This window comes from Semicossyphus pulcher, unplaced genomic scaffold, assembly GCF_022749685.1.
Source record: "Semicossyphus pulcher isolate SPU_LCO1_2020_fin unplaced genomic scaffold, fSemPul1.0.p SCAF_11, whole genome shotgun sequence".
NCBI lineage: Eukaryota > Metazoa > Chordata > Actinopteri > Labriformes > Labridae > Semicossyphus > Semicossyphus pulcher.
In genome coordinates, this window is record NW_027211615.1 from 14,819,242 (window position 1) to 14,890,951 (window position 71,710).

Sequence of the window (71,710 nt, forward strand, 5' to 3'; positions counted from 1 at the left end):
AGCATAGTATGTTTTTAAAGTTGTACCAATCCAGATTTTTGTACATATTATTGGTCAAATTATATATAATTTGTGTTCTGTATCGTGACAGATCAAATGTGACTCATCACATTAATACTCTGTAGTTCCTTGCCGGTCTACAGACTGCTTTCACATCTTTCTGCTCATTGTTTCGGTCATTCAGTCTTACTTTTATCATCAGCGTTGTTTGTAGTCACAGCAGCAGTTTACAGCAAGCTCTTAAAATTCACTGTATGAGACCTGCCAAGAACCAAACAGCAGCTAAAGTTAGCATTTAGCAGCTAACGTATGTCTGTGTTGTGTTTACAGTCTGTTTCTGCTTCCCTAATCTCTATTTACAGATTCTACAAAGAAATGTAGAATCTGTAGGCAGGGACGTGGATATGAGGGACGGCAAATGTTCTGGTTTCTGTTTGTAGTATGCTTGTAGTCGGAGTAATATTGACCAATCACATATCAGCAGGCTGCGGTGTGTGCTGGAAAAACAGTCTGTGTGGAGAGCAAAAGCAGCGTAACGTAATCCACTGTGACATCCTGACGCTTAGTTTCTTATTAATCTCTATAAACAGACATCTGCATGCTAACAGCTAACAATCTGTTCTAGATCTAAAATTTAACTTAAATAAATTCCCTCAGATTTTCCCGACTTCCTCGAAGGCATCAGAAATGATCGATCTGACCGTTACTTTTTACTAACCTGCATCATGATGTTTAAATTTTGGCAAAGGTAAGACCCGTTAATTAAAGTAAATCACAAGAAAAATGGTTTCTTTTTCTGTAAACAATGCAGCATGCGGAAAAGGAAGTCTTGACTGGAAGTCCCGTTTACCCCGGCATGTTCACCAGTGTCCGCAGAGGGGCTATATCGTTGTCAGAATATAGCCGATTTTGATCCGAGATTGCCACTTCCCTAAAGTGGCCAAAAAACAGCTGATAAAGTTAGCATGGAGTCTTTAGCAGCTAACATATGTCTGTTTTCGCTTCCCTAAAAAGGCCAATAAGGAACACAATGCAGATTTAGGGACATTTCCAGAGGTTGCATGTCGAACCCAGAACAAATCAACATAAAAAAAATGGAAAAAATAATGATCCAACTTTGGTAAGCTAATATAAGCTAGGTTAGCTAATACATGGAACTGAAGACTTGAAGATTGAAGTACTGTCAATCTCATGTATTTCCTGTTTTCATATAGTTCATTTAAGGTCTTTATAGCTAAATGTGTGACCTATGCACTTACATTACCTTGTGATTTAGTCACATAACCTTTTCTTTGTTTAACTCTGGAGAAAAGACAAAGGTTTCATCTCCAAAGGTTTTTTCTGATCCCACGTCTGTCGTCTCTATGGAGAGGTAAAACGTTTGCCTAAGGCGAAACCATAATTTCAATAGAACATTTGCCCCTTTGAAGGTACAACACACTGCTGAATAACAGGTGAAGAGATAAGTGCAGGAAACCCTATGTGACCCATTAACAGAGTATCTGAGGCTAATGTCAGACCTGGTTCAGAAATGACAGAGCACTGACAGCCATTTCCTGTATCTGTGTCACATGGGTTACCTACCTAGCCCCTTTAGGAGACGAGCAGCAGGGCCTGAGTCTGTTCAGTCTCAAGGGAGAAGTAAATATGAGCACAGGTTATAATCAATTTCTTTGCTCCATTGTCACCAAAGTGAAATTTGGACCTATTTTTCCAAGACTGCTTAGGAGACAGGAGGTTTATATCAATTCAAACCATTGCTTCATCAATGTTTGTTGCTGAAAATCTTTGCTGAATCTTGAAAATGTTGAGGTCGCAGATAGTTTCAAATGGTCATGGCTTGAAGGCAAACAAGGCAGTGTGCAATGCAAACAAAGAAGTGAATTTTTATACGTGCAGGTTTCCAATCCCAGTGTTACACCAGTGACTGTTTCTTTGTTTTTCAGCAAACTCTCACACATGTTCGGCCTTTAAAATCAATAAGCAACGCTACTTTATGCAATATCTTAAATTAAAAAAAGGGTAAACATTTCTGTTCTGTTTTTAGAAAAGTGTGTGGCGTAAATTCATAGAAGTATCCTAAAGTTTTACCTTGATAAGTACTGTTTTTAGCTCCTGCATTTTTAAATGTAAATCCACTGCCCCTAACAGAAATGAACATGCAGCTGCAAACATTTGGCCTCCTGCAACCAAGTAACTTTCCCTTCTCTCTCACTCTCGCTCTCTCTCCACGTACTCGAGGGCTTTCTTGGCTGAGTTTGCTTAACCTGCTTGAACTGCAGCATTTTCTCAGGACTCAGCTCCTTCTCGGGGCTTATCCACCACAAAACTCAGGCCGCCCGCTGCTGAACATTCCCTGAACCCGAGTGTGACAGACGGCCTTGAGAGACGGGAGCGCGCTGAGAAAAAGAGAGGCATGTTGTGAGAGAAAGCAAGCTTACTGTGTGACACATGACATTCAATGAGAGCAAAAAGAACATTTACAGCCTGGATTTAGGAACGGGATTGGAAGACTGGAAACCACAGCCTGTGATTTGAACTGTTATCAGATGAGGTTGTGTTAGTTTAAGCAACAGGCGTAAATAAAGCTGTCAATCTGAAGAATCTGGGTCACTAGGAACATAATGATTCCAGGTCACATCGGAAACCTTTCACTGTTAGTGTTTTTTCTTCTGTTATCTGACTTGTTCTCCCTCTTTATCTCTTTCACACACATTCATTTACCCTTTTCCAAACAGAAAACCAAACCCTGTCCTCTCTGTGTATTTTTTTATCAAGACAGACATTTGCAGACTTATTGGACTGTTTTTGGCCAAGAGAAGAGAGTAAACTTTTTCCTCTCCACATTAAACAAAGAGGCCCTTTGCAGGAGTCCTATCACATCCCTGCAGCCAGAATGAAAGTGGATCCTTTATATAATCCAATGGCCGGACCTTCCAGTTTCCTCGTGGATAAAAAATGGAAAGATGCTCTATTTTCATTCCTCCCTGTGCCCGATAAGAGAGGTGAAAGTTAAATGCTTGCCTTGGCTGGAGCCGCCGGGGGACTCCTCAAAGTCACGTAACGTGGGGCGAGACCTGCTTCAATGAGCTTTTTCCTTTCAATGAAACATCCGAAAGAGGCAGAGATGAAAGATAAATCAAGAAAAAGGGCGGAAACAGAGGAAAGTGGAATAATTGCTGACTTACTTTGTGTTCCTGGTGGGTGTGTGTGCGTGTGTGTGTGTGTGTGTGTGTGTGTGTGTGTGCTGCTGCAACAAAACACTTCCGACCTCGTAACCCGACTTTTGGGTGGTATCCATTTCATCACACGCTAGGAAGGCATACAAGTGTGTGTGTGCAATTGTGCAGCGTGACTTAGCACAATACCCTAGCCAAAACACAGAGGGTGGGACACACACTGCATCACACACATCTCAGCAGGGAACGTGATTTTACACTCGTATTACGGATAGGGTGCGTCCCTTGTGTACCCGCTCTCACTAAACTGGCGTCAGGGCTCAGGTGCGCACATGCTCATGTGCATGCATGATGCCCGGCCCACGTCAGCCTCCTCTCACACTGCATTCAGTCATGATCAGATGTTCAGCAGGGAGAGGAGACGGGTCTAATCAAGGAGGGGATGTGTGCTGACATAAACGTGATCAGGATGAGAGGAAGAGGATGGTCGTTATTGATTGATTGTATAAGATTGTATCAATTTAGCACACACTGCATGTACACGCACTAAAGTTTAGTTACCTTACGTTTGTGCTTAATATGTAGGACATGACTTTAAATTCACTCGTGTGCAATATAAAATAGCACTTTACATGTGTTATGTGTTACATTAACATATTAGCACAGGTGCTTTTTGAGCTATTCCAAATCTGAAACCATTCATGAAACCTCTTTTTTTTTTTTTTTATATCACTCTTTTTTTTTAGATATAAATTTAAGTATATATATTTTCAAAGATACACACTATGCTATTGGCTACGTCACTACGGTAATGCTTTACATTAAGGTTGTAATAAGTATTAGTTAATAGCTAATAAGACCGTTATAAGTCTTAATAAGATGCTTATTAACGTTAAATATACATTAAAACAAGTGTTAATAATAGTATCATAATCATGTTTATTGTTAGATTATGAGACATTTACAAGCACTTATAAGAAACTTGTGCACAATTTATAGTTAATAAAAGCACTATAAGTTTCTTGTAATAGTTTATAATAGAATTACAAACTCATTCATTGAGTCTTACTCACTTACCTATTATGCCCTTGTTAAGCTTTTACTTAACTTTACAGTTGCTTTATTAAGAAATAAAAACATACTTTATTATACAGTAATTAGCAATTAACTATGTGCTTTTAGGTCATGCACAGGTGATGTTTTGAAATTTCAGACATCAGAATTTAAAGTAATTTTTGTGGAGGTTATCGACACCAATATCCTTATTATTCATTGATGCATTTTTCTTTCTTTCAAACATATTGTCCAAAATCTACACTGCTGACATAACAAAGGTGAATAAAAGTCAAACCACACGAAAGGTTCAGCATTTATTCACCTTTTTTTTATGTTAGCAGGTCAGACATAAAAACAACTCAACGTAAAACTATAACTTTGGAGTGCACGAGGTTTGCATGACGCAAAAAACTCTACAACTAAGCAAACCTTGACCATGTGCAAGCCATAAAGGAAAACACACCGGGACCCCAGAGAAGAACCAAGTGTGCTGATAAAAGAGTAAAATTAAGCTTCATTTCAAAGTGAATGTTAATCTGTCTGCAGACCTGTTTTCTTGTAACACATCCAGGACTCCACATTTATCATTCACTGACTTTGCCCCAGATACTATCAGGACTAACTGCATTCCACAGACAACAATGACATAACCAAGACTGTGCGGTAAACACAAAAACACATTGAACTACATGTGGCTTTTATATAAGCTGCTTTTAAAATGGCACAGCACATGTATGTGTTACAACACAGATTACAACAGTGTTGCTGTGTAATTCTGATGAAACGATTAGCGTCTTATGTTTGTTTAACCTGAGGTACATACCGAAACTCTATCTGTGGTTACCTGCGCCATGAGAAGCTTCTTTGTTTTATCAGTGTTTGTTTCTGTAGCGTTCTGTTGTGTCTCCAGACGCTACGAGTAGCATATGATGATGCTATGAGAATACCACTTATGTAGAGGTTGTAGGGCAAGTGAAATTTGTGACTGCACGATTCACTACTTTTCAAACCGTTTTGAAAAATGTTTGGTATAAATTTATTCTTCAGCTTCAGGAGATTTTTTTAAGACATTCATTTTTTTATATTTGGCATTTTAAACTGTTGAACCTTATTGTTGAAGTAGCAGTAGTTTAGTTGTGAACATCGTGAGTTTTGTCCTGTCAACATGCAAATGAATTTCAAATAAATAAATAAACGTGTCTTGTACATGATCAAAATCGAGTTGACAAAAGGCTTGATACTGATTATTAGACTCAGCATCAAAGAAACTTTGCATTGGGTGGACTGATACGGTTTATAAAAATTAAGAATTAGAGTGGTCCTAGGACATAACCCTGGGGTACACCACTTTGGCGATGCGCAAGCCAGCTGTAACCGCCATGGTAATTTTGCAAACTCACTACTGACTACTAACGCAGAGACGTGTTTTGTTTTTGGTTAGACATTTGCCTAGTGGGCGGGGACTATGCAGATTCTGGAATTTTTAGGAGGAGATGCCTTGGGAGGAAAAAAACATATCAGACACAATTCATTATTTCAAGCAGAGCATTTTATATGTCTTAAAACATGACTGGAGCTGGTCTTTAAATATTCCCCCACTAATAAACAGTTATATTTGAATACATTGTCGGATTAAATAAAAAGGAAAACCTTTAAAATGTTTCTTCCTGCCTTATAGGGAGACCTTGAGTCTGCAATAAAGTTTAAATAGAATTGAATTTTCTTAAAATGCGAAAGAGCTTATCTGGGTACACTTTGTCTTTATCTTTAATACATATAACTGAACTGACTTTGAACTGAATACTTCAAAGTTCTGCACTGATATATTTTTACTCTTCTTTTCGACTTCTGGTATATTCATCTGTGTTGTTCCACTGCGACTTTCTCTGACTTTTGCATTCTATAAATGTGACTTAATTACAAGCTCCAGTAACCTGAGAGCCTGGGAGGAGACATTACTTGCTGAAATTCCTAAAAGTTTCAAACAGAGGTCGATGAAGGTCAAGATTAACAACAAAACTTCCTGGTTTCACAATGAAGACACGCCTCTGCTGCCATCTCCCTCAGTGCTTGATGGTGACACTCTTCACCTCTGTGAAGAAGTGGTAGGAGTCCTTCCCTCCCTCCCTCCCCACCCCGGAGTTCTTCATCCCTCCAAAGGGCAGGTTCAGATCTCTTACCAGCCAGCAGTTGGTCCAAACCAGACCTGCCTGTAACCGCTTGGCCATCCTGTGCACCTTCCCCACGTCCCGGGACCACACGGTCGCCGCTAGACCGTAGCGCACGCCGTTGCCTTTAGAAACAGCCTCATCCTCGGTGTCGAAGGGGCTGACGCAGGTGACGGGGCCGAAGATCTCTTCCTGCATGACACAGGAGCTGTCAGATATGCCTGAGATGACGGTGGCGGGCATGAAGTAGCCGTTGGCATTGCTTTGAGGTAGGTCCAGCTGGTCAACGCCCTCCCCACAGTGGATGATGCCGCCTTCAGATTTGGCGAGCGCTACAAAGCTTCGAACCTGGTGATCAAGACAGACATGTTATTTATTATTATTTTAAACTACACTGCAAAAAACATGGAAAACTGATCACTGCATTTAGCCTTTTTTACACCACCTTCTGCAGGTGCTCTTTGCTGATGAGCGCTCCGTTGTTGTTGCCGGGGTCAGAGGGCACGCCCGTCTTCCACTTCTTCGATGCAGCCACAAACTTTTCCAGAAACTCAGAGTAGATACTTCTCTCTACATAAATCCTGCTGGTGCACAAGCAGATTTCTCCCTGACAGAGGGAATGGACAGAGAAAGAGAAGATGGATTTGGACAGAAGCACTGATTGCTCAGGACATTGTTGTCATTCAGCTTCCTTTGACAAAATATGGACCGTGATCTCCCCCATGTGGACAAATTATGTCACTGCATCCTCATCACACAGACATGAGCATGAGCCCCTTTCACACATGCACTCCTGACAATTTCCTGAAAATTTCTGGACAGTCTGCCCTTTCACACCTCAATTGCTTCCATGTCATGTGACCCAGTGTCCTCAAATCAATTTAAGATGTTAATACTTACTCAAAAAAATAAGACACATCTCATTACATTGGATTTTTCTGCTTTTTTGCTTGCTCATAGCCCCCCTGTTATATGCCTTCTCTCACTGCTGCTCTGCTTTCACAAAGCCTGTGATAGTAGGAACAAGATTTGTAGTAGTGCTGCTTTTTCCTGGGTGCTTTTAGGCCTCACAGACTAAGACATATTTCACACATGCTTATCAGTACTTATATGACTTTCACCCCAGAGTAAATGAATTATCATAGTTTCTACACAAGGTTTATAGATTATACCAACTTTTTCACTCTTAGTTGGTTGGTGCTTTAATTGAACACATTTATTTATGTTGTGTCAATTTAATAACACATAAAAGCTGACCGACATTTAGCTTGGAGCTTATTGGGCACTAAAAATCTAGCTTACCATCCAAACCTCACAAAAAATAAGTCAAATATAAATAACCAATCTGTTACGCAGTGAGGTGCAGGGAAGCATAGGGAGACTTCAGGAAGACAAAAAAATATCACTATGGCAGGGAGTTATGCTTTGAAAAATTAAGCAGACTTTTATTTTCAGTCTCTACAAAAATAAAAAAAATAAAAAAAATGAGCTTCAATGCCTTACATTAATTATACAGCTCAAACTGTTCTGGTGCTGCTCTTCTTAAATCAGTCCACACTCTCTCATTGCACTCACATATAAAGCATGTGAGCCCACCTTGCCAGTTTAAACTGGCCTATCAGGTCAGGACCGTAGAAAATCAAGTTGACAGGGTTAAACACAAATATACTTTGTTTTTCTTAGCTTGCTCATACCAACAAACCTCATTTGATTCTTCACCATATCGTCATATATATTACACGTTCAAAGGAAGAAAATCATTTCAAGATCATTCAGTATTTACCTTAATTGGCTGTCAATTTCACCACTCATCCTTTGTCCAATCAAATCAGAGAACCCACCTACTCACCCATCACATAAAAGGGCTGTAGTTGAGGCATGCTTCCTCTTTAAGCACCAGCACAAGATGGCCTCCACAAAGGAATCAACTCTAAAAGGTTATTGGTTTTTTTTACTACTGCATGTCTTCATAATACTTAAAATTATACTAATGCAGAGTACAGCTATTTGTATCAAATAATAATGAGACCATTTCACATAAATGAAAGAAAACAAAGAAAATTGTGTGTGTGTGAATCTGTCCACCTTTCTTGTCAAAAAGGAGTTTTAGCAAACAGCTAGTGAGGAGTTGGTGCTTCCTCACATAGTCCTAACAGTTTAAAGACAGCTCACTAACACTGTTGTCTTACCTGGTTGGAGAAGCTGGAGCGCACGGTGGTCTCAATGCACTGGTCCAGGTCTGCGTCAGCAAAAATGATGGCAGGGTTTTTACCTCCCAGCTCCAGTGAGAGCTTCTTACAGTAGGGGGCGCTGCGCTCTGTGATGTGCCGGGCTGTTGCTGTGGAGCCTGTGAAGGACACCAATGGGACTTCTGGATGGCCGACGAGGGCGTCACCTGCTTTCGGGCCGGTGCCAAATACGATGTTGACTACACCTGGAGGAACACCTGTGGAGGTAGACAGGTTAATTTATCTATCATACATTTATTCACTTTTAATTCAGGTAATAGTGTAGAAATAAAAGTTTTAAAAGTGATTCTCTAAAAGGAAGATGTGCAATATTTCCTTAGATTTTTAAATCAATAAATAACTGGATAGCTGTTGCATTGTGGGTGCTGTAGTCCTACCAGCCTGCTGCATTAACTTGCACATCATCCAGGCCGTCACAGACGTCATCTCGCTGGGTTTCGCCACCACTGTGTTGCCGGCAGCGATTGCAGGTGCAACTTTCCAGGTCAGCAGGTAGAGAGGCAGATTCCAGGGGCTGATCAGACCAGCTACACACACAACGACAACACAGTTATAAATAACACACACAAATGTAACATTTACAGGTTTTAATGGGACACACTGGGCTCTCACCCACGCCCACTGGACAGCGGATGGTGTAGTTCAGGCAGCCCATGTGGTCCATCTGGCTGCAGTCGTTGGTGTGATGAAGCATAGAGGACGCAAAGAAGCGGAAGTTGTACGCCGATCTGGGAATATCCACATTCCGTGCGAATGTTACGGTTTTACCTGTAACATTAAAACAAAGATGGAGACAGGATGAGCTTTCTAAATGTCTAACTTTCCTCTCGCTGTGTTTTCACCTCTGAAAATTCTTTTTTAATGTCCATAAGAAATCCCCAAAAATCATCTGACATAATCTCAACTGTCAAATATTTGCAGCCACAAACTTATAATATACTGTAAATCATCATGGGTTTGATGACCCTTTGACCTTTAATCTCAAGCTACAAAATGTCAAGTGTACTGTATGTAAGAAACATCCCAATTTCCATGATGCTTGAGGGTTTTTGCATCACAGGGTATGATCTCTGTTTATTCTGAACAGTTGTTGATCCTTCCTCTAAAGCCACTCACGGCCTTACTGTCAGTTAAATGCACAATATGAATCATACTCTACACAGATTATTATAAAGTACTTTTGATTTTAAAGCCCTCATGTCATGACCTTATTTCTTCTGGCAGCACCCTTCAACATCATTAACATAAGTCAGGATTATAAGAAAGTTTAGAGCTGCAACAAACTGTTGTTCAACTAGAGGATTGACTAAACAAACTATTTTATACTGATAATGTGACTGACTCTTTGGTTGGTTCATGGGTTACTAAAGTATGAGACACCTTGGTCTCTGGACTCGGCCTGGGCGAACTCCTCCAGGTTTGCGTCGAGCAGGTCGGCCAGCTTGTTGAGGATCTGCGCTCGCTGCTCGGGGCTGCGCGCGGACCAGCCGGGGAATGCTTCTTTAGCTGCTGCCACCGCTGCCTCCACCTGCAGGGAGAGAGAGGTCAGCACATGCTTCCGTGTGACCTTCAGGCTACATCAATGCTTCCTAACAAGGGGGTCATGACCCCCACAGTGGATTATTAAAAGGAGATTTATTTTTTGCCTCAGTGTATAACTCACATCTCATGTCCACATTGAGGCCTCAACCTGTGCACAGAGGTGCAGAAGTTTCTGAACACACTGGACACATCGGTGTTTACAATTTGATACGAATTTGGATGTCAACTTCAAATTCACATAAAGACGAAAACTATTAGTTGCTGTCACTACTGTTAAGCACAAAATATCAATGTTCATTAACATGTGACTGTTTAATGATTACATGGATGTTGACTCTGTAAAGAGCAAAGGTGCTTCCTCTGACTGTGGTCCCTTTTAAAAATATTCACAAGCAGCTTTTACACTAGCTTGGATTCTTATGCAACAACTCTGCATGACACATAAAATAGCACCATAATGGTAATTTTCTGGTTCAAATGCTGGAGCTTCAAACAGAAATAAATCTGGGTTAAATAAAGTAAGAATGCACACAACCATAAAATGCAGCCCATATAAAATGCAATACAGTAAAAAGCTCCCTGCAATAAAGACGACCTTTGTAAAGCTTATAAAAGGAAAACTGTTATTCAATAGAGTGTGAGAAGAGAACATGAGAATGATTAACTGTACAACACTGGTACAAGGGCAGCAAAAAAGAGGAGTCATGTAGAAGCTTGATTTCAAAATTGCAACACATGCCAGGACAGGCCAAACACACTGGGGAGCCGTGCAGCGACCACCAGAACTCATCTTAACCGATAAAAGTGTCCGAATAATTGTGGTAATTCAGAGCCCACTGCATAACACAGTAATACTACAGCAATGTTGTAGGACCCACCTCCTCCTTGCCGCTGTCAGGCACTTTGCAGTAAACCTCTCCGGTTGAAGGGTCGTACGAGTCGATGTGACTCCCACATGGTACAAACCTCCCTCCGATGAAGTTCTCCAGAACCAGGCACGAGCGCTGCTCCGAGGCTGCAGACATGTTTTTCTTATCAGATGCTAACGTGCTAACACAAAAGACAGCAGGCTGCGGTAGGTAGAGTCTTCAAAAAGTTCACAGACAAGCTGACCCGGCCTTGCCCTGATCCGCCCACCTCACGGGTGCCTCCTCAGCTTAGTGTGTGTGGCTAATTATTGTCCCAGGCCGCAGCACCGGGTAGGAACCAGTTTTAGTTTTTAGTTTAAAATAAAAGAAAGTTAAGAAAAGTGGTTTATTCCACTTTCGTTTTTTTCACCCTTCCGTTCAGTAGACAAATGTGGGACTAGATTGTGCTGGTTCTATTTTCATTGAGCGCATTAAGGTGAGACAGGTATAGGCTAATCTTGGACTTCATTTTAATGGCACGAACTTCAATTTCCATTTGAAATCAGAAGTGGACAAGAGGTGGGATAGTCCACAGAGTGCTCTGGAAAGAAATGGAAATCTGAACATCATTTTCATCTGCTGAAGGAGATTATGGTATATGATTGAAAGCTGCAGAACATAGAGCAGCAGGCCTGCAGGATCAGTATGAAATGACCTTGAGCAGGGTCATGTCTCTCTTTCGTAAAACTTCTATTTAAAGCTCCTGTGAGGAGTTTTTCGCTGGTTATGAGACAGACTGAAACTAAGATTGATTATTTATAGCTATTTCTAATGCTTGAAACTTCTGGCGTAGGTGTCAGATGAAGCGATTAACTGAAAAGTGAGCAATACATATGACTGTTAAAGAAAGCAGGATGAGATTTGTTGATAAAAACCAGCACTTAGGTATGCACAGGACAAAATCAGCAAAGAGATAAGAGGTACAGCTTTGTCCACAGGGGGCGCCAAAATCAACACAAACTGAAAGTTCCTCACATCAGCTTTAAACGTGAAACTTAAATTAACTTTTTATATGTGTATATTTTTTAAATAACCAAAATGATAAATGGACTGAACTTGTAGTTATTTTCTAGTCTTACAACCACTCACACCAAAGTGTCAATCTTGAATCAGGATCTATGGACATTCATATATATGAGAGCTATGGGAGCAATTTAGGGTTCAGTGTCTTGGACAACTTGGACATGTGACTGTAGCAGCCTTCTGATTAAGTGACGACCGATTGTACCACTGAGCCACAACCGCCCAGCCACACCTAAGGGCTCAGGAGCCTGTGTATCAGCAATGAATTGAAACACAATGCAGCTGTACCACTCATATTTCATGTTTCGTATTCCTATGAGCACAATGCTAGCTGGTTAATGCTTCTGGTTTACGTTTCAGAAAGTTGAGGCAGGTTTTGATGGTGATCCAAAGCATTATTCATCACACAGAAAGAGTTTAACCTTCATGGGCCAGCAGACTTGTAGCGTTAACAGTTCTCTTTCCCTCTTCCATATGTCTCAGAGGCTCCTCAGGGGTCTGCAGACGAAACACTTCCAACGTTACTGAAACACAATCAACTTCATGATTTCATTTATCAGTGTAGCAGAGTATTTAACTATCCGGACTAAACCTGCACTTTGACACTGAATATCTGATCTCTGTGTTTTTGTAGAAGATGTTTCAAGTATGTTTTATGTTGGTTTCATTTGTGCATCTTTGAGCAAATGACTTTCGATGCTGCATGTCACTGAACACTGCCCTCTAGTGCCAGCCGGGGGAGCTACACACTGTGGGTGAGTGGTGGACACATCTTCTTACAGAGTTCAGAGACATTAACAGTATCTCGTAACGTAAAAGTCCAAAGACAGCAGATGTGTCTTACAGTTTGTGTTTGTTTGATCCCAGTGTGTTTTTTTTGTTTCCGTTGATTTTTTGTGACCCTTTCCTCTTCAGTACTTTTAAGGTGTTTGTGACGGATGCCACGGCAATGCAGACAGCAACTAATAGGCTGAATAAGCTGATCAACTTTATCTGACAAAACTTCCATGGCATATTTTAGTGGCAAATAGTTTCAACCAGGAAACCTGGACAAATGTTAATATCTGTTATTTTGAATGTCTGTATGTCATTTTTATTCTTATTTTCATCACCATCTAGTTTTCATTTATGGACTGTCCTTGGATTGAGTTTATGGCGTTTGCAATAAAAAAAAGAAATATTTTGTGATTTTTTTGTCCCTCTTCATTCATAAATTATCCACTTTAAGTTTGAATTCTTCAGCAAATCTCCACTTCTTGACACAGAAAAGTTTAGGTTAAGTATTTGAGTATTTTTGCATGTAGACCCTTTAACTACAGAATAAGATGTTTTTTTATGGTCCTCTAGAGCCTCTTTCACACGTAGCAAACAAACCAGAAAATATTCACAATTTCACAAAGCTGCAAGACGAGAATTTAGACATTTTCTTTAAGAAATAATCGCAAAGATTTTCATGTAAATAAATGTCTGTGAAGTCACCATCTATCTCCGTATGAGGTAACACAATGGTGATTGAGCCTATGGCCCACTGATGAAAGCCTTTGCATTTGCAGTATATAGTGTTATTATGGACTGGGTGTGTGGTGCGACTTTCAAGGAAAAAATCACAAGCGGCGCCAAGTTAGTGACGTGTTTTGAGATCTTCTCGATTATATCTTTAAGTTAGGAACACAGATGACCAATCTAGATAACGTTTAATTTAAAATAGACTACTAATCCAAACTGCAGAAAATAAAACTCATAATGACACATTACTGCTGTCAGGTTCATTTTGCCTCATCTCCTTCCCTCCAACATGTCTGAATGAACACATGGAGAAACAGAAACAGCCCCTTCAACCCTTCACCTCCACTTAGTCTTTAATAGAAGCAAAAACCCAGATCAGCACTTCAGAAAGAATCGTGATCATTTCCTGTGGACGCATTCAAACTTTTGTATCTGTTGATATCAAATGAGAAACGTCTCTCTCACTCCATTCGGAGGTGAAGATTTCCCTTTATTGTTCACAAACGACTCGACCTTGGTTAGAGAGGACCTCGTCTCCGTGTGTGTGATTTGAGATAAGACACATCAACACCTGCATGGTTCAATGTAACATTATTTCATTTCTGTCTGAATTAATAATTAGTCTTTGATTAGTAGAGCCTGATTATGGAGAAAAGTTGTGATATAATCTTAGAAGAGATGTCGCCCCTTGCACCGAAGCTCCAGTTAAACCTTCTGCACGTACAGTCACTTTAAATGATCAGCCACACAGCAGCTCCTGAAATTATTCCCTGCAGAAATACCCGAGCAGAACTGTTGCCTCTTAGACTCTGACTGTATTATTGATTTGACTTGATCAAATTAGGAGCAACAAGGTTTACTAACTGATCCGACAGGGGGACAATGAGAAGGGGGGTTAGCGGATTGACGGAGGAAGCTGCTCAGCATCTTGCCACGTGGTTATCTTTGCCGTTAGTGTTGATCAAAGCAGGCAGGTGAAGCAGCCACTGCGCTTGATAGAAGGATGGATGGATGAAGTTGACGCTCTGAGTCTCTTGAGGAATTGCACTTTGTCTCTGGCTGCATGCAGTCTGCAGGGGAGCATGTGACCAGCTCTGTGATGATGGGAAGGCCGGTCATTCTTTGATCTGCAGTGAGGAAGAGACACAACAAGTCACAAAAACAGGATTGCAGTCGGAAGCGTCAACCTGTGTTTTGCAATAACACACTTCGTCCTGAAGTTAGCAGCCCTTTACCTCAGTGACAACGCCTGCAGCAATGGTGGAGCCGACATATCGCAGCATGAAGCGACCTAATTCCTTGTAGTCCTTGTACAGTTCTAAAGACACCGGCCTCTGGGTCTGGATCTCCACGATGGCATTCATACCTTTACTCAAACACCTTAAAAGGAAAAACACATATTGGAAGAAACAATCAAACATCCACATGGATTGCTTTGTTTTTTAACCATCATAACCCGATCAGCCATAACATTATGACCCTCTGCCTAATGTTGTGTAGGTCCCTCTTTTGCTGCCTTAAGAGCCCTGACCCGTCGAGGCATGGACTCCACTAGACCTCTGAAGGTGTGCTGAGGTATCTGGCACCAAGGTGTGAGCAGCAGATCCTTTCAGTCCTGTAAGTTGCGAGGTGGGGCCTCTATGGATCGGACTTGTTTGTCCAGCACATCCCACAGATGCTCGATTGGATTGAGATCTGGGGAATTTGGAGGCTGAGTCAACACCTTGAACTCGTCGTCGTGTTCCTCAAACCATTCCTGTTTGCAATGTGACAGGGCGCAGGGAATACCGTTTCCATGAAGTGGTGTACTTGGTCAGCAACAATGTTCAGGTAGGCGGCACTTCAGACAAGGCCGGCTTCCTCCATTGCTCTGTGGTCCAGATCTAATGCTCAGGTGCTCATTGTAGGAGCTTTCGGCGGTGGACAGGGGTCAGCGTGGGCACCCTGACCGGTGGGCGGCTACGCAGCCCCATACGCAACAAACTGCGATGCTCTGTGTGTTCTGACAGCTTTCTATCAGAACCAGCATTAACTTTTTCAGCAGTTTGAGCTTCAGTAGCTCCTTCACTTGACCTGTCAGTGGTCATAATGTTATGGCTGATCGGTGTGTAATGTAAGTAAAATCTTTATGTTAATTGTGTGTTCATACTAAAACATATCACACACTCTCTCCACTCACTTTGGTTTCTTCTTGAGGACCTCGCCGCTGCTCTTGTGCAGAACGCTGATAAGTTTCCTAATGGTGGCCGGCTCACTGACTGTTTGGTAATGCAGCAATACCTACATCAAACACACACAGACACATAGAATATAACAGAGATGCTAAGCTGCACTTATTGACACTGTTGGTAGTATGTGTGTGCGAGTGTTTGCTTGCTTACTGGGAAGCCTTGCGTGATGGGGACCTCGATATTGAAGAGAAGGACTCGGGCTCTGAATCGAGTGCAGACTCGAATGGGCTCTTTGGGATCACAGAACACGCAGCCCACACTGGAAGAAGCAGTTATCGCTAATTGTAGCAATTAAAGCACATAATAAACTGTAGATGACTATAAAGAGCTAATAAGACTTTAAACGCATGTATGAAATAAATTACAGCAACATGTTGCTCACTTGATCTTGATGATGTCCATGCCGGTGACCGTCAGGCTCACATGGTCTCCTGCTGCAGCCCAGTCCAGAGCCTCGTCATGCAGAGTGATACCTGCAGAGCGAATACACAAGAGTGCATTACAGACAGCTGCCACAGGATGGCAGTGTTCATCACAGCTCGATCACATGTCATCCACATTCAGATACAAGAGAAGAGAAGGTGCACTTAGAAGCAGGTGTTTGTAGCTGATACGCCCATCAATCAACGATATTAAAGCTTTGGTATCAGCTTAGCTAAGAATTTATAGTGTTTGATCCTGTATCCTACTTTTAAATATTTTATTAAGGCATTCTTTTTTATTATGCAAGCATGCAACTTCCTTAGTGCCATGAAAAAATGCCGTGTAGCACTTTTACACATGGAAATGGAAGCACTGACGTTGGCCATTATGTCAGGCTGGCAGCAGAGAGACACCCGTGCGTACCTTTGACAGTGCAGGTTTCATTGGGAGGCATGGCCAGTATTCTGTCTCCTGTCTGAATGTAACCCGCCTCGATCTTCCCTGTCACACAGAAACCTGAACCCTGGTCTAGGAAGAGAAAAATGCAACATTAGCAACCTCTTTACTTCAGAAAAAGAGAAGGGTGTTCGTATGTGCCCGTTACCTTTGAACACATCTGAGACGCAAAGTCTGAAAGGTTTGTCTACGGACCTCTGAGGGGCTTTGAAGGCATCTGTAGAAAAGAGGGAAGAAGACGAGATTAAAAAAGAGGAAAGAAACACTGATGAGCAGGAAGCTAGTTAGGATTAAGGACGTCCGCTGGTGAATCATTTTGTCTGATACGGTTTTCTATGGAAGAAGCTATAGTGTGTTTCCTGGTGACTAGAGCGGATGATCAGCACTTTGATGACAGTGATGTGTGGTGCGATAGTATTTCGTAAGTAAATGGCAAAGAACTAGAAATCATGTGTCTTATGCATGATTCATGCATTGCTGCAGTGTCAGACTGTAGTAAAATTCCACTCCAGATCTGTGATTTAAGAGTCAACATCGGCTTCTGCAGACTATGGATGATTTCTCCATTTGTAGATTGTGCTACTTTGACTGTGGAGTTATTTTTATAAACGACTTGTAATATAGATTTTGTGTGCATATTTTCACGATAGGAACTGAATGAATTTTAACGTGATCGAAAACTGCGTTTCTCTGTGACTTCAGAAACTACAGAGTTTTCTAACCACTGAAGACTGTTGGAAACCTTTAGATAAACATCACTCTGAAACCACTGAGGAAAAAAGCTGCATTTGTATTTGATGCAAGTCAACTTATTTTAGGAACTCTCTTTTCATTAAGTGATCACTTGCTAAATAATATTTCATGGCGTTAAAGACAGCAAGGTTTTTCCACAATTATGTTTTCACTCTACTTGTTATTATTTATTTTTAAAATTAAAGACTATTATTATTAAATACTATTTAAGATTACTGCAAATGAACAAAAACCTGATTCAGTGTTTGATGATTTATTTTCAAAGGGACCAATGATGGAAAAAGGGCCGACATTCAGCTTTTTTAAAGGCTGCGTTCACACTGCAAGCCTTCGTGCTTAATTCGGATTTATTGCTCTGATCTGATCTTTTTCTTTAGCTGTTCACATCATTGTTAAAATGTGACCAATATCAGATTGCAGTGTGAACTGGTCACGGTTAATCCTGCAGCTAAAAGTGTCCCAATTCCAATTTTTTCTCCCCTATGTGACACAGATCAGGTTTTCTAATCAGTGTGAAAAGCCAAAAGTTGTGTGATAATTCTGAACCGGGCTACTTGAATATGTGGTACTAAATCGGAATCCATAACACGCAACCTGCATTTGAACACTAAATCCTAATTGGTCCGCGTTGCCTTGGTAACATGTACATTTCCAGGGGTGATTCTAAAGAAGGACCATGGAGGACAACGACACGCAGCAGAGGAGAGACAGCGAAACAGCAGATTTAATTGCTATTTGGGGAGATTATTATTATTATTATAACATATTTTTAACGGAGCGGAAAACGAATGTCAGCGGATGTGACGTCTTTTGTTATTGTTGTGTGCCCACGCGTGTCTTTTTTAAAGTCTTTTAAGTCTTTTTAGATTTACGTTAGTTTTTGTTTATATTTAAGATGAATATAGTTTAGGTTATAACCTGTTATTGCTCTTAGAATTCCCTGATGTATATATTCCTTTCTCTCTTCTAGTGTGAGGGTTATTTTCACTGTGTATTTATTTTCTCCTGTGCTGTATTCACTTTGATAACCTGCTGCTGTAACGCCACAATTGCCCAGTTTGGGATCAATAAAGTACATCTATCTCTCCATCTATATCTCCATCTATCTAAATGCTTTTCTGTTCACACTGATAACCTACCTGGGTCACATTCTAAAACAGATATGAACAGTGACCCTAAAAAATCAGATATGCGTAGCACGCTGTCGTACATAAACAAATACGGGTGCCGTGGAAGCCAGCTTATTTGACAGCAGGCGATAACGAGGACGAGGAGAAAGAGAGACACATTTGTAATTATGGCTTTTTGTGTTGCAACAGCCTTTACTTCAGCACGGAGATTTCTGGAGAATTCATCAGAATTGTGACGAATGTCTTTCGAGAGTGATGCAAGTCGCATTTTCTCCAATATGGAAGTACAGATCAAGGTCGCACTGCAAAAAATCAGACCTGTGTCTCAGGACAACGTGTGAAATTCGACCAAATCCGACTCCGTGTGATTTGTGCTGTTCACACTGTCTGGTCAAAAAACAGACCCGAGTCACATATGAGCAAAAAAATCTGCCTGCAGTCTGAACGTAGCCTAAGAGATGTGTGTCTGCGTGTCAAAAGGCAGTAAACGCTTTGGGCAACCTGAACCCTGCCAGTCAGCATTACCGATCTGTTCGAGCAGGCTGGGACCGGAGAACCAGGAGGTGAGTTCGGACACTGAACTCCTGGTGATGAGGTTCTCTCCTGACAGGCCGCTGGTGGGGATGTAGAAAACATCGGACTCCTAGAAAAACATACAAAACATAAAAACTAGGAAAAAAGTCGTCTTCTCTAAATATATAAAAAGAGGATATTAAACTCTATATCTGTATTTTAACTAAGATAACGTTGTGCACACTCACCTTGAATCCAGCCTGCTTGAGAAAATGGCCGAGTTTGGAAGTGATGTCTTTGAAGCGCTCTTGTTGCCAGTTTACCTGATTTGTACATAAAGGAAAAACAAACAGACATAAAAGTTTCCCCTTCAGCAGCGGCTTTAACGTGGAAAAGTCAGCAACGTGCAGATGATTAAAGGAAAAACACACAAATACAATCGCACAGTTCCCTGAGGCTTCCTCTCTCCTGACAGAAACATTAAAGGTGTTGAAGTCGTAGCTGTCAGACACCTGATCAACCAACAGAAACATTTAACTGCTGGTTTCTGCTATCTTAATGTCTGTGAATATTACTTGAAAACCTTTATGTCCTTTTACAGCATTTCACTTAAAATGATCTAGATTTTTCTCAGATTTCACAGATGTTGTTAATGTAATGTGTAGCAGCTCTGACCTGATCCATCTTGTTGACGGCCACAGCGAGCTGCGTGACGCCGAGCGATCGCACCAACAGGGCGTGCTCTCTGGTCTGACCGCCCGCCTCGAAGCCGGCCTCGAACTCTCCCCGGCTGGCGTCCACCACCAGCACCGCCACGTCGGCCTGCAGAGAGCAGCGACAGGAAAGGTATAAAACAAATGTGTCTGTTTATGCAAAGTCTGATTTAAGCGATAACGTCGCACTAAGACTTTACTTAAATTACCGTGTTTCACATGCATGTGGAGTGAGACGGATGTTCAGGTTTCAGTGTCTGTAATGCGAGACCTTTCAAACCGTCGGATTAAAACCCTCAATGTTCAAAGGTTCCTATTGAGGCTAATACAGGAAATCAAGACAAACCGTGCACTCATTTGTTGCTTCTGTTTCATGTAAAAATGTAACTTGTATTAACTATAAGAAATAAAAGTTTCATAATCACGCCTGTAATGTCATGATTTTTGTTTCAATAACTTCGCTGTTGATTTATCCTGCCTGAGATATAACCTCTGCACAAGCGACTGTTTGACACCTTCATTTGCTTACAACAGGAACCCCTTAGTCACTACGTGATTAAGCTGAACGTGATTACAGTCATCTGGTAAAAAGAGAAATTACATTAATGGCTCAAAACAGACACAGAAGAGCACACCCATGCCTACAAAAACACCTCTCGACAGCAACACCCAAAACCACAGAAGTTATTTCAAATCATGCTGACAGGTGTGGCAATCTGAGGGTAAGCGAAGGAGGGAAAGCACCATGTAGACCGAGCGGAGGTTTGAGGAGGTACATGGATGCTGAATTTTACTTCTATTATCATTTTTAATGTTTAACAGAAATGTAGCAAACTATTCAGATGTATTTTAAGAATCTTTATATTTTGTAGAGCAAATGTAGGAACATAAATCTATATAAAAACACATTATGAAATTACTGTAAAGGAGCATTATGATCTCCTGAATTTCCATCATATATATTATTAAACTCTTAGACATATATAAAAATATGCTGCCACTCATTTAAGTTTGGATAACACTGCATACATGCAGAGGATTTCTGCATTTATTGTTTTCTACTATTCCTGATGGTTTTTGTGTTATTGTAACACTTAAAAATGTTTTAATGTTTTTTGACTCCTACACATATATAAAGCAGGAAAAAGCTGCATTGAGATTTAAAAATCTCCTCCTACAAGAGTGTCCTGGCCAAGACAAGCAGCAGCACATTTAACAAAGCTTCAGACATACAGCATTTGGTCTTTGATCACACTGGGGCAAAGAAGTCAAAGGACATGTGCTCTTCGAACTCAATCAATCAGCAACCATCTCACCCACACTAAAATCATTCTGCAACAGTAGCAGCATACTTAAAAGTACTTTGTGATAGATAGCAAGAGTGATCTTGCATAAAGGTTTCAGAGCAGAGACGTTACATTGATGCACTTGATACATGTGCATACGTATGAAGGAAGCAAGCTTAGAATAGCCTCACAAATACAGACATGCCAGTGATTAAGTCTAAAGATGGACAAAGCAGGCCAACCAACTCTAGCATACAGGGAGCAATGGTGAGGATTGGGCCTTAAAAGTTGTAATGAACCTCAATGATAGAATGTATCCAGGGCATGACGGCATCGAGAGGAGGCATGCAGGTATATAACATCTAAACATAGCCAATTACAGACATAAAATAATAATAATCTTATTTATGAAACAAAAACCTCAGCTTCACAAGTCTACATGAATTTGAGCTTTAAAGTAGAGAGAATAATCAATGAAGAATTCTAGGTATTTGAAATGATCAAAGTAATCATAGATGGAGAGTTCAGTGGCATTTTCTCTGCAGTTGTGAACAACAATAGTTTGGTCTGAATGAATGAATGAATGAATTTATTTCAATTGGTCTTGTACGGTATTAAAATTGAGTTGACAAAAAGCTTGATACTGATTATTTTTTAGACCATCAGTATCAAAGAAAATTTGCATTGGGTGTACTGATACGGTTTATAAAAATTCAGAATTAGAGTGGTCCTAGGAAGGAACCCTGGGGTACACCCTTTTAAAAGGTGTTCCCCAGGGTTCACCATGTTTTAGGATCTTTTTAAGACCACTTAAAATTAAATTTAAGGCCAACATCAAGGCAATACCGACAAAATATGAAGAACGCCATGAAAATTTTGTATGGAATTAAAACCCTGGAAAAGGATTGGTTATGTTTAAAAAAATCTAAAGAGGTTTACACATTTAAGGACCAGGTGTTCAAAGTACCGGCTGCATAACTTGGTACAACATTTAGAAGCTAAAAAGTGAGTAAGACTTTTTAAAACAAATTTAATATTTATAAGGCCTTATAGTAACAATATTAAATTTAAGCCTTTTTTAAGCCTTTTAAGACCCAGTGGTACCTTGTAGGACAGAACCCTGCAGCACACCCTTTAATATGTTAAGGGATCTAGAGGTGATTCCTTCAGCCTGCACACACTGTGATCTCTGTGATAAATCATTTTAAACCTGATTGAGGATAAGATAAAATATTGTGGGCATAAACTTGAAACAGAAACATTTTAAGGTTCTTGAATACTTCTACATGTTATACCTGTGCAGCTCCTGTGATCATGTTGGGGATGAAGTCTTTGTGTCCCGGTGCATCCATTAGGGTCACCACCTTAGAGTTGGTCTCAAACTTGGTCATGCCCACATCCATTGTCACACCCCTGGAGCAGACACAAATAAATAAGGGAAATATTTATAATAATTTGACCCAGCTGACAACAAAAGCATCTGTAAACAATTATTTATGTTAAGATAATTTGTTTTGTTAAACTAAGAGGGAATATACTGAGTTGCTGGATTGCCATATAAAGGAATGTAGAGGTCAGGTTTTGGTAAATTTCAGTTCAAGCACGTCGTCTGCTGGGTGGGGCTCTCAGTCAGATGGTGTGTGTATTACGTATTCGCTTCAGAAGTTACTGATAGGCCAATATTGATTCCCACCCGATTCAGTTTCTGTTTCTGGCGTATTTCGCTTCCGTTTCACTCTGACAACAACAGAGCGAGGGCAGACGGGAACAACTACCCTGCTATTTATCAGCAAAATATGTTCCAACTACTTACACAGGCATACAGGACACAGGTAATAAGACAAGGTCTCAAGATTTATTCTGTCAATTTGGAGGGATAAAACAAGGAATCTTTTGATCTGTGCATATATAAACATATGTTTGTGTTTAGCTTCAAACTCAAACTGTACCTGTCCCTCTCCTCGCCAGTTTCATCCAAGACCCAAGCATAAGCGAAGGAGGCCTTCCCCGCCTTCTTTGATTCCTGCTCATACTTGTGCATTGTGCGCTTGTTAACGTTCCCCAGCAGATAAAGCAGGTGGCCCATCAGCGTGCTCTTACCAGCATCCACATGACCTGGAGAGAATAATAATGTAATAACGCCACACAGTTGAGGAAGTAGAAAGAAACAAAAAGATAAAAGAGGCTCGGAGGGTGTGGAGTGACACAAGACACCGCAGAGGGATGAAGACGGGCAGAAAAAGAGGAAGAATGCAATGAGGGTGATAAGGCAGGTAGGGGGAGAGAAGATAAGACGTAGCAGAGGGAAGTCGCAGACGGGAACAGGATTGCTCAAGAGGAGGGAGGAGGGCAGAAATGGGAAGAAGGACCGAGGGTGAGAGGGGGAAGGGAGAGGGCCATGCTGAAAACGAAAGGTTTCACAGGCTGTGGGAAACTAGAATCATCTTCACTTCTGAAACTACCGAGTCACTTTTTCTGGTGTAACTGAGAATGAGAAAATATGACTGAGCAACTTCCCTGTCAAGTCCACTCATTTATGAGCAACGTAACATTTGATACATTTAAAAATCAATGATGTAGCAGAAAAAGTCGAATATATAGACCAATATATCTATAATTCTCTATAAAATAAGTCTGTTTTCAGTGCATCAAAAATGTTCAATCTAAAAATCAATATTTCCCCTTTTATTCAGCTGTAACTCCTTCTTTTGCACTATAGGGTAGCAAGTAAGATATTGCTGTTCTAGGATGCAAGAGAACATAACCCATCTTGCAGATCTACTTTAGCAAGTGGTTATTATGGTGGTTTATGACCGATCTCGTGTATTTCCTTCCTACCTATAACCACCAGATTCAACAGAGGTTTCCCCCCCTGCCTCTTCTCCAGCTCTGCCTTGATGTTGATCGTTTGCCGAGCCTTTCCAGAGGATCGTGCTGGTGTGGGAGCCGAGGAGGGCTCGTCTCCATTCGAGCCTTTGGATGGAGTCTCGGGACGTTTCGACGTGGCCTCTGAGGTTGCTGTGGCGTCTTCGGGGCTGCCACCTCGACGCACGGAGGCGGTGGCGACGCCGTTCTCCCCGGTGCTGGGGAGAGAATGTGGACAAGTTTAATCACAATGAAATGCAACATCATTAGCGTCCTTATGAAATTTAAATTCTCCAATTATAGCTTATTTGAAATAAATAGTTTTGCCAAGATTTAATTATGTCCACGAGGCATGTCTTAAAGGGCCAGTTCACCGGTTTTCAACCTCAGTCCTATCATGCTATTATGGGGAGCTAATGCCATTATGGTAGAAAAAGATGCAATTTCTCTCTGTGCCTTTGGAGGACGCTATCCGCTTCTCCAATGGGCCCTGGAAAACCTCCACCTGACTACGTAAAACGCAGCATCTGGCGGAGGCCAGGGAGCTTGCTAAACTCCTCAATCTAGGACACCCGCCTCCGATGTCATGTCTTGTTCAAAATCGTCAGGTTTGAAATGTAGACTGCAGACCTGAAGATTATTCGGACAATGCACCGGTATATTCTCGACATATTTTTGATTCTGTATCGCTCTGAGCCACCGACTGCAGCGAAACAGTAGTATTTCACTCCAGCGTCTGTCGCTGGGCCGTTCCTTTCAGAGGGAGGGGGGCAATGCATGCTGGGTGTTGTAGGAATGAAGAATGGGCAAAACCATGAGCTTTTTGTACAACTTTCTCCACAGCTATGGCGCCAATTTCAAATATTATTGCTTCTATAGATTACAGAGAACAGCAGCTTTGACTGACAGTGGCTTATTTGTGTTTAATGCGATCGTGTACATTTGTAGTAGATGTGTGTTGGGTACCTGGGAACATCAAAGCCCATGGTCTGCTTCTTGCCAGAGACGGTCATGCGGGCCACTTTGGGTACCACTTCAGAGTCCAGCTTATTGTGAGACGCATCTCTGCTTTTCGCTAAAGGGGGACAGAGGAACAAAAATGTGCTTTTCTTACAAACAAAGACAAACATGAGTCACAGTGAGATGGAGCATGCTGCATTTTTTCCTCTTTTAAAGGGGCTTAAAATGACCTTAAATATACCATTTCTATTATGTTTCATAACCAGGATAAGACAGTAATAATTATTGATCATTCAGATGTACAATTTCCTGCAGACTTTTTCTACCTTTATAGCTCCTAAATGGTGACTATGCATCCACATAACATAAAATAAATGGTACCATAGGGCATCAATATAGCTTATTCACCACTGGTGTGAATAGAATAGGACTTCTAAAGGATATTACTACAATGTACTGTCGCATATCTTACTGTCATGTGAAGTATACAAGCATGTGATGTAACTGAGCCCACATCTGTCTGACTGGTAGTTCATATTCAGCAGCAGAGACTTGCTGAGGTCATTGCTTCGTCATCCCAGTCCCGAATGGCCACCACCTCCAGTCATATCAACCTGCTACTGATTCATTTAGACTGCTGCACAGCCGAGCACGCTGCACCACTGTGTGCATCTGTGTGCAGGCTGTGTGGCAGTGACATCCTGGTTAGGAGAGGGTTAATATCAGAAGTGGCCGTTGCCTCCCGTCTCCACGTAAATAGAGCAGTGTGACGCAGCGTTTCGCAGAATGAATCTATCGAAAAAGGTGTCACCTCAGCAGAGAGCAGGGCGGGAGGTGGATGTGTGCGTTATCACACAAAACTGATATGTTTCAGCTTTGAAGTTATTCTTTTTAGTTATTGAAAAAACGTTCAAACTCTCTGATTTTATTGCAACTTTTCAGTCCAAAATCTCTGTAAAATACAGCTCACAAGTTTGTTTTCCTTTGATTTTCATCTTTTTAAAGGCTGAAGCTTTCCTTCATCCTGATGCATTTTAGAAATCAAACTCATCCCCTGTGTGCTCCAGCATGCTTCATGCATCTTATTCATCATAAAAAATACCCTGAGGGAAAATGCAGTGTGATTCAACAGAATTATTAATGGACTTTCTCTAACCAAACTTTCTCTGAATGACTCGTTCTGCATGAGAGAAAAAGTCCCTCTCATTCTGAAACGCTGATACGCAGGCGAGGCAGTTTTATCTCGTTCATTTACTACAAGTTATACAGCATTTACGTGCTTTTTATTCCCACACTCTGATCATATCATCTGTGACAAATATCAAAATGTGGGGAGATGAGCTGCTGTTCTCATTTTTAAAAGCAGCAGCTCGTTAAAACTAAAAGCTGCACATACAATAAGGATGGATACATTAATTTTCTACAAATAAAGTTCCTTTTCCCTGATTGTAGTGGATGGCCTTGTGCAGAAAAGGCACCTTAAAACAAACACTTTGGACCGTAGACACCACTGTGGTCACTGAAATCTGCATCATAACTGTCCTGCATCACTCAGCAACATGCAAGGGAAAAACTCTCTGGGGAATTTTCAGCCCTTCCTGCAGCTGGGGGCTTTTCTTGTCCCTATAACAGTGACGTGGAGGTTTCAACCACCTGTGTCAAACCAGAAGACACCAGCCAGCTCACTTAAAGGGCCAGTTTGATGATTTTCAACCTCAGTCCTATCATGCTATTATGGGGAGCTGATGCCACTGTGGTAGGGACAAAAAAAGAAATTTCACTCTGTGCCTTTGGAGGACGCAATCCGCTTCTTCAATGGGCACTGGAAAACCTCTGCCAGACTACGTAAAACGCGTCATCTGACGGAGGCCAGGGAGCTTGCTGAACTACACTTCCTCAATCTAGGACATCCGCCTCTGATGTCATGTCTTGTTCAAAATCATCAGGTTTGAAATGTAGTATGTAAATGTAAAAAATCCAGATTTTTTATACGATCCACCGGTATATTCTCGTCGTATTTCTGATTCTGTACGTATCTGAGCCGTTGCCTGCAGCAAAACAGCCGTTCCTTTCAGAGAGAGGGGCGCAGTGCATGCTGGGAGTTGTAGGAATGAAGAATGGGCGAAACCACGAGCTGATTGAACTTTCACCACAGCTATAGCGCAAATTTCAAATATTATTGCTTCTATCAATTACAGAGAGCACCAGCTTTGACTGACAGTGGCTTTCACCAGGGGCGAACTGCTCCTTTAAATGAAACATCAGCTGTGATCATTAAATCAGATTAACTATAAAAAGCTTTACATAAAGCAAATCAACATCACCAAAGCAGACTTGTTCACTAGCTGAAGGGTTTTTATCTCAGATTCTTATTTATATTTTTTAACCTGGGGTGAAACAGACAGCACCCATCTAAACACCCCCGAGGCATAAAGCAAGAAACAACCTTCTTTTGATCTACCGGACATGTTGCTCCGTCAAAAGACTGAAACAACTCAGCAAACAACTGACTTCTCCGATGTGTTTTTTTCCAGCAGGCCTGGGGGCGGCCTATACAGAGCAATCAGGTCCTGAAGCTAGGAGCAGGATCTCTTTACACTGTTTGGACTGGCAGGTAAACAGTTGGCGTCCTCCCATCCAGGATTTCTCTCGTGATTGGGACCCTTGCGAGTAACTAGGAATGAGTGAGTCATCCGTACACCTTGGCCTGAGGGCTCAACTGAGCACAGGATGAGAGGAGTCCGCCCAGGATATGCAAATATCAACCCCCGTCCAAATACACACACAAGTATGAAGGCAAAAGTGAAATAACAAGGGCTCCGGGTGGAAGAGCCGGTAACTGGGTGACACACAGCCTCGCAGGGGATGGAGACATGGAGCAGGATGTGATGACTTCATACTTTGATCTCTTCATTGGTTGCTTGAACTGTTTGTTCTCTGGATGTTTCTATCCATGTTTGGTAGCAACAAGGAGACACTTGAATCTGATTTAATTTGATTTTCAGCAAACAGGTCCCACAAAAGATATGTTAAACTAATAAAATATTTAAAGAACTGCTTTCAAGATATTTTGATAGTGACGCTCCCCACCACTTGAGGCCGCTAAAGGCTGTGTTTGACTTAACTTAAATATCACAGATTCACTTTGAATCTAAAATATTCTACAGATTTTACTCTGTGCTGATATGTTTGTGTTACAGTGAGCGGTCTCAGAGTGGTTCTGTTTGGCTCTGTGTGTAGTAACCTATCTTCAGGGATAGGATCCATGTGACAGAACGAATAGATAATAAATGTTGAGGGATACATAAGAAGTAGATCATTTTAAACCTATATTCTTGCATATTTGCTCCTAATAAAGCACTATATAAATGAGTTAAACTTCATTCATGTTTCAGTGAAGATTTCAATGAAAGTGACTACAAAGGAAACAAGAAGGAAAACGTTCGCCTCGGACCCGTCTGACCCCTTTCAGGATGAGTCATACTGAAGATGGTACCACCACTCACCTTTACATTCCGTCTCTAAACTCCTCATCCGCTACTCACACCCACTCAGCAGACAGTCACCCTTGACTCAAACCAAACACCTGAGAACTCTCACCTCCTGTTGACAGACAGACTACAAAACAGCCCGCTCACCTGTAATGTCAACACACATTAGGTTTTACATTGTTTGACAAAACTGTTAAACTCGCTAGTCAAGCTATTTTAAGACATTTTAAGTGGAACGTGTCTTTTCCATTCAGAGTTTATCGGCTTAACTACAGCTGCGTTCACACTGCAAGTCTTAGGGCTTGATTTAGTGTACAGAGTAGGGATAGACCGATTATCGGCCGGGCCGATTATCGGTGCCGATATTCGGCATTTTGACGCATATCGGCATCTGCCTTTTTTTTTTTTATCCGACGGCCGATAAGAGATCAATTTAAAACTGGGTTATTTTGGCTCTGATGCATATGCTTAAAGGCATTTAAACAAAGTTAAGTGTTGGAGTTTGTATTATTCAAATTTTTGACGCCAATATTTTCACTTTTACTGCAAATGAATATCGGCTTCAAATATCGGTTATCAGCCTCCTTGACTACTAATAATCGGTATCGGCCCTAAAAAAACATATTGGTCTATCTCTAGTACAGAGCTTAATTTTTTTGTGTAGCAGTTGATATTATTTCGACAAAAATTCTGATTTGGACCTGCAGTCTGAATGTAACCACGAGGCTTTTTAATAGACGGACATGTCTGCATATATTGCAATAAATATATCATAAAGGCAATAAGGCCACATCTTTTCAAGAGTGTCATACTGGAGAAGAGCTCTGCAATGTGTTTCAAGTGAACATCAAGTGTTTAACCTTGTAAACATCAGCAGTCATCTCCATGGCTGGGCCTGTCTGCTTTTAAACTGTAGTGTAGCAAGGACAGGCTGAATAACACGTTTTCAGATTGGCAGGTTTGAGACGTCACAAACCTAAAGAGCCGATCCCGTTAATGGACGGGGTGACGCTATGCATATCATTATGTGTAATCTATGGAAACCACTTTGGCGATGCACGAGCCAGCTGTAACCGCCATCGTCATTTATGCAAACTCACTACTGACTACTCACATTAACGTTGCTACTACTAATGACTACATTTCAAGCTAGCTAAGTGTCAACAAGTTGCCACTAAACGATGGCAGAGATGTGTTTTGTTTTTGCAACAGAGGGGCTGGTTGGAAATTTGCATAGTGGGCGGGGACTACGCAGATTCCAGAATTTATAACGATGCAGAAGGAGGAGATGCCTTGGGAGGATTTTTTCAAAGTAATTAAAAGTATTTTGCTGAAAAAACACATTAGACACAAATAATTACTTCAAGCAGAGCATTTTATAACTCTCAAAACATGACTGGAGCTGCTCTTTAAGTTGAGGGGCTCAAACAAATAGTGCATCGTGTTCTACTGTTCTGCACGTCACATACAGTCATCATTACTCATTCTGTATGCAAGAAGCTAAAATTCAATGGTGTAAAGATGCTGATGCCAAACATTAAGGGACGAATACTGTCAATGTTTTTCTATGTAGGCAACGATTCTTTCTCCTACGCATCCAAAAATGCATTGCTTTAATTTTTGCTCAATGTGCAAATTATCTTAATGCACCTCGCACTAAAAACTACATTAACTACGATTCACTACAACTGTTTGTACTGATGAAGGTAAGAGATAAAGAGGAAGTGATTTCTTAGCCATCGTGATAAAAATCAGTAGAATACTTTCCAGATGACAACTCATATAAACGTAAGACAAACATATCATTTCAATTAACAATTGAAGCTGATCTGTCTTTGCATTTAAATAAAAATACAGTTTTTATGTAAATGTTTGGAAGCGTTCAGTGATAAAATGATCAAATCATGTTTTTGTTTGTTTTTAGAAAGTTGATATAAATGTGACTGTGTATTAAACAGGCCTCTCAAATCATCCAAGGCCCATTAACTGAACTGAATCCAAATCGTCCTGCGGTAGATTTTTTTTGTACTATAACGTGTCGTTATCTAAAGAAGCAGTTACTCACAGTCACGCTACAGAGCTGTGACTCACGATTGAATGTCCCTTTTAAAGAGATGTTTCTGTGCTTTCATTGATACATTTGCACTAAAACACTATTTTATGCTGCACTGCAACAACATGCAGATTATAAAACGCAGACTGATTTCTGGAGCCACTACACCTGCCACAAACCGTCACATCGATGCTTTATGATGACTTTATTTGCCTTTAAACTGTGCTGAAGTCACTTTTGCATTTCTTGTAGATTGCAGCTTTTCCATTTAAGAATCACTCTTAGCCTTTTTTTCCTGTAAACAAACTGCACCACAACAAAGCAGCAGAGCTGATGGTTAGAAATGTAAGTCCAAATGCACCCGCTCTCTTTTGACCACTTGTTGTGAGTTAAATGGTATTTTCCAGAGCTGGCACCACATCACAACTGATGTACTATATTTGTGCAACATGTACGCCTTGCAGAAGTGCAGAGCCGTGTAAAGGCACAAAAATGATTTGATCTGACAAAGCTGTGAAGAAGTTGAGAGACATGATCAGATTTTCCTACGTAGGTGGTGTAAGAGAGACACACACACAGAGTAAGACAATCGGCTGCTGCGAGGCTCTGTGTGTGTGTGTGTGTGCTTGGGGTGACATTTTCCCCAAGAGTGCAGCTTCCTGCTCAAACCCACACGCTGGCTCGCGTTAAGAGAGAAAAAAGGACAAACTGTTGCCGGACCAGCCCTGTTTTTAATAACACTTAGTCATTTCTAGACTCTCACTGATTAAAATCTAGAAATGCCACAAAAAAACAATCAGACTGACAAAAAACAGAACATCCCTAATACAACTAATCATCTCCAAACATCATAATGCTCCCAGGACTACACGTACGCGGAGGAACCTGTTTGACTCCAAATGTTTGACTTGTCATTACAGCCACGGTCTGCCCTTTATTATCTATCACGCCCCTCAGGCTCACCAGTCTCTGTTTGACACCCTGAGGGTGAGCTTCACTCGGCTCTCTGCACCTGTATAAAGTTTACACACATTCAGCCCAAACCCTTCACTCGAAGAGCGTTCTCACACTGAAGAGGACAATGAAGCGGTGAAAGAAAATGACGACACAGTGAGGGATAGTTTCACATCAGCGCTCATAATGTCTCACAGTCTAATAACCACAATGCACACCGGGGACCTGACAACATCAGTAAGGAGGTTAATGTTAACCTGCTCAAGTCCACTCTGAAGGTTCAACCTTTCATGTCTTTAAGAGCGAGACTTTCCATTCAAAACAATACCAGTGAGTCACACTTATAATGCAAGGTGCCTTAAGAAACTACAAGGATAACTCAATTGCGCACACTGCACCAGATACATAATGCAGTTCACTTCTCGAAGGACATTGGCTCTAATGATCAGCCAACAAATCATCTTTATCTAAAGCACAGACCTACTCTACCTATATTTCAGATGTAAGTAGGATATAAAGCACTGTTTTAATTTGTTACACAGAGTTGGTTCGATACAACAGCACTAAAAAAAGATATTTTTCTTTACTCAGACACACAAAAACACACCCAGACACAACCAGAGACACGCCCAGACACAGGTGCTTTCAGAGTACATAAACTTAGTCATCTTTATTTCAAAATGGACAAATAACCTCTGGCAGAGTGCGACGACACACCCAGCATAAATCCAATTTTACATCGTAATATTAAAAGCTTTTAAGAGCGGTCTGGAGGCTGTCGTTTTTACTCTCTTTATTCTCAGTGCTCGTTCTGATAGTAAACTCATTCGGTAATATTAGACATTAAAAGTGTGTGTGTGTGTGTTTGTATGCATGTGAATGTGTGTTCTTCTCAGCCTCATGGGAAAATCTCCAGGTGTCCTCCAAAAAACCAAACCCCCAGCAGTAAACCAGCACAATGGTTAACTGATCCATATTCCTGTAGCTGCAGCGCACCTGCACACAAACTCAACCTCTTGCTCTCTTTTGAGGGTTCATGCAGCTTGAAAGTAGAAAAGAGGCCATGCTAAGCGAGAGATAATACTTTTCTTTTTTTTTTTTTAAACTACTTTAATTCAAAAAAATATTGATAAAAAAGCTTAGCGTAGAAAAATAAGGATTTAAAATGAGGAAAAAAGGTTCTAAAAGTTCTTAAAATACTAAAAGTCAGTTGAAATTTGACGTAGCTGCGATCATTTTCAAGCTGCCAGACTCAGTTTGACTTCAAAATAATTGTTCTGTTTGTAGCAGAAACGCAAGACTTGTTCTCCTGCCTCTAAAAAAGAAATGCTGTAGTAATACTGTTTGTTGCAGAGTTTATTATAAGCCGTTTTCAGTGTTGGTCCCAGAAATGTCTTTACTCCACATGACTGTGGGACGTAGTTTAAAAAGTCTCACAAGGACTGAAGACCCTGAACGCAGCATCTCAGTTCAGTCGGTGGGGTAAAAGCTGCTTCAAGGGTTTCTTCCCGAGTGAGTGAGTTTAGCACCAACGTGGCCGCAGCTGAATTAAGTGCTTTTCTTGCCTATCGTGTGAACGCTTTTCGCTGATTAGCGCGGACGATGTCGTCAGGTGACGCAAGACTTGTTCTCCTGCCTCTAAAAAAGAAATGCTGTAGTAATACTGTTTGTTGCAGAGTTTATTATAAGCCGTTTTCAGTGTTGGTCCCAGAAATGTCTTTACTCCACATGACTGTGGGACGTAGTTTAAAAAGTCTCACAAGGACTGAAGACCCTGAACGCAGCATCTCAGTTCAGTCGGTGGGGTAAAAGCTGCTTCAAGGGTTTCTTCCCGAGTGAGTGAGTTTAGCACCAACGTGGCCGCAGCTGAATTAAGTGCTTTTCTTGCCTATCGTGTGAACGCTTTTCGCTGATTAGCGCGGACGATGTCGTCAGGTGAAGGCGTGTCGAAGCTGAACGGTACAATCGGCGACAGTGGGGTTTGCTGCTCGTCCTGGTAACCGCTTCCTGCCCTCTGACCTCTTATTTTCCCCTTTAACATACTCTTCATCCTCCTCTGTTGTCTGCGGTTGCGAATCGCCAAAGTTATCGCAAATACCGACGGTTGCGCAAAAACAGAGGCAAGTGGAGGAGGAGAGGACGGCGAAGGGAGGTCAAGGTCGAAATGGCGAGGGCTCGCTCCGTCCGACTGGGCCATGAGCGCACTCAAATCAATCGTCTGCTTCGGCTTAGGTGGCCTGGAGCTTTGGTGGTGAGGTCTGTGGTCGAGTTTGCACTTGGTCCCACCCTCTGCAGCGCTACGTGCCAATGCGCCAGCCCTCTCTGGTTTTGCTGGTGAGAGGAGCGAGGTGAGAGAGTAATGCGACCCATTTGAGGTGGTTGAGGTTTTGCCTTTGTGTGCAGATGCCGAATGCGACAAAGACAGCAGCTCAGTGGTGGCAGGTGGCTGTTTCGGTGCGTTTGATGGAGACTCAGTGCTGGTTTGATGCTGCAGGGCTAGCTGAGACAATGACATAGTCCCAACTACACATGCAGGAGTGGTGTTGGTTGGTTTAGAAAAGGTGAGTATGTTTGCTGGTTGTTCAGAGACTGACTCTTGATTGCCTGTGTTCCTGTTTTGGTGCTGTGAAGCGAGCTCAGACAGGGAAAGAGTTTTTGCTGGTGCAGCCTGACATCTCACAGAAGTTATGCTGCTCTGTGGAGGAGGGAAGGAGTTAACAGAAGTTGTTGGGCTGCGGTTCGAATGCTCCTGGATTAAATCAGCCAATGATAGGCCTCCCTTAGGATCAGCCATTGTGGCTTTGACTCCGGTCCCAACTCCTGCTGAGTGTTGATTGCTCTGGAGGACAGAACTGAGACTCCCGAACCCAGGAGGAGCAGCCAGAGAGGAGCTTGCGGTTGTTATCTTGGGTTTGTTTAGCGATAGACTACTGAGTGAAACAGAAAGGAGAGATGGAGTCGAGCCCTGCGAGGATGAAGACATGTGTAAAGACGCCAACGTTCCCAGCGAGAGACTATTCTGATTAGGTGAATTAGGTCCCATGGTGAGAGCGCTTAATGAGGGAACACCTAAACCTCGCCCTGTGTCAACTCCTCCAGACACCTTCTGCACATGCTCAGACATGAGCTGTGACAGACTGCTCAAACCTGGACCAACATTTTGTTGGAAGTTCGCATTTTCAAAACTGCCGACCACTGGGTCAGCCTTTTGTTGCGATAAAAGGTCACACAAGTTCGGTGAACTTGCTTGCCCGCTTTGTCCAGTGAATTTGGACCGTTTGGTCTGGGTTTTATGTGTCTTGGATGTAATGTCTGTGTGAGAAGCAGACAAGCAGGCTCCTTACCTTACGAAAGCCAATTGCAGATGTCAAAGAGGAGGGGACAGGAGGACCAGAGAGCAGAAGGCAGACACATCGTACCATACACAGGAGGGAAAAGAAGAGAAAGAAGGCACTTTGTTAAACACTTGCATGGTTTAAATAGGTCACAGCACAAATGAAAGTGAAACCTCTGATCGTTCCTGAATACAATACTAATAAAAAAATCTTTTTTAATTGTCCTTCAGTCAAGGAACCTACAGGTATTCACACAAAAAGATCAAGATACAGTATTGGATTAGGTCAGTATTAACTGTCTCTGATCAGTTCAGGGAGAACCCTGGTTAATAATAACACCTGAACTAAAGTACATGAAAATCCATAACCCTGGCTTTATGGCCAGTTTCTCTAGTGTCTTTAACTTCACACAGTAGTAAATCTTTTAACTTGATAAGCTCTTTGTTCTTCCCTGGACTCTAAAAGTACATCAATATCTTCACGTCAACTATATTGTCATGATATATCAAGATGTAATAAAAATGCTAAAACAAATCTGTAACTACCACCGTTTCAGTTCCTGACAGACAGAACGATCACAATATGATCTGCTCCAGGCGTACCTTTCTCAGCCACCGGCTCATGTTTGGTTCTTTGTGGAAGCGGCGCTTTCTCCTGGCTAACTCTCGCTATCGAAGGCGTCTCTTCAGCAGTACTTCTGGTAACTGGGGCTGTCTTAGCGTCTTCAGACAGGACTGCATCCAGTGCCCTTTGTGCGTCAAATCCACATCTTATGGCTGCCTGGGTCAGGACCGAGTCTGGCACAGCATCTCCCAACACGGTCCGCATGTGGTCCAGACAGGAATACAGCTTAGCTACAGAGTATAACATGTATGTGAGAAACAAAAAAACGATTGATAAAAATGAAAAATGAAAAGATCAAGAGAAGGGGCTGGAGATCTTTGTCATTTCTGTCACTTGCAAACTGTGTAGATTTCATTATATATATATTACCTTGATCAAGAGGGTTGAGGTTGTGGCTGATGGTAGGGGACATCGGTACATCTTCTTCTTCATATTCTCCCTCCTCTAAAGGCTCCCCTTTCGGTGCTTGCCTTTCTTGACGTGAGTAGATGAACTGATTTGCTGTGTAAACCACAAGCATCTTTACTGATTTGATATACAAAATAGGTAGTGATGTCTGTTTTAACTTGTATTATTCACAGGGTAGTTTAATAACATCCTTAAATCAATCTTTATTTTTTGGGAAGAAATGTTAAATTATATGGAAACATTTTTTACTTAAAAGCCAGGTTTGTGTCAACTGTGGTGACCCCTGTGGATTTTTAATGCCTGAAACCGCTGGCGGGGGGTAGATGTCAGACCAAGCGATTAACTGCACGCTGCCTTTCTTCACATTTTCCAGGACATATATTTAAAGTGAGTTATACATATAACTGTTAAAGAAAGCAGGATGAGATTTTTTGTGAAATAACACTCCTTAAGTATATACAGGACAAAATCAGTAAAGAGATAAGAGGTATGGCTTTTTCCACAGGGGTCGCCTAAATCAACACAAACAGAAAGCTCCTCACAGGAGCTCTAAACGAAATTCGCACAACCTAAAAGTGTTAATTTTGCATTCACTGTTACCAACCTGTTGCTGGTGATATACAGCAGTAGTCATCGTCCACGGACTGGCCATACACGTCATCATCGTCAAAGTCTACAAAAATAAATAACCAATGTGAAATTTGTTTCCCTTTGTCTACTTTTTACAAACATACTCATGTGAAAAACACAGTAGTAGAAAAGAGGAGTCCATTGTTACAGCTGTCACTTTGCCTTGTCAGCAACTTCACAGAGACCATAACATACTGCAAAATAGGAACCAGCTAATTTAGTTTTACGAGTTTATAGATGTTTGACTAATTATGAGGCTTACTGAGTTAATAAGTTCAGTGTATGTCATTTTACCACATCCAAAAATGAATAAAAGCTTGTAAAATTTATTTAAATAGTGGTTTTAGCAAGCTAGCTAACATGTTATGTTAGTAAACATAAACATTAGCTAGCTGCTGGTGACAGACACATTACAACAATAATAACATCAGCCTTAATGCGTGGGTTTATGAATAAATAGTAACACCGTATTGGAATTTTTATCTTGTGCCAGGTGCCAAGTGACACGACATCAATCTTATCTTGGCAGCTAAACAAGCTAGCGTTAGCTCCTGGTGCTGCAGTCAATAACAGTGAATATTAGCTTAGCGGCTAACAAGCTTAGCGGGCCTCGCCGTTTCGTTTAATTCGTTAACAACAGCTAGCTGGTTACGGTTATCTACCTTCATCGTAGTTGTAACCTCGAACATTTCTGTGCCGAGACATTTTGTTTATTCGTGTTCCCTCGGCTCCAGCGTAAGTGATTTTTAGCTCACAGGCTGCTGTGACATGTGTCTCACTGCCCGGCTGCCATTGCTACCGCTGCTGCTGCTGTGTGTGAGAAACCAGTGCAGTACGTTAAGCAGGTCGGAATTGATTCTGCAAACACGGAAATTTATATATTAATTAAACATTTTTATTTAAAGATTTTGCCACATTAGTGTCGTTTGCTTAATGCTCACCAACTCCGTAATAAAAATAAAATGTTTAAAACAGCCTTTTTTCCTCCTGACGTCACTTCCTGTTTTAGCTCTTCTGAAGCGGCCTCGATCAGATCTACCAAGCAAGATTCTTAAATTGCACACAGTGAGAAACTGACTAACAATAAGTTATCAGAAGTTGACCTGATATATGAATATATTATAATGTTGAGCACGAAAATTATCAACAACAAAATATACAGTATACTTTTATCATAAAATACCAGGGAGTCAGGAAGTTTACGCAGTATGGAGCAGGATGGAGATCTCGTGATTAGGGTCAGACGGGTTTGATCTGAAGGAAAATAGTTAATAACTCAATCTGTACTCATTCAGTGTTTAAAAAAAACAAAAAAATAACAGGGACAATCATGAGGAGGAAGATATTTTCTATGAGGATAATGATAAAGCTAGCGAATAGGGTTCCATATGACCTGAATGCAGTCAAATTCTGCTCTGTTTTGAGTATAAAAGCACATTAAATTCATTTTAATTTTTAATGCAAGAGGAGGCACAACTTAACAATGACAAATAGCTGTCTCTTCTTTTTCAGAACCAAAAAAGAAAAGTATTTCAGATAAAGAGGTCATGATCAGTGCACTCGACAGAGGCCGTCTGCACGAAATACAAAATTAACTTTTGACACCACATTTGATATTTAGGCGTGAAGGTCTCAACCATTTTTGTCAAAGGTTATGTCCTATGGTTAGATACCAACCCCTGTGAGCCCACACTCTACACCTCGCACAAAACACACGCACCCAAAGAGTGACATCACTTTTTCCTCCTATCTTTGTACCACAAGAAACCTTTAACCTGTCTACCACAAAAGGGAAAGAAATAAGAGGTTTTTAACCCTCTGTGAGCTTGAGTTTGTGCATCTACCAACACGTACTACATATGTGTGTGCAGGTGTATGCATGTGTGGTTTCTAATACATCATGTTGTCCTCATCTCATCTTCAGTGGCCTATGTGCAGATGAAAGAGAAGAAGATGATGAAAATGTCACACAATAATCTGATACCGGTGATGCAGGTGAGGTATACACTTGCACATCTGCACAGTGAAATGAAATATGAGGTTTGGTGTGTCTCCCTCTTCTAAAAATAGAGCAGAATAAAGAAAGACGCCTGCTTAGGTAATTTTGAAGACCTTTTCACAATGAATGGCTCATATTGCAAGTGGCAGTTTGACAAAAGCAGCTTTAATTCGTAGAAGTTAGTAAGAACAAGAAGGGTATTGCTCAAATTGGGAGGGGATACTTGAGAACTTTATTTATTGCATATAAAGTTTTACCTTTAAGAGTGTGCACATGTGTCTGCGCGTGCATGTGTGTCTCTAAGTGGGTGGAGGTTTCCCCTCTAAAAATTCCACTTCCTGCGTTTTGAAGTCTAAGTTGCACAAAATAAACAACCACACATGCTCACATGGAACAGAAGTAAACAGACAGAAACATGATCAGGGTCACACAGGTGACAGGGAGGGAACTTTGCATCACTCAAATGTTTCTAGGACACTTTAAAACCAAAGGCAGCACACAGCACCTGGTACAGACTGGTAATGGAACATATTGCCAAAGTGATAAAGTATGAAGTATAAAGCATTTAAATTGCACAAGTTGTTTCCATCTTTCATTATGTAGTAGCAGTGGATTAAATAGCTTCTTGTGTGTGTAAATTTACTTGTCAATAAAGCAGATTGTGAATATGCGTTCATGTTTGCAACAAGGCTGAGGTGTGACTTTTCACACCTCTACACCGGATCCGAGCTTTTGTTTCCTTTGAATGCCTTTTAAGCACTCTCTGGTCAAATCTGTGCCGCCGACGTGGCCACAGAGTTTCAGAGAAATCTTGATCAATGAATCTGTGGTGGGCATGAGGGGTTTCCGGCATTAATACTGTCAGAATGACTGGATTAATTAGACAGATGGATGGACAGATTGTCAGAAGAATGAGCGGATCAGTGGACGGGCACTTTGTTTAAATGACATAAAAAATGTATGACAATTAACCTCATGTTTTCATTCATTATATTTTCCCTCTAAATGACAAAAATTCAAATCTTGGGGATGCACAAGAAAGGTTTTTTTAATGGATGTCAATGGTATCGGAAGAATCAAGAGAAAGCAAAGGATTACAATCCGGCAACAACAGCATGTAAATCTGTAAACACATTAATCCTTGTGTAATTGTAGGAGACAAAGCCTAAGTGCAAGTGGGTGAGGGGTGAAGTCCAACCCAAAAGTTGGCAGTGGGTATGAGGTCATGCTTTACATAATTTGCCAAGGGCACAAGGCATCATGGGAAGAGTCTTTCACAGGAACTCGCCCCCAGGGAAAATGCAAAACCTGCACCCTTGGCAGTCTTTGGCAGGTGGTCTGAACAACTAAATTCAATACTGAATCGTGTGTGAGGTCCTTAAAGGGGCAGAGTGTGAATTTAAAAGGGTATCATTCAAACTTCTTACTTGAGTATGTGTTAAAAATAATTGTATATAGGTTGTGTTTGTACTGCAAAGTAATGTAGAAAGTGTATGTTTATATACATTAACAAATATTAGCAATTAGTCAACATGTGGTTTTTTTTAACCACATAACTATACAGGATCACATTCACTGTTTGTCTTGGGATCAACCCTTCCTCAATACGGGCCTTTACATACACATACACACTCGCACACACGCAGAGGTAATTAACAATACATGTTTGGCCCTCCCAACCTGGTGGGATGATATCTCCAGCCCGGGGGCCATCATTAAAAATCATTCAAATGAGCCAACCTGTGCACACAATGCTTTGCAAAGGGGGCAGCCATCACAATACCTTCCCTTAACCTGTCCAATCGCGCCCATGCAAATGTGGTCAGGTAAGAGTCAATGGGAGTCAGGCTTCCTGCTCAAAGTACTACAGGGTGGGGATTTGCATACCCCGGCTCCCTTCCTTCAATTTGTTTTCAGATAACAAAATGTAGTTTTTAATAATACCCTCGAGGGAAAAGACACATTTGGGGTTGGTGAAACATAAAGCTAAACACACGTAATCACTTTTTGCAGACCCACACAAATCAGACAAGTGGAGGCAGCATCCCATTCAAATATATGTGTCACATTTAGGGGCTTTTTATTCGTCATTTTTGCCATTATTAATAGTGTTGTTTGTCATTACTGATGTTTTAGGGATGTGTTGTTGCTGTATCTCTTTTCCTGACCTACTTTTCTTTCTATGTGGGCCATCTTGTTTTGCAATCTTGCACGATATTTTTCTATACAATTAAAATTTCATTTGAATAGATTAGAAGTACTGCCTCCTCGAGGCAATAATGACTGGAACAATGCTTGAGTGCACAGGTGTGTGCAGGATTTGAAGCCTACAGGTGATTGCTACCAGGCAACATAATATCACAGGCCTGCAGCAGTAAAAGTCACCAGAAACATATTTTCAGTGTTGTAAATGTGTAGCTGCTGAACCACCAAAGCTATGTTCATCACTGGATTGGAAGAATAATAATCCACACATGAAGTTTTTTTCTTTTTAGGCTTCATTGAACACATGTCAAGTCCTGTAAATCCTGATATTTCTCTCTGTCTTAGTGCTTCACTTCACTGAGCACTCTGTTGAATCAAGTAGAGAAAATTTTGCAGTCCATGGCCATGTTTGTAATCCTTTATCAGGACACTATTATGGGGACTGGCCTCGGACAATAGGTCGGTCTGGGGAGATGTTAATTACAAGTGACCAGGACAATACGGTCGCGTATGGAGGAACTAATACAATGAGAAGACACATTTATACAAATAAAGCAGTAACCCCCCCTCAACCCTGCAGTGAATGGCTGAGTGAGGACAGTCCGGGCCCAGGGAGGACTGAGAACTCAACCAAAACAAAATAATCACAACACACGCTGACTAGCTGTTTTAATACAGAAAAAGTACAAGTTATGCAATACAGCTTTGAAAGGAGCTTTAGTTTATTACTCATCTTTTAGAAAGGGTTGCTGAGAAAGACAGGCTCAGCTTGTTCCTTATTTAAATGTTGATTATTTTGAATAAATGCAAAGACGTCATCAGCAAGCTGCCATTTAAGAAACTCAAAAAACAAGTAAAAGGAACAACTCAGGGAACATAAAGGAAGGCATTCTTCAAAAGTTGTCTAGTGAGATATGTACAATAAATTCCCACATACAGCTGAAGTGCCACCTCATCTCGACAACTTTCTTTGTCTCGGCGAGCATAAAAGCTAATTTTATCGCCGCAAGATAAGACAAAGGTCCTGAATGTTTTATCACTGAGAAACATCTGTAGCCAATTTGTGACACCAGCAGGCAAACAGGTAGCCGAGCATGGAAAGCATTGTAACTTCACTATCCTCGCATGCCAAACACCCATTCCGCAATTGTTTACTTCGTCCAGACACACAAGTTTCCTTCTCCTTTTCACCAGAGGAGAAGGAACTCTAGAAAATTGTTGACAAAAAGCGTGTAGCGCGGACAAACAGGCAAAACGCGCCTTTGACAAGTCCTGTGTGTGATGGTCTGATGCATTCAGGGACGCCTCGTACATTTTGGACACAACTACTCACAAGTAGCATTGTAAACAGAAATTCATGGGGTATAATAATCCCATTATGGCTTGCATGTTTTTGTTTTACATTCTGCGTATTTTCTAGAGCCACATTTTTATTATGATACTTGTATACTTTTATTTCAAGATGTGGACCTTGCGAAGCAGTGGAAACATTTTTCGATGGATAAGAAAGGGTCTTTTCTTGGAGAAAAAAGTACAAAAGAAACAATTAACGGAAACATATGATGGTGTGTTATGATTATGATCACTTTCTCGGGTGCGAAATAAAATTCTGACTTATATCGTACTCGTTTAGACCGTAATTTCAGAAAGTCTGATGGCAATTGATGTATACTGTTATAGGCATGCGCAGTTGAGGGCACGCGCTCAGGACCGCCAAATTTACCGGGATGAGAGGGAGGGGAGGAGCAGTAGTAGACCCTGCTGTAGTTTAAATTAATGTCAACCTGCCTCCACGCTGGGAGAACAACTCAGCGCAGATAGTGAAAGTACGAGCCGCTCCACACACATTAACATGGCTCGGCGGCCGAGAAACAGGTAAGCTGAAGCGAAGCAATTACTCTTTCTTTTGCATTATCTTTAACTTTCTCTTTTCCCTCAGTGTGCGTGTTGTATCTTATGTTAGTATGTGTCTTTTTTACGCTAGTCATCATTTCTGTTGGATACGGCGTAAGTCGTGGAGTTCAGCGTGCATCTTTTTGACAGAGTTTGAGTTTATTTTTTGTATTATTTGTCTTTCTTTGGGAAACATTTTTGTGTTTGTGATGTGTTTTGCTCACTTGGCCGTTAAAGCTTAGTAGTAGTGCGGGTGTCTCGCTCGCGCGCCCATGACAGGTGGTGGTCATCTGGCATGTGCGCTCCTCGCGCTGCTGTCAGTGGTGTGAGAGGAGAAAGGGGTCTCTCTCTCTCTCTCTCTCTCTCTCACCATTCTCCTTTACACACACTCTCTCCCTCTCTCACATACACATTCATAATGTTCGGCGGGTGGACAGGCGCGTGCCAGGCTTTGCACTATGTGGTGCGTGGACATTTGTTTTAATAGGAGCCTATGATAAACGCAAAATCAAACACAATGCAGCATGTCGTTCATCTATCTCTATCTGAGACGTGTACGCATTACAACACGCTAAATTTAGTTTGTGGAGGTTTTTACAATATTTATAGCGCATGGCTTTTCCGGTGACCATCACGTTGTGAGACACACGGACAGATGTTTTCGATTTCACTTGCAGATTGGATCTTTCTTCCATTGAGCTGGCACAAGTGTCATTTTAAACGCGCCTCGATGAAAGTTGCTGCAGCATCTGTGAAAGCGAGTCGCCCTTTCTGTTATTTTGGAAACTGCGCACACCGATTTGCACACTTTATTTTTGGGGACCCCTGAAAAGCCTCTGGTTGCTTCTTGCATGTCACGTTTTTGCTCCAGTTTTACCAATTATAGTCTCACTGCGAGTTATTGGTTTATTCTCACGGTTTTACACGAATAACCCGAAGACAGCAGGTTGTGAGTTCACTCACAAAACCACCTCTATGATTAACATAATCTATCTCTCATGTTTGAGTTAGTCATCACTCTCAACATGAGTTGTGTTGGCTTGGGTTGCTTGTTTGTTTACTGCCATTTGTGTAATTGGGAAAAATGTAATCATGTGCTGTTTTACATAAAACCAAAAGGACAGCTGTGCATGATGTGTGCTTTTCTGTATGGTCAGTGCTGTTAATCAGGTAGTTATTGGAATTAAGGAAGCTAACTGTAAATATCCTCTTGTACAAGCACACACCCCTCAGTGGGGTTCCTGTTCACCTGTTGCTCTTTATGACACCCTACCTAGCTTCCACGTTTCCCGTGCTCCTGATCTGATTGGTTCAGTGTCAGAGCGTGTGTGTTTGCGTGTGTGTGTGTGTGTTCTGTACAATGCCACTGCAGGTCTGAACACGCCAGGGTCACGAAATTATGATTGCATGTGCCAATCCCAGTATCTGTGGAAACCAAAAACATTGGAACCTGTTCATCCATCCATCCATCCCCCCTCCCTCCCACTTGCTGTTCTTCTCCTCCCTCCCTCTCTCTCTCTTTCTTTCTTTCATTCTCCCCTTGTGGGTGTCTTGGCTAAACGCCTGCACCCAAACCTTCAAGAATGACTGGTTCTGTCTGTGTTGACACCTGATGAGTTAAGATTGGGCTGAGCTCTTTATGCACTCTGTAAAGAGACGATTAGGGAGTTGTTTGGAAATAAAAAGGTTCTTAATGTGCTATTATTTGCCTTGCTATTATCCTGCATTAATCTTTTTCACACAGCCTGCACTTGTTATTAAATGTCTTTGTCTTTGTCTCTCTCTGTGCCTGCAGTGTTTACAGTAGTGAGGAGGATGAGGAGGAGACCGAGATGTATGAACATGATTATGACGGATCAATGGCCAAGGCGGGGAAACGCCACCTCGGCAAAACACGCTGGACACGAGAAGAGGTACACAAACACACCCACACACCTGGCTAAGCAATTGAAAACCTGCTGTTAGATGCAGCATATTTAACAGGACTCACATGTTGTGTGAAATTACCTCATGAGGCATCACCTGAAAGGAACATGGGAACCTTTTTTATTGTCTGACGTAACCACAATCACAGATCATTGGTGTGGCACGTATTACATGTCTGACAAAGTGGATTATGTTTTCTCTGGTTTTCAGGATGAGAAGTTGAAGAAACTGGTCGAGCTTAATGGATCAGAAGATTGGAAACTCATCGCAAGCTTACTCACTGTAAGTAGTAAGTCTGTGGGTTAAAGCATGCATGCACAAATGTTGCACACAGACATAAACATGAGCAGCTTTCGAGCACATAGTCTGTCATAGCCAAGATGGGTTTCTTTTATTCCTTAGTGAGTCTTTACAACTTAGACCTGCTGATTTATTTGCGTGTAACCTCTCATAGTATAAGAAAATAACTCATCCTCTTGCTCTCTGATCATACAGAATCGAACAGATGTGCAGTGCCAGCACAGGTGGCAGAAGGTCCTCAACCCAGAGCTCATCAAAGGGCCGTGGACCAAAGAGGAGGACCAGAGGGTAAGAAAACAGACGTTCAGGACCTTAATAATGCACACAAGACTTAATAAGTCACGCCTAAGATACTGAAAATCAGTGATGAGACCATGCAGAACTACTTTTGTTGTAGCACGGCCTTATAAGCCTTATAAAACCCCAAGTAGAACATCAGAAAACCCCTTTTACAAGTAATAAAGTGTCATCTAGGTTGTGATTAAAGCAATCATTCTGTAGCAACTCTTTGGCTGGTGTTGCACATTCTTTGTTTCCCAAAAGGTTACCGTTACTCAACGAGTATTCTGTGCCGCCTCTTAAAACCCGTAAAGTATGCATTGAACCGGTCCAGAGGAGTTATATTTCCACCCAGATGCCGCTGTAATGATTAGCAGAGTGGCTAACGTTCCACTGGAAACTCCCTCACTGCTCACCACCAGGTGCTCTCAATCACCTGTAGAAGACGAAAGATAAAGAAGGAGGGAGGAGAGGAGAAGCACTTAATGACAACATGTTTGTTCTGTGAGATTTTTCTGTCAAACTAACAAGTATTCTCTCTCTCTCTCTCATATTCTTTCTGTTCATCTTTTCACCTCTTTTTTTTCTAACTCTGCACCCCTTCACTTCTCCCTCTCCTCCCTGCTATTGCTCCTTCCTTCCTCTTTCCTCACGCCCCTCCACTACCATTTACTTCTCTTCCTTTTCAACGATCTTCCTCCTACCCTCTTGTCTTTCCTCTTCCCCCCCCCCTCCACACACACACACACAAACACACGCTACCCCTAGGTGATAGAGCTGGTCCAGAAGTACGGAGCCAAGCGCTGGTCGGTGATCGCCAAGCACCTGAAGGGGCGCATCGGCAAGCAGTGCCGCGAGCGCTGGCACAACCACCTGAACCCGGAGGTGAAGAAGACATCTTGGACGGAGGAGGAGGACCGCATCATCTACCAGGCGCACGAGAAACTGGGCAACCGATGGGCCGAGATCGCCAAGCTGCTCCCCGGCAGGTGAGGCTGAGAATGAAGAAGAGAGCAAGGTGGAAAAAAAGAGAAGCTGGATGAATCACTGAAACCATGTTGGTCTGCTGTGCAATGCTGCGGTTGAGAGGGGGAAAGGGCGGGGAGGACTTGTTGGTGGAATGAAAGGAGAAGAAACAGATGAGAGAAGGGATGAAGTGACCACACCGAAGAGTTAGACAATTTCAGGAGAGGCGGAAAGGAGTAAGAGAAAAAGATACTGTAGTTTTGACATGATTGTAGTTGCCCTGCACTGATAACCTTATCCCTGTAAGCATGTGTGTGACTGTGATAGCCTCCCTGTGTGTCTGCGTTGATAATGCTATCACCTACCTCAGGAGCTCCAGGATGTGTTTGCATTCTGCACGAGTGCAGATGTGTCTTCTCATGGGTAACCTGTAAGTAAAAGTGTGTTATTCATGTCATCCAGGACTGACAACGCTATAAAGAACCACTGGAACTCCACCATGAGGCGAAAGGTGGAACAGGAGGGCTACCTTCAGAGCGCGGCGAAGAACGGCAACTCGCTCTCCATCAGCCACGGCTACGTGAAGACCAACAACCACATCATGGGTTTCTCCCACCACTCGCCCAGTCACGCGCAGCTGCCCCCCTCGTCGCCTCTCAACTACACATACATCACCGAAACGCACCGAGTGAGTGGGCTTTAAATCAATACTAAAGATGTAAATTATGCTAATGTTTTAGCTGCAGGGGATTCATTTAATTGATGTGTTTCTGATCGCTTCAACAGGTCCCGTTCCCGTTGGCCCTGCATTTGAACCTCATGAACATTCCCCAGCATGGAACCGCTGCTATCCAGGTACAAACCGCAGCTTGGTACGGTTTTATGATGCACACAGGATTAAGTTTGAATCGTCTCTAAAGTTCCCTTTTGTTCGTCGTTTTTCTCAGAGACACTATAGTGAAGAGGACCCCGAGAAGGAGCAGAGGGTGAAGGAGATCGAACTGCTGCTCATGTCAACAGAGGATGAGCTGCGAGGCCAGCCGTCACTACCAGTGAGTCGCGAGTGTGATGAGTCTGTGGGTGAGGGAGAGCTGCGAAATATTCAACAGTGACAGCACAATTTATGTGCATGTGTGTTTGACCCTGGCTGTGAGGACAGTGTGTGTGTGTGTGTGTGTGTGTGTGTGTGAACGAGGAGGAGGAAACATCTGGGGGGTCTGTTTCTGCAAAAGAAATGATGAAATAGGACCTTATCGCCTTTTTGCCGCGCGTGCATGACCACTTGTGCAACCCTCTGCACAACACTTCTTTCACTCTTTACATTAAAGTTCTCTTTTTCTCCTTTGTACATTTTTACACCTCCTCTCTTATTGTCAGGCTTGCATTTTTTCTCTCGTGCTTGTTCGACACTTTCTCACTCACTCAAATGTGTTCCTATATTTTCACATGGTAAGTCTTTGAACAGTTGTTGCCCTCTCTCAATCTTTATATCTTTTCTCCCTTAGATGAATCTGTCATACCCAGGCTGGACGGGTCATAGCTCTTTGACTGACAGCTCGGAGGGCATGGGAATGTTATTACCTCATCACCAGGCTCCCGCTCCCGCCCTGCCTCTCGACCAGAGCTGCCTACCTGAGGAGAGCGCCTCCGCTACACGGGCCCACAGCAACAACAACCGCAACAATAACAACAACAACAGAGAGTTCATGGAGTCTGTCATTGATTCAGTAAGTGTCTGCATTGATTACATCCATTCTCCAATTCTAAAAAAAGACTAGCTTAGCTTTTAGCTGAATAGATTTTACCATGCTGTGGGCCTTGACCCATATTTTCCCGCCCTTTTCCTAGAGCCTCTCCTCTTTGAATGAGGCCGATACCTGTGTGCTCTCGGGTAGGAGAGTTCTCAGAACAGGCAGGGTCTCGCCCACTCAGGGCTCGAGAGCCGCTCACAGAGCATGGGCGGGTTTCATCTGCTCAACTCCCAAGCCTTCCCCGGGCAGAGCCCTCCCCTTTTCACCCTCGCAGGTAGTTAAAGTAGTAATCAGAATCCATCCAATCACCAACCTGCCACCTGATCATATCCAAACCAAATCATTTAGATGTTCTGTTTCATTTCAATCATCACATCTACAACCTTCTACAACTTCTGTAACCATTTCTGTTTGTCACAGTGTGCTCCAGTGATCTGCCAGATTGTTACTGCTTTAAAATAAGTGCATCAAGCGACTTTAATTCACATTTTTCTTCTTTTTTGTTTCACAGTTTCTCAACCAGTCAATGAGCTCCGAACACTCCGACGACAGTTTACCCATGAGCTCGCCTGTGGACACCAAGCCTCTGATCGACCACAGCATCAGGCCCCAGAAGGAGAATGAAATGTAAGTAGCTACTCCTCTTATGTAGTATATAATACAGTAAAGCAGGGTTGTTGTAAACAAGGCTTTACAAACCGTCTCCCGCTCTCTCTCCAGGTTCAGAACTCCGAACATTCGCCGCTCAATCCTGGAGTCGTCTCCTTGTACACCCACACCTTTCAGGTCCGCCCTGGCCATGCAGGAGGCCAAGTACGGACCCCTCAAACTACTGGTGAGCAAGAGACTTAAAAAATCATCCCGGGTCTTAAATGTAAACTGAGTATCTTTGGGACTCACTGAAAGGGTTGCTTTTTTTCCAGAACACCCCTCTGGAGCAGCAGATGGTGGAGTCCATCAAGCAGGAGCCGATGGAGTGTGCCATCGAGCAGCCGCCTCTCAAGAAAATCAAACAAGAGGTACTTTCCCGCTCAGCGAAGAGCACGTACTCAAAAACACAAATGTGAGACTGACACAAGAGTTTTTATGTTGAGAAAGCAAAGGTGAAAAGCTGAACATACTTTCAGTTTAGGGCTGTGGTAGAAAATGTGGGTTAATGTTTTCAGCTTTGAAACAGTCAGTGCAGGACTCTATTATAATGTTCGATGCGTGACCGTGATGTGTTTGGGATCCTAGGTGGAGTCCCCATGTGAGAGGAGCCCGTGTATGCAGTGGGAAGGACAAGACCTTCACACACAGCTCTTCTCCCCCAACGGCCCCGCACAGGAAGTACCTGTAAGTGTCATTTCAGCTTAATAAATCACAAACTTTAATCTTCTGTAGTCTCTGTTTAAACCGGCTCGACTTCTGTTACTAACATGTTTTTAAATGTTCATGCAGGATCTTCTCACTCGCTCAGTATTGAGTGAAGACGGACACAAAGGCTACCACCTCCCTCGCAGAGGCATGGGCAGCCCACTACAGGTGTGTACAAGTTAATACACATGCATTTATGTTTGGTAGTGATCGTTTGTAACCATAATAACTCATCATCCTCTCTTTTTTTGCGCCTGCAGCAGCTCAATTCCTGGGAGCAGGCCACCTGCGGGAAAACAGAGGAGCACATCCTGGGCTCCGAGCAGAGCCACAAGTACATCAACACTTACTCTGCGAGGACGCTGGTCATGTAGAGACACATGTTGATCCTGAAACATCAACAGTCCCCGTGCTGGACGCGGCGCAGCGGGGGCGCTTATTTGTTGTGGTACAACAGTTGGGAGAGGCGCTATGCCATTCGGTGTTTATACACTCACACTCGTTGGATTTCAACCAACCAAAGACTATCAAGTTTTTTTGTTTTTTAAATCTTTTATATTGAATCTGCTTTTGGTTTTTAGAAACGTGCGTCCTTTCACTTTTTCTTTGTATTATTATAAATGTTTGTATTATAAATGGGAAAGGGTGGCTATATAATTTCATTGGGCTGTATTATTAATTCCGAATTTTGATATTAATATAATGAACAAGTTGATTAATTTATTTCTTTTGTTTTGATGATGACTTTGTTGTTGTTGGTTTTTTTTACAATTGGCCAATGGAGCAGTGTTGTAAGTTAAGTATTTAAGCCCTGTTAGCATTATCACAAATCCAAAGGCATATTCGTTCATTCAGAACTGACTCTGTATTTCAGTCGTGAAACGTTTCAATTGTATCGTGTATTTCTAAAGGCTACACTCGGTCTTCTGAGAATTTCAGGCGTTTGGTCTGTGCCGCCTCATGTGAACACTTAAATCTTTTTCATATTTCAATATGAATTTCACACAGCAGAAGGGGCCAGCCTTGTTAGTATTACCCAATCATCACATTGGCACCTTTATTTCATAAAAAAAAAAAAGGAGTTTTCATTTCAACTTCTGGAAACATTCAAAGAACAAACATTATATTTGTTAGAATTTAAAGTATATTTATAGATAAAAACGAGCTTATATGTCTGAGCTTCACCCAGTAAGAGTAAGACCAAGCTGCACTTGAATTGTCTATTCTCCGTAAAAGGCGAGAGTACTAAACACTGATGTTTTATATATTTTGCTACAAACAAAAGCCCAACTGAAACTTTTGTATGTTTGATGTTTTTACACATTTCTATGAATAGTTTTGTATCGTTTTGTAAAGCGTACGCAATCAGCATTTCGTTTTCTTACTACCACTGCAGTAGCCCGTGTCAAACACTTAGCAGACATCTTTTTATACATCTAATGCCTTTTTTTATGGCTTGTGAGCGAACATGATTTTATAAAAGCATTTATACATGCCAAGTTTTTATGTTTTTTTTTACTTTTATATACTGCCTAGTAAATAAAGTGTGTTGTTTTTTCTAACTGCGTTGTTCAGTGTCATGTCTGGAATAAGTGTATTAAATTGTGAAGTGGGTCATGATAGACAACACACAACATTTCCCTATATTTAAGCAGTAAATATGCTTTTATCAGGCACAACTTGAGTACAAATAGCCTGTAGTTGTTTAAGATACATGTGCAAATAGCACTGTGAAGCCACTCTGTTGTCTGGAGCAATTCCACTGTTTAATGTGAATGAACTGTTTGCTCTTCAGTGTCTCCAAAGTGTACCCTATCTCTAGTATTCAAATTTTTTGTTAGGACTGTAGTATTCAAATACTCCGCCCTCAACTCCCACACACACACACGTAGGCACACACAATCCTGCAGATACAAAGGTTTGCTGTCATAAAGTTGAGCCGAGCGTATCATAAAACCTTCCCGCCATCTGCCTCTTACTACGTGTAAAGTTAAGCAGCCTGTAAGCAAATGTACCCAACTGTTGCCTCGTTGACCACGCGCATGCATGTGTCATGAATCAAAAGAGAAAGTTAACTTTTCTCTGGTAGCACATATACTGTGTGCAATTAGTGCATTAAACACCACACTCCTCACTGTACTCCAAAAACACACACACACACACACACACGCAGGAACCACACATTTACTCTCCTGAGGACGCTTGTTTTCCTGTGCAGCCATGAAAGACAAGGGGCCCAGACTCAGACCAGGACCTATATTTACACCCCCTCCCTCCCTTTCACCTCCCCCGATCCACCACGCTGCCCTCAAATATAGATTCCCATCTCAAGTATGAGTCTCAGAGGGCTACATAAACAGATATGACATTCATCATCTAACAGGAACTGTGATATTTACAGCCAGGGCCAAATACAGACAGATTCCCCAGGGGTGCATGTGTGCGTCCTGTAGCTTTAAGTGACACATGTACTGTATATTCATATATTTAAAAGATGCTGTGGTTGCAGCTATTGTAACAATGATGGTGTGAACAGAAGGCAGGGAGATGATAGTGGAGGTTTGACGAGGCTGGGTTTTCCAAATTCAGAAGATGGGCTCCCTGTCAGCAATTGTGTGTGTGGTTTCTTTGTGTATGTGTTTGTGTGTGTGTGCATGTGGGTAGGGGTTCTGTGGAAAGCAAGATGCAGACTTTCACATTGGGAATTTCACCATCTTCTACTACACCCAAAAGAAGAAAAAAAATACCAAAAGCCCCAAACCCCACGAGATTTTCAGACACCTGCTTCCACTGAGTGAGAGGACAGCTGCCTCTCTCTCTCTCTCTCTCTCTCTCTCTCTGTGTGTGTGTGTGTGTGTGTGTGTAGGATGGATGGATGGATGGTGGTTTATTAACAAAAACAATAAGACCCAGATGGAGACTGTAAGGCAAAACATCCCAAAGTGTGAACAGTTGGTAATGTAATATTTAGGCTCCTATTTAGAGGTGACATACAGGTCATACAAGTTCAGTCCTTAATAAGGTGAGAGTGCAGCATATGAGGAATGTATCATCATTAGCAGTGCAGCAATCATCACGATATCATCAAAACACTGTGTGTCAATATTCTTTTGCAATCTAGTGAAAGTGTTTCAAACGGAGCTCAGGAGGTTTATTTTGTTCCTGATAATGCCGGGCCCACACTAAAGGATTTTTCAAATCTTAACAGATGTTGAAAATGTGGGAGACCCCAAACACGATGACATATAATCATAGATTTAATATTTTTGTTCCTATAGTGTGTGGAGAGCAACAATTACGCCTACGCAGACTGCATGCTCGGCAGTCATCGGGGTTCCCCCCACACAACAGGATAAGGGATCGTAAATATTTTGAACTCGATTTGAAATCGGTGCAGCCACGACGTTCTTCTGAGCAGATTGGGGGAAGTAAAATCACTCTTAATTTACTTCACACCACAGGATCATCAGGCAAGATAATCTGTATTATATAATCTGTAGAACCATCCAAAAATCTGGATTTTGCTTACGATTGTTGGAAGGGGGAAACCGGGCCCAAAATCGGGCCGTTTTTCTTGTAGTGTGTACCCCGCTTTAGCAAACTGACTCTAAAATTAAATAAAGCTACACGTATGTATATTAAAATACATGGAAAATAGCAAAAGAGAGCAAATAATTTCATTGGGAAAATAAAATCAATCAATAAATAAAAGCATAAAAGCAAAAGTTAAAGGCAAATTCATGTATTTTAAAAGTAAACAAATTCTAGAAACTCTTGTGTCCTCAGTGATATCAAAGACACACACTGACCTTTAATAAAAGTAGAAAATAAATGAATAAAAACGTCACGTCTGATAAGGTTTCCATCATGTTCCCCACAAACAATGGTGTGACGTCTCCAGTTCCCTGTTTTTGGCTGACCGCCGGGGTCAGCCCTGCACACGGGTCAGTATGTGACTGACTGAGTGAGTGAGTGACGGTACTTTCAGAGCCATAGAGAGAGAGAGTTGTGACATCACAATGGTGGATCATGGAGCATATTGGACCTCAACTGACGTGACTCTCTGTCTATACGGCTCTGGATACTTTGTTCGAGGAGAATGCGAGGCTGCTCCTCCGCTGTCCTCATCTACGTCCGCAGCGCACACCTGCTTTCAAACATGTTGTCATCGGCCTCATAACGACAGTCCTTGTAACACATTGCCCACAAAAGTGCACATTGACCTGATGCTGTCAGCCGCATACAAGGCTTTCACCTAGTCTTGTTATAGTGTGCATGTAGTTTATCTCTTGTCCAGCATGCCATGAAAACAGAGAACTGTTTATTTATTTTTTAAATTTAAATTTAATTCAGCTCTGAGAGTCAAAGCAGAAGTTCACTCTTGCGTCTACATTTTTTTTATCCCATCCTCCTTTCCCTTTTCAAATCAAACATGTCTGTCGCAAGCAGATTGGCTCATAAATTCAGTTTGACATGTCACAATAGATTTATAGCCGGATGTTGCAGAAGTGGCGGGCTCCTGAGCACGCGCGTGCATACTCCACTCACAGCACGCACACGCTCCGTGCACTCACATGCAGGCCGGCCTGCTCTGGGCCTTCATAGATTACTCTTGCCTGATTTCCTCATTCCCTTGGTGCTTTTTGTGGTCGGAGATATTCAGACCAGAGCAGCCGCTCCCTGCTGGCAGCGGTCAGGTAGGAGGGCTGGGCTGGGCTGGCCGGGCCTGATAACTATACCCTACCCATCCATGGTACAGAGAGAGGAGAGAAGAGGAGGTCAGAGATGAAGACAAGTGATGAAGAGACAAGAGGAAGAGAAAAACAACAGGGTTAAGAGAGGTTGAAACAGAGTTGTACTTCTATAGAACAGTAGGTTTCTTTATCTGCTTGATTCTGCACGAACAAGGTCAAGAAGAAAGATAAAATATTAGCCTTGGCTAGTGCGTATGCTGGCACTAAAACTGTAAATACATTAAAAGGATAGTTTTACATCTCAGCAATTCAACTTTTTCGCTGAGTCATTTGGGAGGATCAATACCACTCTCTGTTTAAAATGAATGAGAGATGAAAATCTACCTACCAGCTCCTCTAAGAGTCACTTATTAACAGGTTGTATCTCCCTGGGTTTATTGTTACAAAAATTGAATGTAAAAAGAAACTTTGTCAGGAGGACACAAACGGGTGTAAATGATGAAATCTCTAAAATCACAAGTGTTACACTTTTCTGTGTTCATGGATCAAATGAATAATAATGTGATATTTAATCAGCTTTGGAGCAGCTGGTCGACATATTTTATGTGTACTTTTCAGAAAGAACATTCAGGCCCACGCTTCTAGTCTTAATGCTAAGCTAAGCTAATCACCTCCCAGCTCTAGGTACATATTTAACCTGCATACATGAGTGTGGTATCGGCCTTCTCTCCTAAAGCTGTATTTATAGTTGAAGCAAGGTGTCAACCTAGTATTAGGAACAGATGGTGTAGGTTTAGATCTTTTAGTTTAGGATTGCATTTGACTTGTTGATATCATTTTCACAATGTTAGTCATGTGTGTTTTATGTGATCAGGCTTAAATTCCCCACAGAAGAACTAGAGTGAATATTTTGTTGTTTTGCCGAGGCTTAAGTAGACTAATGTTGAGCATTCTTGTTTTTGAATGCCTGCGTGTTAGATGTTTACCACAGAACACATTTTGACTTGTCTACAAAAATGTGATCAGCCGTCACCGATTGTATCATTATCACTACTGCTTTTCCTTCTAGAAACTAGATGGACACTTGTTGTCAAACCCGGCCTAACCGCAGGACTTACCATTTTTACCACTGGACTGAATCTGATTTTTAGAGCAGAAACAAAGACAGAGAAAACAGAACTTCAGCAGGTTTGTGGATGAAATAATGTAAAATAAGCTTCAACACAGTTTCATCAGAGCTCAGGGAGAAGTTGCGGTACAATCAGCCACCACGCTTACCAGGGTCAAAGGTCAAGTCTAAGGCCAATACCTCTATTTTCCCATAGAGGACGTAATGAATATAAACTTGATCTTGACAGTGTGGTTCTGTTGGAAAGTGCTGACTGTGAAAAAAATGAAAATACTATGGGTCAAACCTGCCCTAAACAGTTGCATATATATCAGTGTGACATACATGTGACCAAAACTACTAACATGTAGGTTGTGTGTTTGCATGCAGACTGCCGTGTGTTGTTCTTATGTGGTGTAAGAATAGACTTTTTTCAGTTATCCGTTTGCAGATAGACATAAAGGTGCAGGACCCCGGCCCAAAACGTCCACATTGTCTGCACCCACATGAGCACCAAAACACACGGTACGGTATACAACACATCCCATATGCGCCTGCTGACTCACAATCACAAAATGCACATGCATACATGCTGACACATGGCGAGAACACACAGATTGAGCAGATAGACCCCTGCCATGTGGACACAGAGACTGAGGGTGGAGAGATAGGAGGGAGAGAGAGGTGGACAGACAAAGAGAGAGAGAAAGAGAGAGAGAGAGGGGGACTGTTGGAGCTGCTGCTGAGGTGATTAGACTCGTCTGTAACAGTTACTGTCTTCCCTGATTTGGCTGCCAATCGATTGGCGTGTGTGTTTGTTGTGTTTCAGGAGCAAAGAATGTATAGAGCAATGTGCCTGCTGCAGATAGGCCAAAACAATAACTGCAAACATTTCAGAAAGTAGGTCAGAGCTGCTAAAGTGGTGCCAACGGTCACAGACGTTTGGCTATTTGATAAAAGATAAAAGAGAAGAAAAGAGGAATAAACAACAAAACAAGGGAGGGGATCAGCGGAGAAAAAAACATGTGGCATCTTGCATCATAAAGTTATTGACTCACAAGGTGCCTCCATGTACAACCCAGATGTTACTTCCATCATTGGTTTATTAACAGATATTCAATAGAAGTTTTCAATGGAGTTTTACTTAATTAATTGCAAACAATATCTGTCAATAATCCGACTCTTTTTGAAAATCACGTTTGAGTAAATACCACCTTTTTTCTAATTTTAAAGATATAATAAGTAGGATTTACTTAGAAAAATAAAATATAGACTTTTATCATCACTTATGAGCCTCTATACATGTGTGTTGGTGAGTGTGTGTGCAGACTGTTGTGAGACCCTTCCCTCTGCATCTATTCTGTTGTTCAAATTAGCAACTGGGCCCCATTCAGACCGACGAACATGGGGAAAGAGTGATTCAGAGTTGGCCCGCTCCCGGTTGGACAGGCAGGTGCCTCAAACCAGGTAGGACAAGCTAACTGGCGGTTAGCATGCTAGCGCCAAGCTAACTGGCGGTTAGCATGCTAGCGTAGAGGTAACCGGCGGTTAGCATGCTAGCGCAGAGGTAACTGTGATGCTGACAGTGTCAGGCGGCGGGTTGGGCGTGTTCTTGCACGAGAGAGTGTGAGTGAGAGTGAGCTTCTGGTGACAGGAGTCCAGGAGGAGGGCCCCAGTTTGAATGTGTTGTTGACAAAATGCAAGGAAAATTCCTACTTATTATACTTTTATCTCCATGCTAATTTTACATAAGGACAAAGCAATCTTCAGCTGTATTAAAAATGGCAACAAATCATGAAAATTGCTTGTCCAGTTTAATGTCCTCAAATTTCTTACTTAATTGTGCAAACTGTAAAACCCCAATATCTTCAATTTACATCCAAACGAGACATATGAAAGCAGCAAATCCTCACATTTCAGCAGCTGAAGCCAGATAATGTTTCTTCGTTTCTGCTCCAAATGTGCATTCAACTAAAGTGTACTTTTTGCTGTGCAACCAAACATGAAACGCTTCAGAAAACAACCCTACAATATGCTAATCTCTACAAAAATACTCGCTCCATTCCAGGTTTTAGAATTACAATCTATATTTTATATTAAAGGCTCTTGTTTATATTCAACATTACATATTTATGTTCACAGTAGTTTAAATGCTTGTACATCGAGAGAAAGGTTAAACTCGAATTAAATTCCTTATATCTGTACATCCCTGGAAAATAAAGACAGTAAGATATTTGTTGCCTCTCAATTTGTATTTCCCAGTAATCATTAACTAATCAACTATTCTTTTGGACCTAAAAAGATAACGTTACATTTTGTCATACAACAGTAAATGCAGCACACAGACGAGGGACTTAAAGATGACCTTTGACATTTGTATTCTTGAAGTGTAAAACCAAAACATGAAGGAACATTTGGGGGAAAAAAGTATCTATGCAGCAAATTAATCGACCTCATTCAAGCAGGGTAATAGTGTCTATATGTGTCATCTCCCACACACACTCACATGCACACACAGATCCCCACAGCCTTCTGCTGCTGAGTGTGTGGTCAGGTTTGTCACCCTGTTTCCTGGCCAAGGCCTTCTTTTCCCAGCAGCACCCATGACAAACACACACTCACACGCCTGACACTTCCACTTCAACCTCAATTTGTCTACTTTCATGTCGGCCATTGTCTAGTTTTTCTTTTTTTTACAGACAAAAGAAAGTAATTTGGACAAAATTAGGGGTACTTTAATGTCTGAAAAAAAAGTCTGGAAATGTGTGTGTTTGCTCGTGTTTGTGTCTATTTGGGTTCTTTGCAATTTAAGAAGGGTGGTGGTTGTGTGTGTGTGTGTGTGGGAGTGGGGGGGGTTACTTTTTGTCTTGAGAACTTCTGCTTACATGCGGTCACAAGTGCCCACACACCCCCAGACACACACACACACACACACATGCTCACACACATTTACATAGCACAAAAATGACATGTTTTCCCGCTCAGGCTTGGTCCAGCTTCTCTATTCACCTGGGTAAATAGAGCAGAAGGAAGGGCCTTTCAATGGAGCCCACCACACACACACACACACACACACACACACAAACACACACACTCAGCATAACACCTCTTTGCACTGCCATCACTACAACTGCACGACAAACACTTTCAGTCCCTCACAAAAATCTAACATCCGAAATCATACACATTTATTTGTCTCCTAAAACTGTCCTCTCCTTGCTTCCTGCACTTGTTTCCTCTCCTCTCCTCTGTCCGTCCTGTCCATTGTTTTCTCTAAGTGATCCTGACAAGTCGATTCACTCGGCACGATCACGCCTGACCGCCCCGATTTAGGACACTTGTCACCGGGGTCCCCCAGCCGTCGATAAATCTGCCCCCGATCCGCCCCCTACCCATCCAAAACACACTCACACACCCCCTCAGATACACCCCCTGCTGCCCTTGAACTCGTTTGGAGGGTGGGTGTGGTTGGAGGTACAGTAATAGGGTAAAAGTTGAGTGTGTGTGTGTTTGTGTGTGTGTGTGCGCTCAGGAGTGGGCATAATTGAACCAATGAGATAACAGCACTCAGACCTCAGGCTTGTTTGTGGTCTGCCGTCCAAAACACTGCTAGGCTGAGAAGGCAAACACACACACACACACACACACACACACGCATTGGTAGACACACACTTTCTCTTTGTATGCATGACACCTGTTATGAAATAAACCAGTGAACAGAGTGATGACTGCCACGTCCAGGCATCATTAGTTTGAAGCAAATGTTCCTGTGTACAGTCAGGTTTCTGTTGTGTTTGTAAGCGTGTGTGTGTGTGTGTGTGTGTGTGTGTGTTTGTGTGTGTGCGTGTGTGTGTGATGCAACTGTCAGAGAGGACATACGGGAGGGAAAGTGTGTGATTTGGAACACAATAAAAGAAAAACAAAAAAAGTACAGCTGGCAGTGAATGCATCATGCAGCTTTATAGGACAGTATTGCTGACAGTAACGTGTTCTATGAATGACGTGTTGCCATGGATACACTCTTTGTAAAGTTGTAACGTTCACAGAAAAACACAACTTTTCTTTATTCGTATAACACACTCAAACGTTTCTGTAAAACACAATACATTTGTGTGCTAGTGCGTTTAAGCTAATTAGCTTCCGACAGCTGATGTTGGGGGCCATTTCCAGGCATAAGGATGCTAATTTGTAAGGTGGTGGACATCATTAAGCTAACCTTAGGCTCCGTGTCCACATAGCGCCCTTTTCTGAGCGGCAGCATTTTTTTCAATTGTTCCCAATGACGACAGAGCGTATGCTGCCGCCTAGAGAAAAAGCGCTGCAGCAAGCGGCTTATTTCAGAGTGCCCTGCCTTTTTTGTGCGGCTGCTTCGAGTTGAAAATCTCTGAACTTTTCAGAAAGGCGCTGGTGTCCTAGCCGCTGCTTTTTTTTAGGCAACCAATCACATAGGGCGCCACTGGTCACCCTGGTTACCACCAAACATGGAGGAGCAACTTGTTTTGCTGGTAAGTGCTGTGCTTTTATCGCCCTACGCACTGTAAGCTAGTTGTTAGCTGTGTAGTAAGTTATTGTTGTCATAGAAACAAAACCTGCGTGCAGAAGAAAAAGCCGCTATGTGGATACGGAGCTTTGAAGGACAAAGAAGGATCATGAAAAAGAGGACTGTCAGACCGAGCTGCATTCATTTTGTAAGTTAGCGTCAGTAGCTAAAAGCGAGCTACCTATGTCATATGCTGTGTGCTTTGGGCTAATCATGTTAGCTACAGCTAGCAGGCAGCTACTAGCTAGCAGGAGTGTTTTGCTATTCACAAAGTAATGTTAGAGGACTCTGCTTTACTATTTTTAACTGTAGTCAGTGCTACAGTGGTTTTACTCTCAGCTGAAGTAAAACCAGAGACGTATTTTGTCATGACTGTGATTTAGTTTCTGATTGTGATCGGTGTTGTATACTTTTTTAACGCATGTGATTTGCTCAGTCTTCACGGTAGGAATTTACTTACTCTACATTGTACATTTAGTAGCTAGTAAGTTTCCTTTTATTTTTTTTGTGAAAATAATACATTATTGTTCTTTTTTTTTTAGATTATTGGTTTGTCTTTTGCTTTCATTTTACAGGACAGCTGAAGAGAGACAGGAAATGTTGGGAGGAGAGAGAGGGGAGATGACATGCACCAAATGATCGCCAGGCCTTGAGTCGGACATGCGATCAGCGTGACAAGGACTGCAGTCTCTGTACGTGGGCCTGTCTGCATGGTGTCACCTCTTGACCAACTTCACATCCAGTTTCATTATTACTGCTGATTTTTTTCCTCTTTCCTCTCATTGCCTTCCTGTCATCTTCCAAAGAAGAAAACAAATGCTGACAGAGTACATATTAACCCGACTATCTCTCAGTGTGTCTGCATGGGTGTGTTTGTGTGTGTGTTGCACCCTCAGTGTTTACACATTGTAGGTGCTAATAATGCTCCTTTTTAACATTTGGTAAAAGTTGTCAAAGGCCTGTGGGCTCAACAGTCACTGCGATACCAGAGGAGCAAATGCAAACAAACCTAGCATCTTAAGAGGACGGTGACACTTGTAAATGATGTCTATGATTTAAATGAGTACATCTCCAGCATTGTTTGCTGAGCGGGATATCTATTGTTCTCCAGCGGCTGCAGAGAAATGACGTTATCAATTGAGTAAACACTTCTATGTGTGTGTGTGTGTGTGTGTGTGTGTGTGTGTGTGTGAGAGACATATAGAGAGTTATATAGTTGTCAGGTTTCAGACACCTGCCCCCCCCTAAAGATAAGAGCAACAGATTCCTGAGAGCTTGTGAGGTGTGTTTCTGAGTTCTAATCTGAGCCGAGGTATCTTCAATGTCAGCAGCATGGAAGCCCAGTGCTGACACACACATACACACACACTGCATAAAGGATTATGCAACATAGGAGACCATCTATCTATCTATGAAAATCCTTTAAACATTTAGTTTCGCTGCAGCGTTTCATGTTTTATCGACGATATACCGCTTTTCATAAAAAAGGAGAAATACCAAAATATACACATGTTGCGTCACAGCGCTCTACAACAAATGTGCATCGTCAGCAGCAATAAGAGTGATGAACCAGCAAACGTGTGTGTGATGTGTTCTCGGTTTTTTTTCCCACACAAAAAAACATTTATTCATTTATCGGCGTTCCTGAGAACAGCAGTTGTCGCCTATTTTGTCATTTCATATTAATTATGTACCAATCATTGGCATAAAGTGTTTGTGATCACATCCGTCCTTTTATGTCATGATCAGCTGCCTTTAAGTCTTCTACTGAAAAACAATGTTTCTGCAAGAGTCAGAGTTTCATGATAGAGAACTGACCTCCAATATAGTGGCAGTATGCATTACATAGTTAATAATAAACTATATAAATCTCCTGATATATAGTTTCTTGTTGTATGATATTTAAGAAGGACTGCAAATGGGTTAAGATGCTGCTGAGGCAAAGCTTTTATTTTGAAAAACTCAAGACTTTTAAAACTAATCTGCATAACATACAAGAATGATGTTTATGGGAAAATGTGTGTTAACAGTAAAAAAACAACAACAACAAAGTTTTTGAATTCAAATCTCTTTATTCACCTCCTTCGGAGCATTGTGCACACCTTGACAATTCACGCACACACAGACATGCACACATAAACCACAGGGGTTCACATTGTACTTATCTGGATGCAACATTGGGGTAATGTGACCAAGCAGAGGTGCCTGAGCTCATCAGCAAAAAAAGGGGGGCGAGGAGGTGTGTGTGTGTGCATGCATGTGTGTGTGTGTGTGTGAGGATGTGGAGAGTGTGTGAAGAGGGGGGGGCTGGGGGTTCGGAGCACAGCCGTGCAGAGAGATAAGAAGTTTGTGGAATTGTCGAGTCGAGAGGAAGAAAAAAAAGCAAAGAAAACAGATGGATGAAGAGACTCTTTATGTGTGTGTGTGTGTGTGTGTGTGTGTGTGTGTGTGTGTCTACACCACAAGCTCACAACTTCATTGCTGTGGTGCTGATATCAGAGGTTACATTTCAAGTAGAAGCACTTACAAAATAAAAGACACCCTATCCCTTGTTTAGTATTTATTTTATAAGCATTTATTTTAATCACATCACCTCTGATGGTTATGGTCACAAAAACATTGTTTACAGTCAACATACAGCTTCGTTTTTTGTTGCACAAACACAAGATTTGTCATTTTGTACTGGTTTAAAACACAAGTGGAAAGTCTGAAACGAGTAGCGTATCTTACTCTGGATCTGATTTACATACAATCTGACAATGTTTCAACAGTTTTCCATAAATAAAGCCGCTCTGTTAAATAGTTAAAGGCTCTTTTATTCTGAAAAGCAAGAGTTCATAACCATCTGTCATTTTCAGCCCTTATCCACTCACCACGTACCATCTGCTGGGTGCAGCTCTCTACCTTTCTTTTATCACAAAAGCCGTTAGCCGGGGATTCCCGATTCCTCCTGCGCCAAAATCCTGCGATTTGTGGAAGAGACGTCCAGTAAAAGAGAAGAGAAATGTTAAAAGGTGAAAGGTCGCTGTTGGATAATGCTCCTCAGAGAAGACACAGTGTTAGAGAGCAGGGCCGGAGCCTGACTGCGGCTCCACATGACGCCGGTACCCAAATAAGCGGAGAGGATCCCTGTCCAGGTAGCGCATGCGTGTTCGCTCTGTTGCTACAAATACATGGACACTCATTCGAGAAGGGAAGACGCGCACACACATACACACACAGGGGCGCAGAGGCTACTGTACATCCTGTGTTTTTGCACACACAGACACAAACAGGCTGATTAGTCTGGCACTTGACAACATGTACAGTGATGCTCTTTGACTTAAAGGTGAGAAACAGAGCAGCAAAAACATGCAAGAGTTTCACACACGTTCTGTCCGAGCAGGCATTCACATGTTCTCACCACACACACACCCGCAGCACGGTTCAGCTGAGGTAAGCAAATCATGTTTGTGTTGTTAAAACCAGCTTTATGTGTACAATCACGCAGTTTCTAACACTACTAAACACACACACACCCACACACACATATACGGTACCTTTAAAGATAAAGCCTGATGACGACGCAGCAGAGTTGACAGTGGAACCCGAACGGAAGATGAGAGCGTGTGAGGAAAAGAGAAGCAGGAGTTATGCAAAAACAATCACACGACATGACTTCGTCACACAATCAGAACGTCACCGACTGCATGATTAAAAACATGCTGAAATAACGCTTTGAAATGAATAATATAGATTTATGTTTTAATGGAAAAAGCTTCCATTAAAGTGCATTTGTGCAAGGACACAAAATAATGCAAGTGAGTGTTTGAACAAAACCTGCAGAGATGGTACACTCTACTCATAATCCAAGGGCCCACATTACAAGTGTTTTACATACACTCATACACACACTAATACACTCACACACGCTGTCATAAACAAAGGGTCCTGTGGGAGGAAGTGTGAGGGAGGGAAAGTACCTCATCAAGACAACAACAACAGCAGAAGTGCAGGGAGTGACAGCTGCTCACTGAGAGACACACGAGGGATCACCTCTGCACCACAACAACAAACACAACACCGCACCGCACACGGCATGGCTGCCTGCCTCCACACACACACACACACACACACACACACACACACACACACACAAGGAACTGCACAGAGAGCAGATGTTGGCTGTAATGTGCAGTTGTGTTGAGGAACAACACAGTATGCAGAAGAAATAATTTAGCCATGCCTCTATTGATTGTGAGGCCCCCCTTTATGGTCGTCGCCATCTTTGTTTTTTGGAGCCAGAAGTGACCATATTTGGACGACAGGTTGTATACGCTTTGGAACATCTCTATCCTGGTTGCCAATCAAAAATAGCCACGCCCCTTTAGCATACCCTGCTTTATTGTTGACTTTACTCTACATGAAACCATTACTCACAACCTATCATCATGCTAACATCAGAGGACTTGCAACCGAGATCATACACTTATTAGGAGAATGTTTACTGATGGTCTTACAGTTGAGCCGCCCTCTGCTGGCCATTAGGAAGAATGCAAGGTTTCAGGCTCGTCCGTACAAGCCTCACTTTTGCTAATGGAGAAGGCTGACGCTTTCATACTTTAACAATAGATGGGTATTAGAGTGCAGCATTGTGTATGATATAAACACACTCAGGCCTTTACTCCCAAACAATCCATCACTCCATTATTTATGGCTCCATCGTGGATTCCCCTCTGTTTCACTCTGCTTTCATTCTGCACACAATGCTTTGGTGGCATCACATGGCTGCTCTGACATTTATCACTAAGTTCTCAAAGAGGTTCTTTTGTGGGTATGATAGGAACAAAGAGCCCTGCTCAACTCCACCCATCCTGAGCATAAACCACACACACACACACACACACACACACAGTATCTGACCACAGTAGGTACCTCCAATCAAACCCCTCCCCCAAAGTACGTGGCCACACCTAGAGGCCCTGTGCTGGCCCAGCCCTGTTTTTATGTAAGACATTTAAGAAGAAACATCATGATAGAGTAATGTCGTAAAACTTTCTACTTAACCGCAGAAAGATGATGAATTTTACACTGTCAATCAGTCACTCATCAATGTGCCGTACTGATAAGTAAAAGTTGTGACTTATCTACCTCAGGGGATCTCCCGCTGCAGAGTCCAACACCTGCCTCCAGGGGAAACCACCTGAATGGGAAGGCTTTAGATAAATTGATTATTCATTATAATGCATGGTACCAATAAAAACAGACAGGAAACCCCCACCGCTACAGGTAACAGTAGCACCACGTAGAGGTATTTGGTCTGACTCAGGTGTCTCAAGTGTTGGCACATTAGTCAGGTGAGCTGTAAAGTACAGGTGCACAGGCCTCTGCAGGGATAATTGCAGGGCGAGGAGGATTTTTTTTTTTTTCATATGCAAACACACATACGCACACGCACAGGTGCACTGAGGTAGATAATCGGGTGTCGTGCAATCTTATAACCCAGGACGGAGGTCTTTTAAGAGGGGTGTCTAAACTGCAATAAAAAGATAACAACACCCACGCTCAGTCAAATTTTTTGTTCATAAAAAAAAAAAGATACTAGATACTTGTCTTCACACAGAACACAGGTAATTGTCCAGGTGTAAATCCCACTCATTGGACTGTTTGTAGAGCCTATGTACAAACATGAGATGTAGATGAGACCAGACGAGTCCCAAAAGGTCATGGCCACGCCCCTTTTGGGGGTAGAATCAGAAATTCTAAAGATAGAAATGCAAATGTCTCTTTGATTATAATTGAGATACATAAGTATGTATTAATTTTGTGTTAAATAAACTTTTGTTAATAGATACCTCTTATACTTGCGACAACTCGATTGGTCCACTTCAATCTTCCTTCTCCCAGTGGTCCAAAAAACGAACTCCAGTAACCAGAAGTTGCTTCTTGGAACATCAATATTTAAATTTAAGTTTTGTCTGTAAATAACTATTTATACTTTATTTGTTTTACAACCTGCTACACAACAGCTTTCAGCAATTTCCTATTTCTCTCACTATGTGAATGAATGACTTTTCCCCTAAAAGGGGCGGGGTCTAAGTGATTGGCCATCGGTGACGCAACGACTGTCTGGTCTGTTAGCTAGCTAGCGTCACTCTCTCAGTCTGTGTTTGAGCTGATGTGCTGGCTGTGTGTTAAGCTAACATTAGCAGCTCTGCCTTTCAGGTACATTACTTGTGTTATTACGTTTGTTTGACACATTTGTTAGATGTCGTCTGTGAGCCTTATTTTTATTGAAGTGTAGCAAAATGTGATCGACTTGTGAGGACTGTTTTCCTGAGACATGTAGCTTTAGCTTATCAATTTATTGTGAATGAAGCCATTTATAAAGCCATTGTGAATGAGCATATTTATAACATTTAAGACCCCAAGGGAACCCGTGTTTCATACAAATCCACTTAAACAGTGTTTTCAACCAATGAACAAATTAATGTTAGCTTAAAGTTAGCTGCTAAATCAGGCACCATTATCATTATAGACTGCATACTGCATACCGTTTACATACGGGTACTGTGCAGACAGTGGGTAGAGGCTTATCAAAAATAAGATTTAAACTTTTGAGAGTACTCATAACCTTGTATTGCAACCTAAAATTGAGTTCTACTTCATAGTTTTAATGGATTTGAATGGATATAAAAGCCTTGTTTAAACAAACATGTACCTCAGTGTTGTGTGCACCTTCCGTGGGGTGCAGAAAAAACAGGCTGTTCCTGAATCAGCCAGAGGCCGACTCTTTCTGGGAGGGCATGGTGAGGATTGCAAAACAGGAAACACAGGGCCTTGATAACTCACACGCGCACGTACAAAAAGTGTGTGGGCATGTTGCGTAGGGCACTTGGAAATGGTAAGAGTGTGTGTCAAAGCGACAGGGCCCCTTCTCATGCTCTTGTCTACACACCTCAGTAAGTACAGGATGTGTGTGTGTGCAAGTTGTGAAGTTGAAGATGTGTTTAGGGCTCACAGTTCGAGTCAAGATGATCACAAGGTGTGATTGATGGTGCTGAGGCTGTCAGACTAACAGGTACCTAAAGACGGAGAGCTGGTAGAGAAAAAAAAAGAGAAACATGAGGGCAAAACATCATAAACGAAAGAAAAGGAAGAGTAACATGAGCTCATTAAGATGGATGAGTACCTCCTTTTCTTCTTCTTCTCTCTCTACCCGTTTCTTTGTCATACATATAAACACACGCTCACACACATTCAACACAGCGCTGTCTATCCTGTGAATCCTGGACAAGTCTGAACACGCAGATCCGCCTGATCCGCCTGTGATGACTTAAACACAGTACACACATGTTGAACCAGCACTTAGTGCAGTGTAACAATTCATCCGAAACATGAGAGGTCGGTGTCACGAGGGAGTTATTGTTGGAGTGACAAAAGATCCCTCATCCTTAAATGGAGCAGTTATACAACTATCACTCCAGCTAGCATTACAAAGAACTGTTTGCCTGAGACATGTAGCTTTAGCTTATCAATTATTGTAAATTAATTATTTATAGCATATCCAAGCACATTTACACTATTAAAGGGAATTCATATATCACACATAATCCACTTGAAACAGTGTGTTCAACAAAGTCACAAATTAGTGTTAGCTTAGTTCGTTGGCTAGCTACATCTTCACCAGTGACAATAATCAGTTAATCCGGCTGAATCTCAGGTTGCAGGCTAAAAGGCGAAACTTTTTTGTCTACCTTTGTCAGAAATCAAGGAGCCATTAATTTAAAAATAACCCAAGAATTTGAGAAGTAAATCACAAACTGTTATCGTAAACATTTGCAAATGTACCGTATATGTATATGTGCTAACAGAGGGTAGAGGTTCATCCTAAAATGGAACACTTATACAACTATCTGATTATATGCGAGTTAGCAAAAAAAGACTGTTCAATCAATTTATTGTATATGAAGCCATTTAGAGCATATCTAAGCATATTTACACCATTTAAGACCCCAAGGGAATTCGTGTTTCACACAAAATCCACTTGAAACAGTGTGTTCAACTGAGTGACGAACTAACGTTAGCTTAATTTCTTGGCTAGCTACAACCAGTGACAATTGCCAATTCATTTGGCTGAATCCAAGATTGGGGGCTAAAACACATTTTGCCTACCTTTGTCTCAAAACAAGGAGCCATTAGAAACAAGAATTTGAGATATGAGATATATAGCTAACAGAGCGTAGAGACGCATCTTTAACTGAAACACTTATACAACTATCACTCTGATTATATATGAGTAAGCATAAAAATTAGTCTTTTACATACTGTAACGCGGGGTATAAGTTCCTGTTTATGTTTGCTGTTGTTTTGCAGTTGTTAATTGAGGGAGGTGTCCACTGTAGTGGGTCATTAGCGTAGAAGTAGTTCCAGGGAAGGGAAGAGGGAGTAAAAGCTACTTTTAAGCGGGAATTCAGCGTTCTGGGAAAGAGAAGACGCATGTTGAGCGAGTGAGAGAGCTAAGTGAGACAGCAAACCTGTGTGTTGTTTTTCCGCGGACACCGCAACCACAGGTTAGCTGTCGCTGTGACAAGGAAATAAATCTGGGCTCTGTTGAGCTAGCAACTCACATCGCCTCCTTGTTCTTCCTCCATTTGTAAAGCTACCCAGCAATGCTACAGTACTTTAAAAGTCAGTTTCACCTTGATCACGTCCTCAGACTGCATTAAACACCTGTTCCTTTTTCTTTGCAACCATGACTTCTTCTTATTTTCTTGCTTATTGTATTTAACACCTTTGTGTCAGTGAAAGCTCAACAACATGAAAAAAACCACAACTACGGGACTAAACAAAGAGGCCTCATGGGATACATCTGTAGTAAATCAGCAGATGCTGCAGCTGCGTCACGGTCAAAGGTCTTTTTTAGACACTTAGTAACTTTTAGATGTAGGTGTCTTTTATATAAATATTCACCACGGCTTTATTCAGACATGACAGCACCATAAAGGCATAAATGGGCCAACAAAAGAGGCACAATGGGATTGAGTTAATTGAGATTGAGTGTTGATTTTAGAAAAGCTAGTTTCATCCATGTGGCCTCACAGATCGGATGTTTTGGTCTGCCGCCGTTTTATCATTATTATACTCCGAGCCCATTTCTTTTGCACCTGGTCACATTTCTTTAGACCAATTTTTCAGCCAATTTTGAAAACTTTATTGAGATATATCAACTTTTCTTCCAACTCCTATTTACACCATTTTGATTGAGAAAAACATTTGTGCGTATTCAGATGAAACCAAGATGTGGTGAGCCCTGAAACTACAATTAAAGAAAAAGAAGAAGACTTTACAAAGGTACCATTTTGTTGTCATTTATGGGGAACTTACTGTACTGTACATGTTGTGGTGCAATTGTGTGTGTGTGTGTGTGTGTGTGTGGTGTTGGGCGGTGGGGGGTGGGGGGGGGGATTCTCTGGAACAGGATGTACTGAAGCTGTGCAAACGCCTCGAACCTTCTTCTGCTTGTGTTTGCACATGAGCAAAAAAGAAAAAAAGCTAAATAGATGCTTTTTTGTGAGCCTCAGGTCTGCAGCCACGATGGGGACTTCACAACCCGTCTGTCATCCCGTCAGCGTCAGGGAGCCACCAGATAAAAATCTCAGTTTGGTATTTACTTTATCGTAATAAAAACCTTCAGGCACATGCTGAAAACTATATTTTACTAATATCCCGCTGAATGGGTAACTTGGCAAGCAGCTAAGCAGGATGCAAAACTATGCAAATAAGATGCAAAGAGTGAGTCAGCGCTGTGATGGAAAATTTCTCCTTGGCTCAGAGACACTTTTTCACTCGAAGGAGGAAGTGGATAATATGTGAAGGTTTTAATCAAGATAAACAACACACTCATGTAACTCAATAACAGCTCATTTTATGCAAGTACTTAGGTACAGTTTTCCTGTATATGTGCTTTATATTTCTGCTTTATACTACTATTCTACTACAGTTTAAAAAGAAACTGTCCTTTTTACTTCACTGCATTTTTTTGTTGGCTGTTGATATTAATCAGCGTTAAGATTTACTCAAAAATTGAAATATGTTGGGGCGCTGGTTTAGCTCAGTGGGTAGAGCAGGCACCCTATGTACATGGTCTACTCCCTCCCTTGGCCCTGTGCTGCATCATCCCTCATCCCTCACTCTCTTCTCCCCATATTTCCTGTCTGTCTTCAGATGGTTGAAATGGTACTTTAAAGCTCCTGAGAGGAACGTTTGGTTTGTGTTGATTTTGGCCATCAAAGTTGTACCTCTTATCTCTTTGCTGATTTTGTACTGTACATGCTTAAGTGGTGGGTTTTTTTTAACAAAAACTCTCATCCTGCTTTCTTAAACAGTCATACGTATCACTCACTTTAAATTTCTGCCCTGGAAAACGTAAACAAAGGCAGCGTGCAGTTAATCGCTTCGTCTGACACCTACCACCACACCAACAGCTTCAGGCATTAAAATAAACTATATAGAAATAATCAGTCTCGTCGCTGATGGTCTGGTTTGCTTTTGTAGGTCATATAGAGTCATCAGAATTTATTTCATTCTATTTCATAACCAGCAAATAACTCCTCACAGGAGCTTTAAATTACATTAGAAAATCAAGTGTTTAACCTTGTAAACATCTCCATGTGGTGTTTCTCATGTACTACAAGACACATCAGGGACAACATAAGCAGTCATCTCCATGGCTGGGCCTGTCTGCTTTTAAACTGCAGTGTACCAAGGACAGGCTGAACAACACGTTTTCAGATTGGCAGGTTTGTGACGTCACAAACCTAAGGAGCCAATCCCATTAATGGACGGGGTGACGTTATGTGCAACCTATGGCAACCACTTCGGCGATGCGCGAGCCAGCTGTAACCGTCATCGTCATTTTGCAAACTCACTACTGACTAACGTTAACGTAACTACTACTACTTACTACTTTTCAAGCAGCTAAGTTTCAACAAGTTGCCACTACACGATGGCAGAGACGTGTTTTGTTTTCAGCTGTAATTTTACAAAAGGAGAAACGTAGCAAATAGTGGGCGGGGACTATGAAGATTGGGGAATTTTTAATGAGGGAGAAGGAGGAGATGCTTTGGGAGGATTTTTACAAGGTAATTAGTATTAGGTAACAAGTATAATGTAGAATGAAAACATATCAGACACAAATAATTATTTCAAGCAGAGCATTTTATGTCTTAAAACAGGACTGGAGCTGCTCTTCAAGGATCTGAACATGTTTCTAGCACTTAAACAATTTTCCACTTTCATTTTTTTCATATATTTTTGGGGACTTTGCACAAAGCAAAACATTTGTACGCAAAATACTAGGGTGAACTGTTTTTTATGCTAAGCTCTTGTTTCAGTTGCTCCCTCCTCGGAAAGGTCAAAGGTCAGGTACAGTTAGCAACCTTGCCTAGGGTCTCTTTGCTGAGCAGTTGCTTGTCAACAGCAGCTTAAACAGTCCGATGATTAATATATGATGTTGCAAACTCACTATATAAACAGATTACAGGTCGTATAGCTTACTTTAGTCCTTAATTCACAATAATTCCCAACAAGTGTGCAGTAATTCTCCCTGTATGTTCCCTAAAAGATCAGGAAGAGGTGGTGAAGGAAAGAAATCCCTTGAGATCCTTCATGATAAATGAAGACAAAGAACAGGTTTGACAGCTCTGACTCCCAACAGAGGCGCCGAGGGATGGATGGAGGCGTCGGGAGGAAGAAGGAAAGAGGAGAAAAAAAAAAGTCACATCACCGGTGATTCCAGGTACATTAGTGGGTCATGAACCACACCCTGGCTTTTTATTAGAATGTGTCTGTATATGTTTGTTACATGGTAAACAGCTACAAAGGTGCATTCAAGCACACAGGTGTTGTCATGGCCTCTCAGGAAATCTTGTGTTCCAGAGAAGGCCAGCTGATGTTTATATGGTGGTCTTTCTCATGAAGTTCAAACCGAATCCTTCTGCTGTCAGACCCCGCAGATGCACCAAAACATGCCCCCAGTTTTCCCATGCTTCCATCTTTTATCCCGCACAGTATCTGTCTCCCCGTCTCTGCTGACTCCTTTTTTTATTTTTTCCCTCCTACCTAGACCGAAAAACGCCTGAGGTTTTTCTCGTGGGAAACTCTCGGAGAGGTATGTTGCTCCGTGAGCAGGCGGTGAGAGTGGAATCCCGTTTTTCTGGGTCTGGTCTCACTCCCTGTTCCACGATCCCATCCCGG

General features: G+C 41.8%; 3 protein-coding genes across 5 annotated transcripts; 1 reads left to right on the plus strand and 2 right to left on the minus strand.

Moving 5' to 3' along the window:
• Positions 1-6,298: 6,298 nt before the first annotated feature.
• aldh8a1 (aldehyde dehydrogenase 8 family, member A1) lies at positions 6,299-11,219 on the minus strand. The gene is made up of 7 exons (XM_069657715.1): positions 11,073-11,219; positions 10,033-10,180; positions 9,265-9,420; positions 9,030-9,179; positions 8,593-8,849; positions 6,849-7,010; positions 6,299-6,751 (listed from the first exon to the last, which is right to left on the minus strand). The coding sequence occupies exons 1-7, from the start codon at positions 11,217-11,219 to the stop codon at positions 6,299-6,301; spliced, it is 1,473 nt and encodes a 490-aa protein (XP_069513816.1).
• Positions 11,220-13,966: 2,747 nt separating this feature from the next.
• Positions 13,967-37,249, minus strand: hbs1l (HBS1-like translational GTPase). 2 transcript variants are annotated; one of them, XM_069687036.1, is made up of 18 exons: positions 37,119-37,249; positions 36,431-36,499; positions 35,788-35,919; positions 35,397-35,648; positions 24,968-25,076; positions 23,975-24,219; positions 23,086-23,251; positions 22,432-22,549; positions 19,813-19,959; positions 19,386-19,460; positions 19,150-19,267; positions 16,890-16,958; positions 16,709-16,813; positions 16,245-16,335; positions 16,013-16,121; positions 15,811-15,911; positions 14,867-15,011; positions 13,967-14,758 (listed from the first exon to the last, which is right to left on the minus strand). In XM_069687036.1, exons 1-18 carry the CDS (start codon positions 37,159-37,161, stop codon positions 14,747-14,749), a joined length of 2,106 nt encoding a protein of 701 aa, XP_069543137.1. In that variant the 5' UTR covers positions 37,162-37,249; the 3' UTR covers positions 13,967-14,746. The 2 variants fall into 2 exon arrangements, with proteins under 2 accessions (XP_069543137.1, XP_069543145.1); XM_069687044.1 differs by lacking the exons at positions 35,397-35,648; positions 35,788-35,919; positions 36,431-36,499; positions 37,119-37,249 and adding an exon at positions 34,804-34,868.
• Positions 37,250-42,460: 5,211 nt separating this feature from the next.
• Positions 42,461-50,687, plus strand: myb (v-myb avian myeloblastosis viral oncogene homolog). 2 transcript variants are annotated; one of them, XM_069656230.1, is made up of 16 exons: positions 42,461-42,535; positions 44,349-44,466; positions 44,690-44,761; positions 44,975-45,067; positions 45,827-46,047; positions 46,487-46,712; positions 46,811-46,879; positions 46,972-47,076; positions 47,530-47,751; positions 47,873-48,049; positions 48,287-48,402; positions 48,496-48,610; positions 48,699-48,794; positions 49,012-49,110; positions 49,216-49,299; positions 49,392-50,687. In XM_069656230.1, exons 1-16 carry the CDS (start codon positions 42,513-42,515, stop codon positions 49,503-49,505), a joined length of 1,950 nt encoding a protein of 649 aa, XP_069512331.1. In that variant the 5' UTR covers positions 42,461-42,512; the 3' UTR covers positions 49,506-50,687. The 2 variants fall into 2 exon arrangements, with proteins under 2 accessions (XP_069512331.1, XP_069512322.1); XM_069656221.1 differs by lacking the exon at positions 47,873-48,049.
• The last annotated feature ends 21,023 nt before the right edge of the window (positions 50,688-71,710 follow it).

What these genes read in the sequence shown, in the direction of transcription:
- aldh8a1 (XM_069657715.1), bottom strand. Translation starts at nt 11,219, where the DNA reads ATGTCTGCAGCCTCGGAGCAGCGCTCGTGCCTGGTTCTGGAGAACTTC. An exon ending in GGCCGAGTCCAGAGACCAAG is followed by an intron (nt 9,421 to 10,032) that starts GTGTCTCATACT and finishes TTAATGTTACAG; the next exon opens with GTAAAACCGTAACATTCGCA. An exon ending in GCAAAGAGCACCTGCAGAAG is followed by an intron (nt 6,752 to 6,848) that starts GTGGTGTAAAAA and finishes CTTGATCACCAG; the next exon opens with GTTCGAAGCTTTGTAGCGCT.
- hbs1l (XM_069687036.1), bottom strand. Translation starts at nt 37,161, where the DNA reads ATGTCTCGGCACAGAAATGTTCGAGGTTACAACTACGATGAAG. An exon ending in AGGTTACAACTACGATGAAG is followed by an intron (nt 36,500 to 37,118) that starts GTAGATAACCGT and finishes TTATTTTTGTAG; the next exon opens with ACTTTGACGATGATGACGTG. An exon ending in TGATCACAGGAGCTGCACAG is followed by an intron (nt 19,960 to 22,431) that starts GTATAACATGTA and finishes TGCTCTCTGCAG; the next exon opens with GCCGACGTGGCGGTGCTGGT.
- myb (XM_069656230.1), top strand. Translation starts at nt 42,513, where the DNA reads ATGGCTCGGCGGCCGAGAAACAG. An exon ending in CACGCTGGACACGAGAAGAG is followed by an intron (nt 44,467 to 44,689) that starts GTACACAAACAC and finishes TCTGGTTTTCAG; the next exon opens with GATGAGAAGTTGAAGAAACT. An exon ending in CCAAAGAGGAGGACCAGAGG is followed by an intron (nt 45,068 to 45,826) that starts GTAAGAAAACAG and finishes CGCTACCCCTAG; the next exon opens with GTGATAGAGCTGGTCCAGAA.